Source organism: Lactuca sativa, chromosome 5 (assembly GCF_002870075.4).
Source record: "Lactuca sativa cultivar Salinas chromosome 5, Lsat_Salinas_v11, whole genome shotgun sequence".
NCBI lineage: Eukaryota > Viridiplantae > Streptophyta > Magnoliopsida > Asterales > Asteraceae > Lactuca > Lactuca sativa.
The window spans coordinates 181,145,466-181,217,554 of record NC_056627.2 but is presented as its reverse complement, the minus strand read 5'-3'; the positions used below and the strand labels follow the sequence as shown (position 1 = coordinate 181,217,554).

The following is a 72,089-nucleotide window of genomic DNA, read 5'->3' as shown; positions in this document are numbered from 1 at the left end:
ATTTGAAGTATCTGAAACCAAAACTGAAACTGTAAGCACGAAGCTTAGTGAGCCCCCCCCCCCCCCCAAACTACTGCATACCTTACACTTAGCATATAACAAATAACATAACTCTGGGACTACTCCCAACTACATCGGGACGAATCCCGACATCGGCTTACCCGACATCGGACTCCTGCCCTACATCGGGCTTACACCGGCATCCGACCACATCGGGCATCGGGCTCACCCCTGCATCGGGCTTGCCCTGTCATCAGGCTTACCCCGACACATACACAACATAACATATATCATAAACATATAAGACAATCACATAATTTGCATCGGGCTTGCCCCGACATCGGACCGAAGCCCGGAACACATAACATCTAAACTAGCATATATCGGGCTTGCCCCAGAACACATAATACATCGCATAATAACTAACATACTTCGGGCTTGCCCCGGAATTGGACTGACGCTTAGAACACATAACATATATCATATAACAAGCATGAATCATAAAGACATCACACATACTTAACTACTTATCAGGACCGCCCCGGCATCGGACCGAAGTCCGGAAACATATAAACTGCATCGGGTTAACCCCGACATACTGCAACTACATAAACATGCCGACATTGGTGCCTTAGACCCGTTCCTAATGGAGGAAAACTCACATTGTGAAGCTGACTGTCTGCTGAAATCTGAACGAGAAATCCCTTTCTGGTGTTCCGGTGACTCCCCGGCTCTAAATTCAATAAGGACACTTAGTAAAAAACGGATAACTAATCTTAGGGTAAAATGACCATTTTACCTCTGGCCAAAGTCAACATCCAAGTCAAAGTCAACCTCTAGTTGAATTGAATCGCCGAGTTGGTCCACCAACTCGTCGAGTCCCTATCCTTTCGAAATGGCTCTATCCCTGACTCTACTCATCTAGTCTAGCAAGAACTCGATGAGTTCTCCTTCAACCACAACATCAGGACTATTTTCAACCGACTCGCCGAGTTCATCCTTGAACTCGTCGAGTTCATCATTATCATATGAATGTGTCTAGTCTATGACTCACCAAGTTATATGAACAACTCGTCGAGTCCATCTTCATGGGTTGGGAGATTGCCTTGGACTCACCGAGTTGCTCATACACTCGCCGAGTCCAATGATTTCCAGGTCCCTAGCTACGTCCATTTTGTTGAGCCCCCCCCCCCCCCCCCCTCTAGAATCAACCAGATTCCTCAGAACAACAAAGGTTGGGGAACCAATCCCCGACTCGCTGAGTCCCCTAAAGTCCTTGTCCATAAACTCGATTTCTGTGGAGCTCATCTTATCCAAAGGGTAGATCTGGCCTCATAGGGTTGATATAACACGTAAAGTTAAGAACTTTATGTCCATGCATGGGTCCTTAAGCTCAAAAGACCCAAAAATGATGACTACAAGATGCATGGGGCTACCAAGGCCATAAGGTTTGCATCTTTATGCCATATAACCCTCCCTAGAACCTAGATCTGAGATATGAATCACTTGGGATGTCCCAACACTAAGGGCCAAGGTTTTTGAGCCAAAAATTTCATAATATGGAGACAAATAGATTTAAGAGAAATAAGATCAAGTTGGAAGCTTGATTACCCAAAAAGATGGAAAATTGGGTGTAGTTCGTGGATCTACTCCTTCTCCCTTGAGTCTTCTATCTTCCACTTCTTCCACTAGCTTCAAGATACACCAAATAACACTCAAAATAACCAAGAAAGCTCAAGTTCACTTATGGAGGATTAGGGTTTCAGGATTAATGCTCTGGAAGTGATGGAGGCTGGAATAGAAGCCCATAGTGTTACTTAAATAGGATGCAAACTCTAAATATTTGGGTCTCACCCATCCTGGCGTACTCACCGAGTCTGGGATTTGACTCGTCGAGTAGCCTCATTAAAACTCGCGCTTTTCTTGGCTGCTACTCGACGAGTTAGGGCTACCAACTCATCGAGTAACTCCTATAAAATGGACCTTAATGAATTAAACACATACCAAGAACGAGGCGTTACCATAACCGTGATGCATACACTGAGCAACTACAGTAATGATGTCAATTTCATATAAGGAAAAAACATAGGCTATCAGGCATCATATAGTCAGACAATTCTATCATGCAATTTCTGAAGATCCCTATCCTAGTACTAGCATGCTGTTCTAACATATCATATAAATTAAATGATATGTAAGGTATTTTGGGGTCTATCCACGAGCTCCGGCCGATCTTACACTTGCATCCTCCTTAAAAGTCAAAGTTAAGTCAAGGTCCACATTCCCGATCCCAAGCCAACAATCAAACAAGAAAATGACAAGAGATTGAGCCCATGCCCCTAACCCAACTCTTTTATTATGATTTATTTTTCAAGAACATTTTGCAAAAACTCTCAGATCCTAGTTTGACACAGGATTCACACAAGTGTCTATCCATTTCACTCAAATTAGGGCATTGATACCTACTTGTAACACCCATAAAACTCAAGTCAATTTAAAACTTTTTAAAACATTTTAAACCATTAAGTTAATACAATTTCTTTTTAAAATAGTTTAAGCATCAGAGTATCCCCATAATCAAGTCATAAAATCAGGAAATATGAGGAGTTGTACGATCACGCCTTCGCCTTCCCACGATCATCAAAAGTACCTGAAACAATAATCGATAAACGTAAGCTCGAAGGCTTAGTGAGTTGCCCTCAAAATATCAACGTCATACATATATAACCATATCATATAAACATATAACCAAATGTAACGCCCAGGTTTCGGGGCTAAGCATTTTTAGACAATGTAATAGCCTAGGTCATCTATTGTAACTCTTTCTGAAATAATAAAAATGAAATATTTGAGTATTATGTGAATTATGTGTATTTATGTGCTTATTACTCATTTATAAATGTATAATAAATAAATGATAAAAATAAGCGTCAAAATTAAAATGTGAGATAAACCCGATATCTTTATATAAAGTTGTAGTGATCCAAACAAAGATTCCGGAGATATAAAGAACGCCGAAATCCGAGTTGTAACGAAGAAGTTATGACCCGTCGAAGTTTCGTGATGGAACCGACACGATACCGGGAAGCATAAATAGTGAATTTACGATAGAGCGAGTTTTAGCCTTAACAGTCTAAACAAAAGTCGTAGAATACGTTAAACCAAGAGCGTCCATAAAAAGAACACCCAAATCTCACTTCGTATGAGGAAGTTATGATTTTTCGAAGTTTCGGCTTAGCAGTGTACAGCCCGAAACTCGAATTTTAGATCGAGCGATTTTTGGCCTACGTGACCTAAATGAGGATTAAAGATCTCATTAATAGGAACTCAACGGTTAAAAGACAGACGAAAACAGAGTCTGTATGTAGAAGTTATGAATTTTACGCGGACATTTAACAGTATAATCTACACGTACTGTTAAATTTAAGATCGATCGAGAATTAGCCGACGGAGTCAAAATGAAAGTTGTAGATCTTATTTTTACCTACACGTGGATATAAATAACGTCAGAAACGGAACTCATATGTGAAAGTTACGGATTTTAGAAGTCGGAAGTGTACTGTGCGAAAATGGGTGACGTGGCACAATCTTAGTCATTGCTTTCTCTCCAAGGCTTGCCGCCAGATGGTGACATGTGGCACCAAGTTCAGCCACATTTCACCCTATAAATACCACCTCTCCCACACTCATTTTCTTCACACCTTTCCCATTCTTTCTTCTCTTTACTCTCTCTATAACCTCTCTCTATCCCCGAAATCCCCCGAAAAGCCTAGGGAACCTCCCTAGCACGAGGCGGAAGCCCCAGAGTGCTCGACAGCTCCGAGAAGAAGAGCTTTTTGGCTCGGGAACGCTGCTCCAAGCAAAGCCTAGTTTTCTATAAAACCCTTTGTAAGTGAGTTACGCCTACGCTATTTTTAATATAGTTTCTATTTAATTATAGTAACGTTATTAGGAACTTATAATAAATATTTGGGCTATTATTATGGGTTATATAAGTATTTTTTAACGCTTATATAATAGTAATAATAGCTAGACTATTAATTAGTGTCGGCGAATAATAGACTAAACTCTAGTGGTAATAATACTAGGTTTCGTCGAAGGAAATTATTTTTAAGAAGCGAAACGCTGTCTGAGTTCGGAATCACCACCTTTTCAAGTGAGTGCATAGTTACTTTCAGCTTACACATAGATATGAAGTATTTTATATAAATTACGTGTTGTGTGTGCATATTATCTGTATACTTGCTATTTATGCTGGATGAACGATTTTATACATTTTTTTTAAATGATATAAACTGTATATGTATTTTATATCTACAAAATGTGTTGGGTAAAACATGGGTAGATGTAATAGTTGTCGTGTGAAAAAATAAAATAATGACAGGTCTCTTTATAGATGTTATTAATGATCCAATCATCTAGCGGAGTATAGATGACGACCACGGACTATTCTAGACAGTCCAGTGGAACGCTAGCAGACTCGCAACCTGTAGGTGTTTATTTGAACTGTGTGCTCACTAGGTGTACTCCATCCCCCACATGGTTGCCTTAAGGACATTTATTGCTGAGGAATCCCCTTAGCAGTAGTGTCCACCCCGATGAAAGTCCTTAGACTAGGTCACTTGTGTTAGATGTTTTAGGGACGTAAAGTGAGGATAACGGGAACTGGTAATCGGGTTATTGTTGATTGATGAAATTAATAAAATTATTTATTGTGGGTTGAAAACCCTATGTGCTCACCAGACTCCCAAGCCTGACCCACTCAGTTTCATGTATTACAAGTAGTGGCGTTCGAGCATAGTTGTGATGTGTTGGGATGAAGGATTACGGATATAGGCCTGTAGATATGAAATAATGTAGTAAGGCTTATATTGTATTGTTTATACTTATGTACTGTATCGAACATGACATCCCGAGTCTTTAAATGAAATGCATTTCTAAGGAAATGTTTTTGATAAATCTTTATCATATTATTGTTTTTGGACAAATTCCGCAATTCTTTTATTAAAAGGTTACTCTGATTTTGAAATAAAGTATAAACAAAACCGGTCTTTTCTGGCCGTGATTTTGGGGATGTCACACCAAAGAACATGCATAATGAGCCATCAGTCTGACTAGACCGACTCTCGGTCTTCAGTCTATCTGGACCACTCTCTGAGCCTTTGGCACGTCTGGACCACCCTCTCGGGGCCTTCAGCCTATCCGTACTGCTCGTTGGGCCTTCGGCTTGACTAGATTTTCCCGGCCCGAGCTTTCAGTCTACTCGATCCGCCCAGGGTGTCTTGGCCTACTGCACACATTAGGACCTGCCTCAACCCTTTCCCCCAAACCAAAAAACATGTACACATACATATAAACAATTAAGCATGCATATATAACATATCACTAATCATGACAACCATCCTATACCCAGGATACCGATCTAACCGATCACGAACACAGAAACCATCCTATAACCAGGATGCTAATCTAACCAATCTCTAACATAGCAACCATCCTATAACCAGGATACATATCATAAAGCATAACGTATAAAAACCTGGATACAGATTCGAAAAGGGCCGACATTGGTGTCTTCGACCCGGTTAGTATAATGAGGACAACTCACATGGTACTGCTAAAGTACCGCAGATGAAACTCTAACTATTGGTTGACAGATTATCGAACTGCCGACATCAAACAATACTCAATTAATAATTAGGTTCTGAGCCCAAGTTCCAACTCACACTCCAAAGGACCAATAGCCAAGTAATGGGCCAAAGCCCAACATATGGCCTAATTTTCCAAATTGGGCACAAACCTCTACATGGTCTTTCCTTAAGGCCCATCCAGTTATTCTAGTCCAAACTCTTGGTATTCCCATGGCCCAATATCACATAATCATCAAGGCCCAGTTATGGCCCACCTATGGCCTAATTTTCCAAATTAGGCCTAAGTCCTTCACATGGGCATTATCCTAAAGCCCATCTAATTATTTTGGTCCATTTACTTGTTCTTGGATAGCCCATCAATAGTCCAATCACCAAAGCCCAATAGGAAGGCCCAATTCAAGTCTCGAACGAGATTAGGGTTTTCACATGAAATGATGATTAGGGTTAAGTGTTCCTACTTAACCCATTAATGACTTATTCCATTAAGGACTTAATCCCTTAAGTCCAATATTGCCTATGGTTAATTTGCACCTGACTATTAATTATTATTTTAGGTTTAATAAATAATTATCGTGCGGTCCCGATCAATCCCAAAATTAGGGTTTCAAGGCATTAGGGTTTTCCAAACCCTAATTAGGGTTTCTAACCCAAATACTAGCCCGTTAATCAAATGGTTAGGCTTTTAGGTCAATTAGGACTTCATTTGGCCCACTAGGGTTTAATTGGGTTCATTAGGGTTTCATTGGGCCCACTTTTTCCAAGCATCCCCAAACGAGTCAAAATGCAAATGAGGCACACCGCCACCCAACACGGTGGTTGGTGGCGGCAGGAGGTGGCAACCACCACCTCACGGTGGTGGTTATGAGTTTCTTTTCATTATTCCTTTACCAATTAGAATATACAACACAAAAAGACCAATTAAACACACACACACAAACACACTAAATTAATCACACACACACACACACCGACAACCGCCCTGTGGCGACAGATGGTGGTCAGAGGTGGCAGCCGATGCATGGGGACGAGTTTAATACCCGATCATCTCTAATTTTTCTTCAATGTACACCTTTGGCCCCTCCTTCCCAGTTGCTTTTCATTATAAGGCTATAATTTACAAATCAGCCCCCATCATCCAAGATTCATAACAATTCACGTCCTAAAAGTTACCATATAGCCCCTGAGTGACAAATTCTTTTCAACTTAGGTGTATAATTTACCTTTTCAACCTCAGCACCTCAGCCATCCAAAATCCTTTCATATTAAATCCAATTGATACCAAATACCCCTGGCTTCTAAAATCATTTGCAAAATAAACCCCAAAGTTATACTTTAACCCCCGAAACTTCAATTCTTGTCATTTGACTTCCCGAAACCAACACCCCGCTAAATATTATTTGATTTTTGACAGTAATAACATAAAATAATAATAAAATTACATTTCCGGGTTTCAGATTTATTATTTAATTATTCTACTTTAAATGTGATGTTACATTTGGAGCGGGTTCCAGACAGCTCAGATTCGGCATAAGAGTTATGCCGACAAGCGCCAGTCGGATTCGTAGTTTCAGGTGAGAGATATGGTTCTGCTGAAGGTGTCACCTTGGAAAGGTGTCATCCGGTTCATGAAGCAGGGAAAGATGGGCCCCAAATATATCGGTCCCTTCAGGGTTTTGGATTGGGTGGTCCGGGTTGCGTATCGTCTAGATCTTACATCCGAGCCCAGCCAGATTCATAGCACATTTCATGTATCTCAGCTGCGGAATTGTTTGGTGGGTGATTCAGTCGTTGTACCCTTGGAGGATATTCAGGTGGAATACCGCCTGAATTATGTTGAGAAACCGGTGGCAATATTAGATCATAAGACAAAAACCTTAAGGGACAAGGTAGTGGAGCTAGTGAAGGTGGATTGGCTGCATCGTAAGGGGTCGAAGTGGACTTAGGAGCCCGAGGAGGAGATGAGGGAGCATTACCCATGATTGTTCGAGACAACGGACTTCGAGGACGAAGTCTGATTCAAGTGGGAGAGAATGGTAACGCCTGGTTTCTAGTATGATTTTATTTGCATTTTTTCTAGAGAACTCGTCGAGTTGGAAGCCTCAAATCGACGTGTTGAAGTCGTTTTGGTCGCGGAGTTTAATGAGTCGACTCGACGAGTTGAGGTGCCTCGACTCGGCGAGTTGGTAGCAGGGGAGGAAACCTTAATTTTAGGATTTTGCATCCTATTTAAACACCTTAATCGCCAGGTGTTGGTCTCATTTCCAGCCTCCATAGTCCCTAACCCTAATCTCGAAACTCTAGATCCTCTTTGAGTGTTGTGAGCTTATTGTGGGTGTGTTTTAAGCTCATTTAAGGAATATAAGTTTGGTGCAAGGTGGTGATTCAAGCAAGAGCCTTCAGATCTTGATTCTCTGCACCATTTCCTGTATATTTCGGGTATAAAGTTCTATCCTTGCTTAATATTTTATTAGATCTCTTTTTGGGTTAGTTTAGATGCTTTTAGTCATGTCTAGGTGGTTGATGGAGTCGTAGGATGTCCAAAGTGCTATCGTTTTAGATATATGATCCTCATGAGCTCTTTTGGCATAAAAGTGCCAACTTTATGGCCTTAAGGGATCCATGCATTCATTAAGTCCATCTTATGGCTTCTTTTGAGCATTCGAGCTTCTTTTAAGCATGTTTGATGGTAAATATGGAAACTTTACCTGGCCTTTCAGCTTTTAGGGTTAGATCTATAGTTTGGGGTTATGCCTTAAGTGGCTAAGTGCTTAATGATTAAGTCCTTGCCCTTCTAAGCCCATGGTTTGGGTTTTGAACCCGTTTTGGTGGTTCTTAGGGGTAAAGTTGGAAACTTTACCCTTCTTGAGGCCATTTCAGTTAAAATCTAAGTTCTGAAGCCCTTAGTTTCGTTAAGGACAACTTAATGGATTAATATATTGAAATTTTGGAGAACTCGACGAGTTTATCGAAGAACTAGGCGTGTCGGATCGGTTTCCTCCGACTTTGGAGACTGATAGATAAACTCGGTGAGTTTATGGATGAACTCGACGAGTTGAGTCAACTCTGATTGTTGACTTTGACTTTAATCTTTGACCAAGTTTGACTTAAAGGGCGTCTGGGCATTTTGTGCTTAACTTAAGGAAATCTTTTATGTTTTTGGGCTTGAGTAGAGTCGATATTCGGAGCCGGGATCCGTTCAACTACCTTTCTGTATTCGAGGTGAGTTTCCTTACCGAGTTTAGCGGGTTAAAGGCACCAAGGTTGACCCATGTTTATATTATGTTGTTAGTATGCTAGTTGTCTCCATAACTCTTGCGTGTGTTGTATTTATATATTTTTCCGGGTTAAGGCCCGATGTCGGGCGAAGCCTGATGGATATCTATATGATATGTATCTCTATGATTATTACATGTGTATGTGTTTATTTTGATATATGTTATTATATGTTGGGCGGAGCCCATTTTAGCGAGCTCAGCTCGATGCCGGGCAGGGCCCGATGCCGAACGAGGACCACTATATGTTTATTGTATGTTTGGTATGTGGTATTTTGGGGGAACTCACTAAGCTTTATGCTTACGATTTTTAGTTTATGTTTCAAGTACTTCTGGTTGTAAACGGAAGAGCTCGGGTTGACTATATTGCACATATACACCATTGAGATTCTGCTATGATGTTTTAATCTGATTTATGATAACTTGATACATTGGTTTTATTCATGTGTTTGGATGTTATGGGAAAAGTACTATTTTATTTATTATTAAATGGAAATATTTGGGACCATATTTTAGAATGTTTCACAAATCCTAAACCAACATAATGTTGGATAAGGTGTCTAAGTCCATAACTATTTCTGGTATATTTTATAATGTTTCACACTATATAAGCTTCATGTTCTTCACCAGAATCTGACACTAAGTAAGAAAGGTGAGGGCTAGCCGATTTCAAGAAGTGTTCCATTTCTCTCTAAGTTATTCCAAGTGCATTTGGTGTTGTGTGAGACATTTGAGGCATCACACTTGAGGTGCTAGGCTCACAAGGTTTTCAAGGAATCCAAACTACTACAAGGTATGTTTTCTTGCTTACTTTTATGTTTTAAAAGTTCCCCATGTATGTTAGATAGGATATAAACCTTGGAAATCAAATTTGCATGTATCATAGTAAAACATAGATTCAAGGTTTCTAGGGTTGCATGTACACCTTAGGAGTGTTAGAATGCTTAAAACCCTTCAGTGGTATCAGAGCCTAGGTTTGTTTGCTTGATATTTGATGCAAAATTGTGAAGAAAGTTGAAAATCTTGCTGTCTGGACAGTGGACTCACCGAGTCCATGGGGGGACTTGACGAGTCCAAGCACAAAATCATCCTACTCGTCGAGTAGGTTCCTGCACTCGACGAGTAGGAGCCTTTGACTGCATATTTTCGACTTTTGCTGCTAAAAATGGACTAGAAACATTACCGTGTTAAAACTTGTTTTAGATGGTGTAATGGTTGTTCTAATCCATTTGCAATGACTAATATCAAAATTTCAAGTTTTATATGGTTTATTTATGATTCTTGAAATTTTTTTATGCATGCTCATGAACTTATGAGATTAGAAGATCATAGGAATTATTTGTAACTTGCGTGTTATTTTAATTCTTGATCATTATGTGTTTTAATGGAATCCATAATTTGTCCTCGAGTTATGGATTACCAAAAGTCTTTCTTTTAAAGTCCATTAAAGAAACACATAGGTTACATAAAAAGAAAAGTCACTCATTTTATTACATCATTAACACATAAGTTATGAAAGATGAAAGGTTTTGTAAAGTTACAAAACTTTCCCTCAAGTTTTGGAACATGTAAAGTTACTTTAAAACTTTAGTTCCAACCTCTAAAATTTTAAAAGTTAAAATTCAACCCTTATACTTTATAATATTATAAGTTAATAATTATATATATATATATATATATATATATATATATATATATATATATATATATAAAAGATCAAGTCATTTTACCGTTAGTAGGCCTCATTCACGAAGCCGGTCTATAAGGGGGGGTATAAGGTTGTTGACTAAAAAATGGCAGCTTAATGGGTGTCCTCTCTCACCCACCACTTCCTTGACTGGTGGAGGGTCGTTAGCCAAACGGGTAGGACAATGACTTTAAATTATCATTAAAAGTATAATGATACTAAAGTAACTAAATGTTTTTATAAATTCCCAATCTTAGTTACTTTAGGAAAATGTGAATAAGGCGCTAACCCATGAAATTACAATTTGCACTTTGTTTAAGTTGTTAGTGGAGTGTGTGTGGTTAACCGACACACTAACTTGGACTTAACAAAGTAGGCAAAGGGTAACTTAATGTCTATCATAGTATCGATGGAGTGTGTGTGGTTAACCGACACATCGATTGAGGGGTAAATATTAAGGGTACCAAGTAATTTGCATGGTTATTTCACATCTTGTTTTGTGATCATCGGCATCCCAGTCACAAAACTTGAAGGGTACACTCGAGATTGAAACATGCCATTGAAAAGTTCAATGAATCTCAAAGAATCTAGGAGTTTCAAAACCAATTAAAACGTAATACTTTATTTCGTTTTTCATGGTGGAAATTGGTGAATTTTCATTCACCTACCTTCAAATATTTTATAGCCTGGATTACGACATCCCGCTTCTAAGTTATAAAATATTGTGTTGGGTCCTAGCCTTAATATTACATTTTTGTGTTTTATTAAGGACTATCTTTATATCTAATCTAAACTTGTCTTTTCTTTTTCAGATGTCTTCAAACAATGTTGCTTCTGGATTAAACTCTACCGACTCCTTCTCTCTCATGAACCTTTGTGGGAGAGTCATCTTCGATGGTTCCAACTTTATGGATTGGATCCAGAACATCAGGATGGTCACTCACTATGAGGACAAGGAATATGTCCTCGATAACGAGCTAAAGGAAATTGATGAGTCCACTGCTACTCCCCAGGAGATCGCTGACTTTAGGACTCATGAGAGAGATGGCACCAAAGTGGCTTGCATCCTGATGGCCACAATGACAGCTGAACTCCAGAAGTCCTTTGAGGACTATTACCTTTTTGAGATGCACCATGACTTGATGGACCGCTACCATCAAAGTGCTCGCCAAGAGAGGTATGACATCATCTGCTCCATGATAACAAACCGAATGAAGGACGGTGAACCCATCACTGGCCACTTGCAGAAAATGCAAAGGTATGTGGACCGGTTGCTGAAGCTAAATGTGAACTTCCCCGAGGAGTTGGCAATTGACATCATTTTGCACTCCTTACCTTCTTGTTTTGACTAATTTCGAATGACATACCACATGAACAAGGAGGAAGTTACACTCAACAAACTTCAAGGACTCTTGAAGACCGCCGAAAGTGGTCTTAAGGGTAAGTTGGTTGTTACCACTCTTACTCCTACCGTTGACCCTGTCTTGGCAATCGGGCAAGGCAAAGGGAATGAGAGGAAGAGCCCTCCGAAAGGGCACTAAGGGAAAGTCCCTTGATGGCTCCTCTTCAAGTGGAACCGAGAAAGGTTCCGTCACTCCTTCTGTTAACCCTAAAGATGCTGAATGCTTCTATTGCCACGAAAAGTCGCACTGAAAGTGAAACTGCCCTAAGTATCTGCAAGATGTGAAGGATGGGAAAGTGAAATCTAACCATGCAGGTATTTACACTATATTGTCTGCTAACTCACCCCATTCTAACTCTTGGGTCATTGATATCGGTTGTGGTATTCATATTTGTTCTGGCTTGCAGGGACTAAGAAGAAGTGAGGATGTGGAACATGGGAAGATAAGCTTAATCATGGGGAATAGTAAAGCATCACCTATCACCAATATTGGAGTTTATACTTTGTTGATAAGTAGTGGGTTAACATTAGACCTGAGTAAATGTTTTTACTCGTCTGATATGTCGAGGAATATTATTTCTTTTCATGCTTCGTATAAACAAGGGTTTACCTTTTCTTTTGATAATGAATATGGTAGTATTAATGCTTTCTTTAATAATGCTCTTTATTTTAAAGCAATACATTGTGATGGTGTGTATGAAGCTATGTATGTTGTAGATAACCTAGGAAATAATGTGTTGTGTATTGATTCTTCCATTAACTTGGATAAAGCATCATGATGGCATTGTTGTCTTGGACATGTAAGCAAGAAACGCATAGGCCAACTCCAAAAGGATGGATTCTTGGAGTCATTTGACCTAAAGTCAGATGATAGTTGTGAATCTTGTCTACTTGGAAAATTGATAAAATTACCCTTCATTATTTCTTGTGTTAGGGGTGAAGGTTTGTTGGATCTAGTACACATGGATGTGTGTGGACCCTTCAGAACCGCCACAAGGGATTCTAACAGCTTCTATGTGACTTTTACTGATGATTTTAGTAGATATGGGCATGTATTCTTAATCAAACATAAGTCAGAAACCTTTGAAAATTTCAAAGAGTTCAAGCAGGAAGTGGAGAATATTGGGCAGGAACACTAAGATGTTTCGATCCGATTGAGGTGGTGAGTATCTTAGTACAGATTTCCTTGACTATCTTAAGGAACAGGGGATTGTCTCAAAATTTATACCTCCCATGACACCACAACTTAATGGTGTGGCTGAGAGGCGTAATCGAACGTTGTTGGACATGGTTCGTTCCATGATGAGTTGAGCTTCGCTTCCAATATCATGTTGGGGGTATGCCTTATATACTTCCGCCCATATTCTTAATCTAGTCCCTACCAAAAAGGTTGCCAAAACACCTCATGAGATGTGGACCGGAAAAGTTCCAAATATGGACCATATCAAGATTTGGGGTTGTGAGGCTTTCGTAAGGCGCGAGACTCTCGATAAGCTCGAACCTCGAAGTGAGAGGTGTATTTTCATCAGGTACCCACATAAATCCTTTGGTTACCTATTCTACAAACCCAGTGATAATGTGGTCTTTGTAGCAAGGAGGGAGTATTTCGAGAGAGAGAGAGTTCATAAGCCAAGGAAACAGTAGGAGGCAAATTGACCTTGAAGAAATTCAAGATTCAAGTGATGAAGGAACCTAAAACACTAGCAATCAACCTGAGGAGGAAACTCCTGTTGATCCGACCGACGAGTCTGTACCTCTGAGGCATTCCACGAGGGTTAGGAATGCACCTTAGCATTACTATAGTTTCCATATTACTGCGGAAGGTGATACACTTATCAGTGATAACACACTGATTGGTCTGGATGAAGCTAACAGCTACACGGAAGCCATGGCAGGCCCTGAGGATGCTAAATGGAAAGAGGCTATGGACAGCAAGATACAGTCCACGTATGACAATCAAGTTTGAAACTTGGTTGACAATGTACCAGGTTGTAAAACAGTTGGGTGCAAATGGATCTCCAAGAAGAAGACCAACACTGATGGTAATGTACACACTTATAAAGCGTGACTGGTTGCAAAGGGCTTTTTTCAAAATTCGGGAGTTGACTATGATGAGACCTTTTCACCAGTAGCAAAGAGTAAGTCTATTAGGGTTATGTTAGCCATTGTTGCATTTCATAATTATGAGATATAGCAAATGGATGTCAAAACTGTTTTCCTCAATGGAAAGTTGGTTGATGATGTTTACATGAGTCAACCATAGGGTTTTGTCAGCACGGAATACCATAATAAAGTGTGTAAGCTTGAGAAATCCATTTATGGATTGAAACAAGCACCTCCCAGATGGAATCTTTGTTTCAATGAGAAAGTCAAAGAGTTTGGCTTTTCGAGGAACGAAGATGAATCTTGTGTATATGTTAAGGCTAGTGGGAGTATAGTTAGCTTTTTGGTACTGTATGTGGATGACATACTACTCATGGGAAATGACATCCCAACTTTGCAGGAAGTAAAGTCCTAGCTTGGGAAGTGTTTCGCTATGAAGGACGTTGGAGAAGCTGCCTATATCCTAGGGATAAGGATTTTTAGAGACAGGAGTAAAAGACTAATTGGACTTAGTCAGAGTACCTACTTGGATAAGGTGTTGAATAGGTTCATCATGCAAAATTCCATGAAAGGAGAGTTACTGATCCAGAGTAATGCCAGATTGAGTAAGACTCAAAGTCCGAGTACAGAGGACGAGATAACTGAGTATGCTTCCGATGTAGGCTCGATCATGTATGCTATGAATTGTACTGCGTACTGATGTGGAATTCGCCTTGAGCATGGTCAGCAGATATCAGGGGAACCCTGGCAAGGCTCATTAGACTGCAGTGAAGAACATTCTCAAGTACCTGCGGAGGACTAAGGACTGGGTCCTTACCCTCGGTGGGAGTGATGAATTGAGATTAGTAGGGTATAGTGATGCTAGCTTCCAGACTTTTAGGGATAATTTCCGCTCTCAGTCAGGCTAGGTCTTTACCTTAAACGGAGGAGCAATAACTTGGAAAAGTTCCAAGCAGCAAGTAGTGGCTGATTCAACTTGCGAATCAGAGTATATAGCGGCAAGCGAGGCAATAAAGGAGCCTATATGGCTAAAGAGAATTCGTTTGATACCTTGGAGTTTTACCAGGTAGAAAGGATCCTATGGAAATTTTATGTGATAGTGAAAGTGCAGTTGCCTTACCCAAGGAACCAAGGGATCACGGGAGATCCAGACACATTGACAAAAAATATCATTTCATCAGACATCGTATAGAAGAAGGACTCCTCGTGGTAAAGAGGGTATCGTCGGATGAGAACCCAGCAGATCCCCTCACGAAGGGATAGGGTAGGGTTAAGCATCTCCAACATGCGAGGCGCATAGGGCTGAAGGATGATATTAGTTTTAGTAGTTAGATAGCTTTGAAATTTGTAAAGTGTATTTGACAATTGATGATGAATAAAAAATTATCGTTTATTTATGATTAAAGTGTTGCTATCTTTTGTCAATCGTTTACTATAATTTCATTTTGCATGTTTTAACTTCCACAATAATTATGTTATGGTATATCACGTTATTCAATTTCTCCACAGTCAGTCATATGTTGGAAGTAGATATGAATCAAGACTGTCATGAGTTGGCTTGTAGATGTCCAAGTTGTTGGACATACCAAAGAGGTGCTACAACACTCAGAGTACTCATAAGTTCTGAGTATTTGATTCAACCCACGCTCACTTATATCACTTCATGGAATTCATATCGACTGATCGTGAGATGATAAGATCATATAAGTTTTCAAACCTAGAGATATGACTTGTTGCCTATGAGTTAGTTATGCATTGATTGTACGAAAACGCATTGGTAACTCGATGTTATAAAATGTGCCTTTGTGTATAATTCAACAAGCAGTAGAACCAGCATATGAGTCAGAGTTTATCTGTTCCTTCTTGGATTAGAAGCGATATCTGATTCCCTCAATGATTGTGTTTTGACCTATGTATCGGGCCCGGTCAGAACTAAATTGATGTGTCCGATTAAGTTCTATGTCAAACAAATCGGAAATCGGGAAACAACCGCAGGACAAAAAGTAAGACATAGTTCCATGTATTTGCCCAGCTGATATCTAGAACAGAGAATTATATGATCACTTATCTTAAATGACATATCATCATCATCTCGGTTCCAAGAGACCTTGAAAGAGCTACGATTGCTAATCGGTTCCTGAAGACATACTTGCAGTTATAGTTATTAGACTCATCCATGTGGGAGACTATTGGATAAGGTGTCTAAGTCCATAGCTATTTCTGGTATGTACTTGGCCCGGTTTGGCATGGTCCATTTGGGTTGCATGGCATCATGCATTTGGATAGACTAGAATGAGAGAAATAACACTTAAGGTTTATTAATATATTATATGTTCTAATATATTAATGATATTATTTAATTAGTATTGATCAAGAATTAATTTAAATTAATTAAGTGATCAAAAGGAGACGAATCAAATATATGGGTTGATTGTGTAAATCATTCATACTTATATAGTGGGCTAATGCTTCATGGATTATCAAGTTGGGCTAAAACCCATCAGATGCTCCATGAATGCTCCATGGTGTTTATAGAACCCATGGATCATGGAAATGCAAAGCCATGACAATTAGGGTTTACATGGTGTAACCCTAATTGTAACACACTATATAAGCTTCGTGTTCTTCACCAAAATCGGACACTAAGTAAGAAAGGTGAGGGCTTAACGATTTCAAGAAGTGTTCCATTTCTCTCTAAGTTATTCCAACTGCATTTGGTGTTGTGTGAGACATTTAAGGCATCACACTTGAGGTGCTAGGCTCACAAGGTTTTCAAGGAATCCAAACTATTACAATGTATGTTTTCTTGCTTACTTTTATGTTTAAAAAGTTCCCCATGTATGCTACATAGGATATAAACCTTGGAAAGAAAATTTGCATGTATCATAGTAAAACATAGATCCAAGGTTTCTATGTACGCCTTAGGAGTTTTAGAATGCTCAAAACCCTTCACATAACATCCTGCAGCCCTTCATCTTCAAAGTCCTTGTTACTACCTTCATGTATCCCTTTAACAAATTGAGATGCCTTTAGTTTATCCTGTTAATAAAACAGTAATTGTGTTAACAATACTAGAACTAGCGATTTGATAAAGATTGTAAAACTTACCTTTTTTTACTATTACACCTTGCTTGTCCATCCATCCGCCCATCAATGTCCTGGGTGTGTTGACTATTTTGACTCTTTTGACTTGTGGATACTGTTGTTTTGTTCATTGGTACATCCCTAGTTAGTGGCCTACCCTTTCTTTTCTTCTCCCTTGGAGGTTGGGGCTTACTTGGATTCCTGTAGGTATTTTGTTATGCCCTTCCCCCAACTGTTATGGCATATATTTGTTCCTCCAACAAACTTTATCTTCTTGTACTCTCCCTCCTTCTCTGTAACATGTTTCCTTCTTCTGGTTTTAGATCTTTCTGGTATCCTCCTTGTAGGTGGTGGCATTGGTTTGGTATATGGTGTCTTGGCCCACATTTTACTACCATTTAAAGGCCTCATATTGCCTTTGTAAGTCTCTGCAAACTTCTCTTTGGAAAACTATGAACTGATAAGTGTTTCAGGTTGTTGTGTTTGGTTCATAGTTGCACATGCATGGACACATGGAATCCCATATATTTCCCATAATCTACAAGTGAATAATTGTTCTCCTAAGTCCACCTGAAAATACTCAAATCCTAGTCTCACTTCAAATACATGTGTGTCACCAGCTACAACACTCCACAACCTATAATTCATGCAATACATCTTAGTGAATATTGAATAATGTTACCTCATATCTTTACACCAGTCATCCGGATCTGTCAACATTGTAGGACATACATCTCCCCCCTATGTTAAGTGTATTATAGACATCTTATAACACCTCTCCATAACATACATTATGAGCTCCTCTAACATAGTAAGAAGTGGTTTAGTCTTTTCCTCCAAAATTACTGAATTGAAGCTCTTTGATATGCCATTTTCTACTGCATCACATGCTCTACCTTCCTTATAAAATGCTCTGCTCCAACTCTCTGGGTTCCTTGCCATGAGGTGTTCATAAGCAATCACATTCATTTCTTTGAGTTCCTCCACTGTCTCAGGAAAATATGATTTTGTGGTTGACATTGAAGCTGCCCAAAAATGTCTATTGTAATATATCCCATTATACACCTTTTTAAAGTTGACATACACATGTCTGGCACACTGCCTATGCTCAACTAATGGAAACTTCTCCTTGACAGCCTCTACTAAGCCATACATTCAAACAAAAAACTATAAAGATACAAAAAAGAGTAACCATAGATAAAAGATTAAACAAACAAAAAAGAGTAAACATACCTTACGCTGATCATAAATTATTTTTATCCCTTCACCAAACTCTAAGCCAAGGTCTCCCACAAGCAACTTAATAAACCATTCCCAGTTGTCCTCGATTTTAACATTAATCACAACACAGGTATTGGGTATACCTGGTTGTTCCCATCCTTACCTATTGCAGTCAGTAGCTCTCATATGCATTGCCCTTTTAGAAAACAACCATCTAGTCCAATGAATCTCCTGTACCCCCCAATCCACCCATCCTTTATAGCCTTAAAACATACATAAAATCTTTTAAAAAGACCGCTACCATCTTTTTTGATATAAACTCCAACCTTTGTTGTACTACCAGGGTTTGATCTGATGATCTCTCATCCATATTCCCATATACAAGCATAATACTCTGATAACTTTCAGGTTAAAATCTCTAGTGCTATCTTCTTATCCATATATCATTGTCCCTTAGACACAATGCATAAAAATTTGTTCTTAATTTCTTCTTTCATCTTTCTGGCTTTCATTTTTGGTCTAGCACACAATTTTTTCAAGAACTGTTTGGCTATCCAGTCAGGATTAACCAATGTGGCATGCTTCTACTTCCTAACACAAGTATGCTTATTAGTAAGTCCCTTAATTTGAAACAATTTCTCTTTGTTCATCCAGGATGCCCACAACTTGAAGGTACATCTCTTGCCTTTATTGTCTAAACCACATTTTACTTGAAGCCTTGTACTAGAAGATTTGGTCACCTTAATTAGATAACCATTGTGAACTGCATAGGTAGTTAGACAGAACCTTAACACAATTTGATTAGCATACTTTTCACCTAAATGTGGTTTCATTTTCTTCCAATGAACAGAAGGGTCATGAACACTAAATTTGGTTGGATCTTGATTAACCTCATCCTCGTCATCTTTAATTTCATTATCAGAATGACCTTCTTCTCTATTGATTTCATCATCAACATTTCCTCTCCTATTGTAAACATGAACATTACAGAAATCATAAAGGAAGGCATCAAAAGGTACCTTCAACTGTGGAAAAGTCGTGTGTTCATCTGTATCACAGTCACCCAATTCTTCATCGACATCAAATGCCCCTTATGATTCGCTATCCGATTCTAAATTTAATTCACTTTCTTCGAAATCAGAGTCGTAATATGGTCCCTTTTCCATTTCATCAGACGGTTGTGCTCTCCTTATATTAGGTCGTGGTTTCCTCATCGTAAGCTTTCACCTTTCTTCGAAGTTATAGAGGGTAGAAACTATTTGTCCTATTTTTGCATGACAAGGATTTTAGTAGGATGATAAAAGGGGGATGACATGTTAAATAAGGGGAAAGGGGGTGACATGGACGATGCCGCGGATAGGTATTAAGGGCAGGTAACCGGTTGACCGACTGTAATAGGTAATATGGTTACATTTAGTAAAAAATCAATAACACAGTGTCAAAATCGACAAAAAAAACACAGTGTCAAATTCGAATTTATGTGTAAACTTAGTGTCTTTTATGCTATTTACCATTCTTTAAAAATTTAAATATTAGTTATATATCCACATAAATTTTAATATTACATATGTAGAAATACGTCTTATAAAAAATATAATTTCTACAATGCTATTTTGTCTTTCCAAACAAGATCTAAAAATAGATTCGGGTCTAAAAGAGGCTAGAGGCGTTATAGTGGATTATTAGGTACACAATATACTATTTCTTGGAGTGCAAGTTCTTCATTTTTGAATGGTAAAAATCGTTACTTATGGCAAACCTTTTCCCTTTTGAAGACAAAACATAGAGAGTTCTTTTCTCTTTCTTAGTGTTATCTTTTGATTGTTGGGGTGTTTTCGTGATTTCTATAACCAATTTATAAGTCGATTACACAAGTTTTTCAAATTTGATGATTTGATCGAAAATCTTTTGTGATAATGGTCACCTAAGCAAGAGAGTTTTGAGGCATGGATGAAATCAAACATGTCTAATTAAATTTGTTATTACTGATCCCATAAATCTAGGAGTTATGTTGTAGAATATAATTGATAATCGATATCTACCGGGTTGAATTTAAATGAATGGGATAAAGGTCACCTAACCATTTATTTGTTTTGCAACTTGGATCCTAGACATTGATAGTTAATGTTTTTGGAAACTAAAAGAGTTCTAATTATTAAAAATTAAATAGTGAAAATACCAAGCAAAATTTTTAAAAAATTGGTAGATATATAATCTACTATCATAACCATGAACTGTCATTTTCTTTAATGGTTTGATGAAACAATAACATTCAATAGATACAACTTCAATGAATGAGTTCATGTACTGAGAGACAATCTCATGAAAGATGTGAAATTGTATACACTTAAAAGTCATAGTCCTAAACAACTTGCTTCGAACAATAAATTTGAACATGATACCTAGTAAATGCATCACTATGATGCTCAAGATGCTTATAACATAACACTAGGAATAGTTATTCTTGACTTCCATAAAGTCTTGGATAATTTAGATGTATATCTGATGATATAACAGTAGGGGTGTTAATCGGGCAAAAATTTTGGGTTTCGGGTAATTCGGGTTTTTCATGTTAAGAAAAATACCTGTTACCCGACCCAAATTAAATTCGGGTAATGGATCGAGTTTAGGTAATTCGGGTATACCCAATTTTTTTAATGGCACCTAAAAATAAATTTAATGAAATAAATATGTCGTGCTCAAACTTTGAACATTGAGATTTTTTAGTCAATAATACTTGAGATATCAAGTAATTGTTTAACAATTTAATCTAATCTAATAAGATTTAAAAGAAACAAATACTTAGAGATCTTAGTTTAAAAGTTGAATCTCATGATAGAATCAAAAAAGAGTTTATATATAAACTAGATTTATTACTCATTCTTTTAGATGGAAGGACTCCTAAATGGATCCAATACCCTCCCACTAGTGCTAAAAACGGATTTCGAAGCCACCGTTGAGACAGGATGGCGAACACATCTCTTGTCGTCAATGATAGAATCGGGAATCTTAGACTATTCACTTTCTACCAATCCAGAATATTAAACATTTTTGAATCGTCTTCAACACTTTTTTGCAAATACTTTTCTAACTCCCCATTTGATTCAACTATGTTCGTCTTCATCTTTTCTCTTAGTTTATTTCTCAATGGGGGGTTAGGTGCCATAAAATTCAGGTTTTGGCGTTTCCCTTATATCGATGATGAAGTGTAGACTCGACAGTACTTGAAGTAGAACTTGGAGAATGAATTATAATATAACCATTATATAATTCATATATAGAATCCATGATATATTTTTTTTTGCCTCCACCCCCTTTTCTCCATAACGATCATCAAGTAGTATAATCAAATACTTTACTTTGTTCCTCGGATCAAGAATCAAAGCAAAGTAGAGCAATAAATTCATTTTTTCTATGTCGCCAAAATACTTATCAAACTCTGTTTTCATGGCCAATGTAATATCACAAAGATTAGAATCGGAAATAGTATCATCCAAGAGCGTATGAATGGAATATATATCTTCAATGCACGTATTTGATGTCACATAGTGTCTTGAAAATCCTCAAAGTAACATCATGAAAAGGTTTTAAAAAATGACATACATTCTTAACCCTTTCCCAATCGGTTAATGAATGTATCGACAAACCCGCCTTTTCAATTTTGTACCGAAATCAAATTTCTCAAGATCATATATCTCAAAAGTTTTTTCGTAAGCTTGGGCAATTTCCAACATATGGTAAGTAGAGTTCCATCTTGTTGGCACATCTATCTTCAAGTGTTTTGTTATACTAGGATTAGCCAACTTAGAAAACACGGTAAACCTATGAATTATAGAAGGCGATTGCCTAATCCATTTAACCCCCCATTGAACTATCTTAGTCGTCTTATCAACTTTTTTATGTCATCTTGTACCACTAAATTTAAAATGTGGGCAATACATCGAATGTGCATCCATTTCCCATTTAGAAGACACCTGTTGGAGTTTTGAAAACTTTTTTTTTCAAGAAGTCAATTGCCACATCATTCGTACATGCATTGTCAACAAAAATTGTGAAAACATTTTCTATTTCCCACTCCATTAAACATTTCTCAACCATTTTTCCAATATTAACCCCATGGTGACTCTCTTGAGAAGAAAAACACAACATTTTTTTTTTCAATTTCCATTCGTTATCAATAAAGTGGGCGGTGAAACACATATAACATGATTGTTGTTTAGAAGTCCACGTATCGGTGGTCAAACATATTCTACCAACGTTTTTTTAATAAAGTCACAATTTTATATTTTTCGCCTACAAACAATTGGTAGACATCTGTTGTGCTTGTACTTTTACATGGAACTTTAAACAAGTTGAGTAACACTATTGTAATGCATAAAGCCCGCACCTTCTACAAATCTAAAATGAAGTTCGTCAACTACCAACATGTGGGCTAAAGCCTTACAACTCTCATTTTGATCAAATTTCCAAGTTGACAATTTGATTTCATCACCATACTAGAAAGCTAGTTGTTTTTCGCAACCACTAAGTTTAGCCAAGTAAGCTTTACATTTAGTTAAATGATAACCTAGATTTTTGGTCCCATAACCATCTGATTCGCACTTGTAATTCCCACCATCACCATGCTTACATTTGCATCTTTGAACACCCTTTTTGTCCTTATACCTTTCAAAATTCTTTCCAAACTTTTGATCTTGGGTTGATTCTTTAGTTTTTTTTTTTCCTTTTTTTGTGGAACTTGATCATTGGTTGGGTTTTCAACTTCAATCGTTTCATCTTCCACTTCAATATAATAATCTGTTTTTGACATCTAAAATAAAATAAAATAAAATAAAAAACAGAAAATTGTTAAAAACATAAAAATCACGAAAAAAAACAGAAAAACTATTAAAAGCATAAAAATCAGGAAAAAAAACAGAAAAACAAACAAACAGAAAAGATGTTAATTTCAAGGTAAATATCCATTTAAAGGGTTCATGACAAACTAGCTAGTGTTTCAAGATTGTGTCTATGTGATAATAACATGACAAACTATCAATTATAGAACAAGCATTTATAAATCAACAGACATGAACATCACTAATTAATTAAAAGTCTGAAATAAGTGTTCGTTTCAACTTTCAAGCAAAGAATTAAACAAATAATACTCAAGAAAATGAGGACAAAACATGAATTAAACTTTCGTTTCAACTTACCAGTTCCTATTTGACAATTTGTCTTTTTTAACGTCGATGAAATATTATACAAATAAAATAACCAATGGAGAACTTACAAAGTACAAAAGATCACAATAAGAATAACAACACCAAACTAAAACATAGGTAGATATAGAGAGAAAAGTGCACCTATAATCACCAATGAGCTAGAACACTAATTAACAATAAAGTCAAAAAACATTTTGGAAGACGAGACTTGTTTAGGAACTTTGGACAAATCATGACTTAAAATAGAGGTGTATCGTACCAAAACTTTAGCAAATATGAGACTTGTTGAGCAACTTTTGGCAGCAAACAGTAAATAACATTAGCAACAAACTTTAACTCAAATAGTCAAATGAGAATTTTATTAGAAACTCATGCCAAGATGAGCAAAACAAATAGCATATTTACACCACATGAATAAGAACCTGGACAGTTAAGTATACTTGACCATTAGATAAATCTAGAATAACAAATAGCATATTTACACCAATGATGATGATTCATGAAGTAGACTTTTTTAGTATAAAAAGCAGGTGATTTTTGATGCTGCTAGTGGCTTTGTAGTGATAAAAGTCGTATTTTAAAGTTGTAGGATTATGGTTATTGTTGTTTCGTTGTTGGGGTAATAGTGGCTTTGTAGTGCTAAAAGTCGTATTTTAAAGTTGTAGGATTATGGTTACTGTTGTTTCGTTGTTGGGGTAATAATATGTTGGTTTTCTAATTCATGCCCAAGTTATATATGAAAAAGATTCCAATGAGTAATTGTCATCTGGCATTTTAGTATCATCCAAATTGACAAAACAATAGCAATTATCCAATGTTAATATATGGAAATTTGCAAAACATATCTTGTAGACATAGCAAAATGTATAGATAAAACATGAATTGTAGACATAGTAATTATCCAATGTTAATATATGAAAATCTGAATTCATTCTGAAATCATAACAGGGGACGATTAACTAAAGACGCTTATTGTATCTAAAGTGCACTGAACACCCGATGACCCGGCGAGGAGGTGTCAATGACTAGCTGAACCTGATTGACCGGTGACGAACAATGACGAGCGGACCTACAAACGGGGGTTTTCTTTTAACGTAGAGAAAATAAAACGAGGGGAATTAGGATTTGGGACTAATTGGGGCGGGTAATTCGGGTAACGAGTATTTTCGACAGACCTATATAAGAGTTTAAACAATATTCCAATAAATACAATGATATTTGTTTATGGACCGAATATCTTTAACCCCAAGAAATCCAAGAATGCCCACATAGATGAACCATTTTTCATTTGTGGAGAAACTGGACACTGGAAGAGTAACTGCTCCTCTTATATGAAAAGCAAGCCTGGAAAAGACTAGTACTTCATGTATCTACTAGATAAAACTCATCATTTTCATATAACACTCAACTACTTGGTACTTATGTAACATCATGTTTCCCGTCATTTCTTATTTAAGGCCGTGGGCAGGAAGTCGTTGTGTAAAGGCTTTGGGCCTTAAGGAGGTAATGTTTAGACCTTTTGGAAGGAGGCATTGATGGTTATGAGATATAAACCTTTAAATTGTGTTTTGGACCGAATGGTAGAACGGAAAAGTCATAGGTCAGGTTTTTGCATGAAATATGGATTTCTATTCGATGGGGTTGTAGAGCTCCTCAATGCCTTTCCTAGATATAACGAACATCGAAAACAGAGTTGAAACGAATAACTTACGGCTGTTTGAAGTTATGATGATTTTTGGGTTAGCCGTGTACCGTGGGCGTACCTCGTACGGGGAGTACGTTGGGTATACACGCTCAGTACCCAAACCCTATTTTCGTGGTTTGAGCCCTATTTAAGCTCCTTAACTTCCTAAAACTCATTTCATTCTTAGCCTCCACCTCTCCAACACCTTCCCTTGAAACCCTAACTCTAGTTTAGACATTGTGAGCAAAAAGAATGTGTTTTTATGTGCTTTTGAGTGTTCTTGGTGCACCTTGAAGAAGAATGAACTCATTGAAGAAGCGTTGGTCGCATTGGAGTTTGTAGATTCAAACCTTGTTCACATTGATCTTTTTTTTTAGGTATAAAGTTTAAATCTTGATGATGAAAATGTTAGATCTAGCTAGTTTTGGGTGTTATAAGTTTTTGGTCACTTTAAGTGCATACAGTTTAGATCTTCAATGTTTATGACCTTGCTATGGATAAAGTTGAAAACTTTATCCATCTAAACATCATATTGATTCATATTTGAAGGTTAGAGACTTGGATTTAGTTTATTAAGTTGAAAAAGATGCATTTTGGTCCCTTTGAAACTTAAATACTAGATCTTGTTTGTTGGGACAATTCTAATGGATAAAGTTGGAAACTTTTGTAAACATTTCACACCAAATTCGGGATTGTTTTGTAACATCTGGATTATTCATATCTGGATGATGTAGAGGCTCTGTATGAATCTGTATTTGAATGATAATTTGATGTTTGCTCAGACATCTGAATATCTTTCTCTTAATGGTGAAAATGACAATTTTAACCTTCTAAACTATTTGTTATTGTTTAGTTGGACTGAACAACTGTGATGAATGATATTGAATATGTAAATAATTATAAATAAAATACAAAACTTCATATAAAATCCAAATTAAACATAATCTTCAGCATAGAACTTTAAAGTAATTGATTAGCAATTTGGTTACGCAAATTAACCATATATTCATTGTCTTGGTTACCCCATTGAATGTCGTGTACGCTTTGGTCATCACTTCCTCCACCTACGTCAACAATAAACATAGTGTCCTCTTCAAAGTCCATAAATAATTGATCACGAATATTACATTTCCTTATAAAATTATGGATTGCAAAAGAAGCAAGCACGATGTCTCTTTGTATTGGAAAAGGATAAGGAGCCATTTGCTTTAGGATTGAAAATCTCGCCTTCAAAACTCCATAAGCACGCTCAATATGCTTACAACTCAATTAGATTTCACACAGATCATTCACCCAAAAACAAATTGATTAGCCAACATAGCAAGACATTAAGAACATAACAATAACAAAACACATTATTATTTCATTTCCAAAAACAAATTTAAGAGAGAAAAACTCTGTAAAATTCGCTCCAATGATTGGAAGAACTTACCAGCGAAGAGGGGGAGGTAGCACAGGTGGAGGCAAACCGATGTTGTAGGACGATCCGACTACAAGCCGAGATCGATGGATGAAGGTGAGGAGGCACAATTTTGTTGTTCGCTGAAGTAGAAGGAAGAAAAAAAGAGGCAGACGATTAGTGTAAGGGCATCAAAGGAAAAAGTTTCATCCAGAGTCCCTATGATATCTGACCGAATAAGACATTTTTTTTAATATCTGGTTGATTAAGAGGCTTAAATAGTTTGATACAAACGCTCTGATCTAAATGATTTTAGGGATCATTAAGAGGTCAAACAAACAACCCATTAATTGTTTGGTTCCAATAAGTCATGATTTTTGGTTTTTTGATTTGAGAGTTTTTTTGTTTATTTTTTTTTTTAATTTTTTGCACAACTTTGAACAGACGTAACTTTTTCATACGAGCTCAAAATTAGCTGATTTTTCCCAGGTTGTAGCCCTCTGTTTTTTCTACAATTTTGGTAAAAAAACAATTGAATCGGTTAAGAAATGGCTAGGTTACATAGCTCTAATTAGGAGATATCAGGGCTGCTAGTTTTTTCTCAACATTCTTTATAATTTATATCAACTTTGAACGACCATAACTCCTTCATACAAACTCAGAATGAGCTGGGTTTTTTCCCAGCTTGTAGCCCTCTATTTTGGCTACAATCTTGGCTAAAAAACAATTGAATCGGTTAAAAAATGGCTAAGTTACATAGCTCTAAACAGGGGCTGTTAGGGCTGTCAATTTTTTTCTCAACATTCTTTATAAGTTTTATCCAACTTTAAAACTCCTCATACGAACTTAGAATGAACTGTTTTTTTCCTAGGTTGTAACTCCCTATTTTGGCTAAAAAAAACAATTGAATCAATTAAGAAACGACTAAGTTCCATAGCTCTAAACAAGGACTATTACAGGGCTGCCAGTTTTATCTCAACATTGTTTAACCATAGCTCCTTTTGGTTTGGTTTTTCAACTCCCATGTTTACCCATTTTTGGTTTTCGATTCTGCATTGATGAGTCATGAAAAGAGAATATGAGTCATATGCCATATATGGAAATGATCGCCAAAACTTCATCGATAAAGTGTTAATGATTACCATATAATGAACCCTTTGACACGAGCCAATCAAAGTTTCTATGGTCACATGTACATATATAAAGCGGACTACTTAAAGAAATTAATCAACTTATTTCTTTCATCAACATAGTAATTTGCAAAATCTTTTGTCGCAATAACAAAACAACCTTCCTTTTAAGTGCGCTAAGAGCATCTCCAACCCACTCTCATTCTTCAATTTTTCTCCCATTTTTTCCCCAACCCTAGCCCATTTATTCACCCATTGTGGGGGAAATGAATAGTATAACACCAAATATGGTGTTATACTGTTCATTTCCCCCAAAATGGGGATGAACTTTGAGTTGTCGGTTTTAGTCCCTCGTTTTATATATTTATACATTTCTGGTTTTTTTATCTACTAATTATTATTTAAATGTAATATTTTATACTTATAATATTGTGTTGTATATTAAATTATATTAATTAATTATAAATATAAAGTTTGTTTTTTGTTTATCAAATTCATATTAAAATTTAAATACATCTTGAAATTTTAAAACACAATGTATTTTACAAAAACTTATAATTACGTATTATAAATATAATCTTATTTATTTAATATTAAAGTAATGAAAAAAAAATAAAGATCAAATTAATAGAAGGGGTGTGTTTGATAATTTGTATAAGTTATAAGAATGGAATATATTTTTTAGGGGTAAAAATTGGGTAAAAAATGAAGTTGGGTTGGAGATGAACCAAAATTTACCCCATTTTTTACTCCATTTATGGGGGAAAAAATGGAATTGGGTTGGTGATGGTCTAAGACTTCATTTTCACACTATATGGATTTCCTTTTTTGCAGCTATTAAAAAGTTTTCTTAAGCTAGGTTGTACCGTTCGTCCACATGTTTACTTTGATAGTCACGGAGGAAATCTTGCATTTTCCATACTTATTCATCTCCTTCATCGTCTTTAATGAAGAACGCATCAAAGGATTTCCAACAATCAAACCACTATTTCCCTTCCTTAGCTTGTAGTTTGTTGCACATTGTCTTCTTTTTGTGTGTTTTCAACAAAAATACATCATCATCATCATCCTAAAACACGTTAAAATTCCAATCATTAACATGAATGATATACAATCTCCATTAGGGATGAACATAGGCGGGTACTCGCCTCATTTTGTCGGAAACAGAACAAGCGGTTCCTATGAAGTTAGAATCAGAACCAGAACCAGACTAGTGGTTCTAGCTCCAAGCTCCAGGACCGAGTAACACCCTTACGTCATATTTTTAGATTCGTTAATACAAAATGATTCTTCATTGAAAGAAAAAGTAAATACTATAACTAGTTCATTACGATACAAGTTACAAACGACAAAAATAATTGTTTTAAAAGATAATCCAAGTTGCTAAATATAAGTCATAAACCAAAATTCATGTTCTTACCATCAACCTATTAATGTTATTTAACATGATATCTTTGCAAAAGATATTATCATCACTTATGTTCAAATTGTTTTATTTTCGGACATACACATTCACATTAGACTGTTTGTTTTGGAAAAAAAAAAGTTGCAAATATGACTAATTAGAATGTTACCTCCAATATCCAATTAGATCCTCCTAAAAATTGTCTTAGTCATCAACGTTGTTAAGACCAATTTGTTTAAGTATCAAGTATTTTTAAATTTTAATATTTTGGAACCGAGTCCAAAGGGTAACGGTTCCTAAAAGATGGAAACAAAACCAAAACCCGTCTTTGGCGGTTCCCACTTTTAGGAACTAGCTAGTGACCTCGGTTCCGGTTCCAAAACCGACTGTTCGAGGGGGTTCCAGTTCCAAAAACAAGTACCCGCTATCCATGCTCACCCCTAATCTTCATGAATGAATAGGCATCATAAAACTTGAACAAAGTCAACTTGAATGCTATATTCTATTCCAAGAATAAATAGACATTAGACATAAACATAAAACATAGTTAAACAAAATTGATAAAACTTAAATGTTATGAAAAACTTGAAAACTTACGGATTTATCGACAGAAGCGGGAATCCGGGCACTTTTTGTTCCCCTTACGGGCTTAATCAACCCTTCACCCAAGCACCGAAAATATCGATACCCAAGAACTCCATACACACAATAACTGAAACCGAAACCGATTTTCAGGTTTTGGGCGACCAAAAACCAAACCGAATTGCATAATCAATTCGCATGCGGTTCCAGTTCCGCTTCAATTCCAACAGTTATTTTGCTCATCCCTAGTGTGAAGTCTATGATGTCTATAACATTAAGACTTTGTGTGACCAAGTTTCTTGCAATGAGTGCAAGTCAAATTCTTCCTAGATGAAATATAAGTACTTTCATTAGTATCATTCATAGCAAAAAAAACTTATCATACCTGGACTCCTAGTTTTTAATTTCTCTTTGTTTTTCCTCTTAAACCATTTTTTTCGCATTAAGTTGAAAACACACTCATAAATAGCTTACGAGCTGATTAACTCTATAAATTCACATTAAAAGCTTAACTAAAAACCAGTTTTTAAGCAATAATCCCTCTTTAAACACACGATCGACATGTACAAAGTAACATAAATCCAAAGGCCCAACACAACTCAAAAACACAAAACCTACATTTCCCACAACTCATGCTCAAAGACGAGCCCAAAAACAAACTGTTACATGATCAGTTAATAAGTGACAGTTACAGTTTGAAAGAGTTTCTTGGAAGCATATGCTTGGCCTCAGTTTAAGACTTGACAAAATCTATTAAATTAAATTAAATTTATATACTACAGAAAGTGGAACCTGAACAATTCTCTCCCTTGTGTGTTGCATCCACCTATTCCTCAGATTCAGATTCAGGTTTAGATTCCTCTCTGAAACAGGATTCCCACAAAACCAACTGTTAAGTCAAACTCATACATCAAATGGACAAAAATTGAAAACTTGTTTAAACTTTGGTCCATAATTATAGTAAATATCTGTAAAGCAAATGAAATTAAGTAAAAAAAAAAAGTTTAACTATTACTAAAGTTTTCAGGATATGATTTTTCATGTGGTTGGGGTGAAAAAACATTTGATGCTAATATTACATAACATTTGTGTATTATTTGAAGTTAGGATTGAAGATGGCTTTAGAAATGGTTTGAACTTACTTGGGGATGAGTTTTTCCAAGTCCATTACAGCTGCCTCCACTGCATGAAGTGCCATTTTCTTCACCTGAAATTAATTAATTAGCAGCAGCATCAACCATTTGTACAACTTTAATAATTTATAACAAATTAATTGTAAAATTAATGGAGCTAATAATATTATGAACATCTAAGATTATCTCATTGTTAATAAACTAGGGTTATATGCAAGATTAGAAACAGAAGCTCTCATTTTTACAAAGTACAATGTTATAGAAATACATGAAAGTAGGATCCCTAAATAAACAAATCAGCGGAAGTACATTGCTATTTATTGCACTTAACTCAAAATAATAATCTGGTCATTTATTAAAAATATGTAGGAGTTTGAACACACATGTTGTTCATGTTCAAAGATTGATTCGAAAGAGAAAAGATGATTGAAAAGAGTTTTTCTTATTATTCACTTCTTTGAACTACTACTGAACTTACATATATGTACAAAGAATAATATTACACAACAGAACTTCTAACTGACTTGTAACGAACTAGAAAATAGAAAATGACGAAACTACCCCTGGTAGTTAGAAATGATTAACTGACATTAGCTAGCTAACACATGTGCATTGATTCAACAAATTACCCTTTTTGCTATTTTTCAAAATTTGCCATTTTGATCCAATATATGTAAGCATATAATCCAAATTTATTGTGAAATGAGATAAAATTGCTAACTATAACACTCGCATCAAGTATGCAGCCAGGTTTGAAGAGGGACTTTAGAACTCATGCTTAATGAAAGATTTAATATTGCAGAATATAACAAAGAGATTGTTTACCTCCAACTTATCTTCTTTAGCCCTATGATTTTGAGGAAGAACACGGAAATCCTCTGTCAATTGGATGCATTCACCAACATTTTCAGGAGAAACAAAGTCCAGTGCAACTTTTATACATGACTGAAAAAAACGTAATTACACACTTAATAAACTGATAAATTGAGAGACAAAGACAAGTACAACAAAACAATAGCAATCAAGACAACATTTTTAGAATGATACACAATTGTTAAACATGCTGAAGCAAGACAAGTGAAGGTTTATTGAACATAATTCATTAAAGAGGCATCAGCTACCCAGCATTTGGTAGTATTGACAGTAGGTGGGAAAAAATGTCACTTTACAATTTATATTGGATGTAATCTCTTTGCTGGAGGAGAGTGAAGTTCCACATAGGTTGTCATATGGTTTGTTAATTTCCAAATTCCATTTGATATATTTGAAGGGGCAAGATAATGAGAGAGAATCTAAGAACTAGTAGTTAAGTTACTAACCTTCAAATTTCTAACTTGATGGGCACAACCAGCAGGTATAAATACAGCATCTCCAAGCTTCTGGACAAAAGTCCATGCTTCAATTCCTGATGACAACCAAAAACATTAAGCACAATTCAGAAATTTTATAACAGTGAAATCTGATACAGGGCCTTGCAGATGTAACACTAACCAAACTCTTCCTTAAGCTTCCTTTTATGTTCCATGGTTAAGTAAAATGTTTGGTCATGAATTGGGTGGATAACCTGGACCAAATAAAACACAATGGAACAGTTTAAGAGATTATTATTTAGGAACGTAATGCTACACATACAGGAATTTCAACTAAAAGTACTAAGGACTACCTGCTCCACTGGTCGACAAAAGATATGTCTAAACTCTTTAAAGTGTTTTCTGAGATATTCCTCAAGTTTAGGCGAATCTTCCCTCCTAAATATGTCCCACAGAGCACCTCCATCTCCCAAATCAAATCCATCCACACAACTACCTGAAATATCATCAAGGTTATCAAGTTCTTCAAGAGCTTCTGTTTCCTCATTATTGCTATTTTCTTTACTATCAGAGGATATCACTTCTTTCCTGCCCCTCTTTTTAGATCCTTTATTTCCACTTTGTCCCTCATCCTTTTTCATGGAAGCTTTTCTCTTCCCAGTGTCAGACACAGCTTCTTCACAACTTTCCACCTTCAATGCACATTCATCTGATTGATCACTAGTACTTGTCCCAAGACAAGAATCTGTTTCATGCCCACTTTTTCGCTTGCCTCCACTGTTAACATGGTCGCTTGTTTCTTCCACATTGTCATCACTCGTGTTTTTTCCAACTTTAGATTCAGCAAGTTTTTTAACTAGGCGCCTTCTTTTTTCTTTCAATTTATTTAATTTCTCAGTAGTAGCTTTCGTGTTATCAACATCAGGCTGTGTCCTCACTGCCAGTCCAAATAGTTCCTTATCATCCTGAGCCTTGTGCAGCTTCTTCAACTCCTTTATCAATTTACGATGTTCAAGGTCAGGGGTCACATCTGCAGTATGAGTCAACACATTCACCTGCATGTCACCAGAATACATATTCAGGAATGAAAATATATAAAATCCAAAGCAGGTTAGGTGTGCAAAATAGAGAATATAATCAATATATCTCTTTGAAATTATTCTTCATAAGAAAATCTGACTTTACAAGTTAAATCTTCAGAAAAGCCCAGCACCCACAAAGAGCCCAATCCACATTGGAATTGAATCTCCCACACTGTGGCTGCTGAGACTAGAACCCGCACCAGTTTCTGCAAACAATCTGAAACCCTAGGGGCAGAACCGGAAAATTCAAGCAGAAGAATCTGGCATGACCAAATAGAAGAAGCATACCGCATCAGACATGTCACAATGAAGTTTAGTGACAGAGTCTCCACGTCCCAGTTCTTGATGAACACCATAAGCTATATATGTTTTAGGACCCATGTCTGGCTTACAAGATTTTGGAGGCAACTTCACTGCAAGATTAAGGTATCCATCACGTGGATGTGTGTATTCCTTGAAGGGTAAGCAAGTGATAAACTCAACACCATGACGTGGCAACCGTTCATCAAATAAACTTGATGGAGGCCAATCTTTCAACTTTAGGATCTTAGGCCACCCAACTTCATCATATTGACCTTCTGTATACCAATTAAAAAAGTTACGAACATTTATATCAACCTGCATATCATGAGAAAACTTGATTAGGTATATTGTATACAAGGGAAAAAAAAAGTAAGGTTGTGATAGAGAGAAATACTTAACATACCTCACACCAATCCAAACAATTAAGAGCAGCTACATCCAAGAGCTGATCATGATTGAGATTTGAAATCTGGCGAAAAGCACGCCACATAACCATGGGTTCCCAGCTCAACCCGAGTGTAGTTTCAAGAGCATTGCTGACAATTACAGGCTCCCCTTTTGACCAATGCCACTGAAAATGCTTTAAATCTCCAGGTTTAATGTCAATAGCACGTGGACAATACAAGTAATTGTCATTTGAATTTTCACGAGAAGCAGCTTTTCGTAACTGCTGATCACCACCATTTGAAGAACATGTGCACCATTTCTCAGGCATATCCCTCATATCTTCCTCCAGTTTGTGCATCTTTAAGAGCTCTTGTGCTTTCTCCAACAATTTTGAAACAGTATCCAGTGGCTTTATGTGCATCAACTCTAAAATCCCACAACCACAACCACCCATACTTTCTGGAGGACAAGGGATTCTGCCATCATCCAAAGACTTCCATTCATGACTTTGCTTTTCCTTTGGTGCAGCATTCACAAAATTACTGACCACATTCCTTGTATCCCTCTTGTTCTTAGACTCACCAACAGACTCCTTCCCCCCATGTAAGTAATCTAGACCTGGATCTTTAAATTCAAGGATAACCTCTTCTGTGTTTCCCTTAGGGTTGCCATCTCGCAATTCCCAGCAACATTGAAGGCAGAGGTCATATTGACAAGAAGGGCAGCTTCTATGCAAGTCAAAAATTGATGTTTTACAGCAGTCACTGCATACATCATGGGACAACCAAAATAGGAAATCATTATAAATCAACATTCTCAAATGCTTGAACAATCATTAAAATGACATACCAGTACATTCGCTCATCTTGACTGCACTTTGCCTTCTTCAAATGTAGCTCTGATAAAAAACAACCTGCCCAAAAAGGAAAAATTTAGGAAAACCTACATAAAGTATGCCTGATTGATGCTTATCCTTTGAGAACACACTTTGAGTGAAAAAACTCATAGTATCACCATTCCAACCAAGAAAAAACAATCGGGTAAGAAGAATAGACAAGAGACCATTTTCACATGATTTTACTCAATTTCAAAAGGAAACCAAGAAACAATTACAAAGAATTCAGTTAACTCAACCCTAATTTTCATAAGAATGAACCAGTAATCATCATAAGTCAGGATTCATATATGTGGCAGTACTTATTTAGATTAGCTACAGAGTGACTCCCATGATGAATAATAATAAAAAAAATACCTCGAATTTCAGACTCAATCGCTTTCTCCTTTATGTGCTCCTCATTGAGACGCTTCAAGAATGGAAGAAGCACATGTAGGATATAAACAGAATACCGGATTTTCTGATCATCATTAGGTTTGAAATTGATCTTATCTTTAACCTGAAAAAAACCACCAACAGATTAAGTATTGCATTTTCTTTTGCCTAAGAGTAAGAACAAAAACAAGTTCCATAACAAAAGATAAAGCTGCAGGAACCAACTTTAGGGCGCACATCACGCAAGCAAGATTTACAGTTGCACTTGTCTAAGCAAACAGGGCAACACTCAGCAAACATTTCCTCTGTCATATTAGGATACCTACAAGACAGGGTAAACAGAGAGAATAAGATGAGAAGGCTGTAAAAGAAAATCAAGTATCAATTACATTATTAACCAAGCTTCCAGAAGACATCATAGTTTTAAGGCAATATAGATGGTTCCAAGCACATATGCAACAATTAGGAGGCAATGACAGGGTATATGTATGGATAACCAATCTGTATAAGACAAAAAATTCTACAATTAGACATCAAGTTAGTATGCTATGGATTGAAAGCATAATACAAATTCAACATACATGGTCACAGAGGTCAATGATGACTACTCCTTGCACCAACAAGGATCTAGCAACTCATATGCATTGAGACAGGTCTAAACAGCTAAAGTTATGTAACAAGTCAACTAAATTGAACATTGCAAAAACAGGCATTCAATACATTTGCTTAACTAAAAAGGAAGAAAATTATTGACCAATCATACCATCTTGTCATGCAAGGCACACAGTAACGCTTTGTAGTGCATTTCTGGCACCTAACAACTCGTCCCTTGTCGTTCCTTTGACACTGATGACACATTACTGATGGTACGAGAACTAGATTTCCCTGCCAATGAATGGAAAAAAAGAGAGAGATGATGTTTGATCAGATATGTGCAAGAGAAATCAAGCAGATTTATTCAAATTGAGAAAGAGGGAAACCAGGGACACAGAATGTGTTACATTTTCATCTGGAACCTTGTGCTTTGCATACCACTTTGGCCCTGAACCATCCTTCTTGCCTGAGCTTGAAGCTTTTTGGGTTCTCTTATCTTGTTCCCCTTCACTCGTATTTTCTTTCTTAGAAGCTTTCTGGCTTCCCTTATTTAGTTTCAAAATCTCACCATAACTGATATCAACCTTCCTAGTACGTCTTTGGGACCTCCCACTCTCTTTTTTTACATCTTTACTGTTTATTATTACTTCATTGGTAACGTTTCCCTCTCTATCAGAAGTAGCAATTGCAGTTTCAGCATCAACCATACCTTCTTCTGTTTCTTCTGATGACTTGTTCCCATCATCACTTGACCTCACAACACCACTAGTCATCTCCCTTGCTTCTTTTGCAGAAACACAGAGTTTCTTACGTGGTTTAATCTTCTTCTCTGGAGATTTAGTAGCAATACCAGTGTTCTCATTCTTCGCTTTCCGACCTCTTTTCCTGCCTTTATTCTGAACACCCTCCTTCCCCTCTGCTTCAGATTTAGTACCCCCATTTTGTTCTATACGTCCATCACCATTATCTTTATCTTGTTCCTCTTCACCGCTCTTTTTTTTCTTTGGAAAAGATAGCTGGTGTATCTTCTTCCTTACATCCTCTTCATCATCAAAATCATATTCGAAAATTGCATAGTTAATTTTGTTTTTCGTGCTACTTCTTTTGGGCCTCCCGCTATCTATTTTGTCCTCTTTGTTGTTTACTATTTCGGTGGTAACATTTTCCTCTCGATCAGGAGCAGCAAGAACAATTTGAGCATCAGCCATAACTTCTTCTGTTTCTTCTGGGGACTTGTTATCATCATCACTTGACTTCACAACACCACTCGTCATCTTCCTTACGTCTTCCGTAGTAACAGCCTGCTTGGGACGACCACGTGGTTTAATGTTCTTCTCTTGAGATTTAGTAGCAGTATTACTGTTCTCGTTGTCCCTTTTCGGACCTCTTTTCCTACCTCTTGGCCAACCTCTCTTCTTCCGAAGACCCACTTTCCGCTCAGATTCATAAATACCGTTTTGTTCTTCACCCCCATCACCATTAATGGAATCAGATCGTTCCGTTTTTGTTTCTTGGTTTTCTATCCCTTCAGCCAAGAGTCCCTTCGTGCTATGTTCAACATCAGAACATGAAGAAATAGTATTATGTTCTACTTTTTCGTGATTGAGAGGCAGTGTGTGAGAAGAAGGCAAAGACGAAGGTACACCGCTAACATCAACACCGGCACAACATCGTTCTTGATCATCAACAGCATCCTCAATATCCATCAACAAGTCATTGACGTTTCCACCATCTTCGGCCACAACAAGATTCCCGTTCTTTGTAATCGTTGTCGCCGGACATAAAGACATAATATTGGTTTCTACTACTTTTTCGTGGTTGAGAGACAGTGTATGAGAAGAAGGCAAAGACGAAGGTTCACAGTCAACAACACCACCAACGCGACATCGTTCCTGGTCATCAACAGCAGCCTCGACATCCATCTCCCTGTCGTCGATTTCACTATCCTCTTTGGCATCAACAGGATTGCTGTTCTTTGTAATCGTTGTCGCCATAAAAAAAAATTAATTACTGAGACTCGACGAAAAAACAGCTATTTTATACAGGATGAAGAGAAACAGTGGGTGGAAGTGGAATTAGGGTTTTGAAAACAGTGGGGGATTGCTGTAGATTCAAAAGAGGGTTTCCCGCCTGTTGAACTCCACTTCGCGGGTTTCATAAACACAGGACGCAACTAGGGTCGAGGTAAATAAGGACCATGAACAGCCAGCGGACTAAAATTGAAACCCTACTTTAGGTTTTAACGTTATCAATTTCTGGATTGACTTCAAAATTATTATTAGATTAGCTAAATAAATATAGGGTTAGATTAAAAAAAACATTTTATTTTATCATATAAACATTATCTTTAGTTATTCAATTATTTATATTGGTTGAAACTACATTATCATTTTTTAGTTTTTTTTGTGATTTTCTTCGATAAATATAATAACTAAAATCATAAGTATATTATCTATATCTTGTAAAACATAAAAGGACTTTGTAGATTTATCGCAGGAACACATATTTCTAGATCACATGCTACTTCATTGTTGAATTTACAGGTCTTTTGTGTAAAAAATTACCATAAAAAATACAGTTTATCGAAGAGTCTCTCACAATTGAAAGACGCTTCAGAAAATCAAGGTTTATCGGATGTTGTTATTCATAAATAGAGCTCCATTGTACACATTATGTGGCCTAAAACAAGCTCCTTACGACAAGTCAATAAAAAATCTATTAATGGTATTTAACATGTATTTTTATAACCATTGTAAACAACTTGAACTTAACTTTGCCCCTTCTAAAAAATAAAAACTCTCTTAATTGTCATTCTTTAAACTTAAGTTACTTTTTTACATCTAAACCTGAAAATTCAATAATAAATTTAACATGTGGCCTAGAAACACGTTCCATACGACAAATCAACAAAGTTGTATCGACTTTGTTGATTTGTCGTATGGAACGTGTTTCTAGGCCACATTTTATCATCAATGTTGAATATTCACGTATTGAGTGTAAAAAAAATAAGTGGCTTATGTGTAAAGAATGTCATAGAGAGAGTTTCTACTTTTTTAGAAGTGACCAAATTATGTTCAAATTGTTCTACAATACATAACTTAAATGCAACAAAATGGATATATATCGAGTTACGACCAAATTAAGTTCAAGTTGTTCTAATAATATAAGTATTTATAGTTGCAAAAAAAAACGTTATATGAGTTATAATCCTTATAAATACACATGCAAAAAATGATATATAGTTATGATTTTAGTTATGATATTTATCGAATAAATAAACAATAATGATATAATGTGATATCCTCAATTTTCAGGCTTAATAAAACTTGTTTTCTATATGCTTATTTAAAACAAAGTATTTTTTAAAAGAATATTTTATTGCGGAATTGTCAAAAAACATTTTTATTTCAAAAAAAGCCAATACCAAATAAAACGTTTGGTTTTCATTAATATTAAAACTTCTGGATGCCATAATCGATACAAAAACATAAGCATAAACTAGTTTTTACAAACTTTTACAATTGTTTATTATACTAACGGCCATAATATCCTAAAATACTCAGCGGATTACGTACGCTCAGAGTCTCAAAACCCTAACTTTTAGGGTTTAGCCACTATATAAAGAACATAACACCCTGGTTATCAGCCTCCCTCTCATGTTCATACAGCCCCCACGAAACCCTAATCCTCTTTGAGTGTTCTTGGAGCTTGGAAGGCTTGGTGAGAGCATTTTGGTGTTTTGGATCCACTATTCAAAGAAGCAAAGGTCAAGGCAAGGTATTGGTGCAAGGGAGAAGGTTCAGATCTGGGATTGTTGCTTCACTTCAAACCTTTTTAAGGTATACAGTCATTATCTTGATGATTAATCTTTTAGATCTCTTTAGGGTGGGTTTATGGACTCTTTTAGTCCAAAGGATGGATCTCTATGAGGAAATCCTATTTGTGAGCTTAGGGTTGCCACCCTCAGAGCTAAAAGGGTCCTTTAAGCAGTAAAGTTGCCATCTTTGAGGTCTTAATGAGCTCATGCATGAGTTAACACTATTTCCATGGAAGTAGAAAGTCATTTTTGAGTTTGGTCTAGTTCGGGGCATGCAAAGTCACAAAGTCAGTGACTTTATGGATTAAGACATGGAAAAAGACTTGGATCTGAGATTGTAGCTTCTAGATCAGAGTATCAAGCACTTAATGAGAAAAGGGCTTAACAGGGGGTTACGTTGAGCCTACGTGCAGGTACGCCCAACGTACTCTCCATTTACTTAGTATGCTTAGCATACGTTAGTGTACGCCCCGCGTACTTTAGCAGTTTGGGCTTTGAGTTATTGGGCCTCGGATTTGGCCATGCTTTGGACTTTGGGCCTTAGTGGGCCATTAGAAGGCAGATAGTATGGCCAAGGAAATGTTTGGGCTTAGGGTAAGGCCCATTAGAGGAATTGGGCCCGATTTAGCAAATAGGGGCACTAGTGGGCTTGGGAAGCTTACTTAGTATTGGCCCTTAGTTTTGGGCTTTAGATATGGACCAAGATGGACTAGGGGTAGAATGGTCATTTTACCCTAAGAAGAATTATCGTATTGGACTAAGTGATGTTTGGCATTGGTAGTTCGGGAAGCCAAAAGGTCAGCAGTTCGGGAATCTGCCAGTCAGCAGCCAGAGGAGTATCATCAGGGTTCAGCAGTGCGAGGTGAGTCTCCTCATTATGTGAATGGGTCTATGGCCACAATGTCGGCCCGTGTAGTTTATGAGTAGGAAGACACGGGGGTTAGCCCTAGGCACTGTATGCTAGTATGTGATTCCGGACCAAGGTCCGATGTTGGGTGGGTACCTGAGGAATGCTTGCATGATAGTTTATACTTGTTATCTGTGTGATACTTGTATGTGCCTGGTAGGGAGGTGAGTGTGGGCGAGGTCTCGTATCTCACCAATTGTAGAGTATGGACAGGGTTCTGTATCTCATTAGTAGCAGATCAAAGGCGAGGTCCGAGATAGGAGAAAAGTGAGTGTGGGCGGGGTCCCGTATCTCACTATCAGCAGGAGCATGGACGAGGTTCCATGACTCGCTAGTAGCAGGATAGGGGCGGGGCCCAAGATAGGCGAGACCTTAGTACAGGAATACAGTAGAGTGTTTAGTTTATGTGTTATGTGCTATGTTATATGTTTGTATATGTTTAGCGGGCGAGGCCCAGAGACAGGCGGGGCCTAAGAGAAACAAATATGTATACCGAGCGGGGCCTGATGCCAGGCAGGGCCCGATGCCGGAGCTAGTCTGATGTCGGGCAAGTCCCGATGCAGCGGGCGGGGGCCCAATATGTGGTTATGTATGTGGTATGTGGTATGTCGGGGAACTCACTAAGCTTCGTGCTTACGGTTTTTAGTTTTGGTTTCAGGTACTTCCGGTAGCGGAGGGAGGAGCTCGCGGTAATCATGATGGGTTTTAGCCATAAGAACTTTCCTATGTGCGCATGCAAAACCCTAATGCTTGGAACTAGGCTTTCTAATTAAACATGCCTTGAATCCAAGACTTCTAATGACTAATTAGGTATAAGAACAATACAAAATCAGATCTAGAAGTTTACCTTTGAATCTTTTGTTTGATCTTGTTGTCTTGGAGCTCTAGAGTCACAATTGTCACTCCTCTAATGGCTTACAAACACCAACTAGCAAAGAGGATGATTTGAGAGAGAGGTTGGGAAGAAATCGGCCAGGGGTTCTTTTCCTTTGAAGAGATACCGATTTCCCTTGCTCAAGGGGTCTATTTATACTTGTAGACTCCTAGGGTTTCACCTTTAAACCTTAGCTGGATAATCTTTCCTTAAAGCAATCCAAATCCTTACCTTAGATAAGCTTTGGACGATTTTGAGCTATCCTAAGCCCTAGAATCCATCCAACCCTTATCCTTTAAGGATTTACAGTCTAAAGTGTAACTATCAAACAATTGACAGTTTATACCCTCTTATTTAATTAATCTCTTTAAGTCATCAAATTAATACTAATTAATTTATGACCTATATTAATCAAATAACAATATTATTATTCCTTATATTATTCTCATAATATATATATATATATATATATATATATATATATATATATATAATATTTATTCTCTCATAATAAATCATCCTATCAAGTTGCTATGGCGAAGGCAACCCAAAAGGACCATGCACAATCGGGTCAAATACTTGTCTAATATAGTTGCAGCCTTAGACACTGTTCCAACAGTCTCCCACTTGGATAATTCTAGTAACTATATGCACAAGTACAATTTGATTTGCAATTGTAGCTCTCATAGACGCTGTCAAACTCTGATCTAATCAATCTTGTCCTTTAGATAAGGGATCGTACAGTCCTCTGTTAGATATCATGCTGACAATTCTATGGAATGATTAGTCAAGCATTTTGGTTTCTCGATCTCCGATTTATTCGACATAGAACTTAGTCGAACACATCAATTCAATTCTGACCGGGCCCGGCACATAAGTCAAATCAAATCATCGAGCGGCCGATATATCGCTTTTACCTTCTTAGGATAAAAGTTACAAATAAACTTCGACTTATATGCATTTACTTATTCATTAATCAACTATACACAACAATGTGTTTTATAACACCGAGTTACTGATGCGTTTTTGCATTATCAATGTACAATCAATTAACAAATAACAAACCATATATCTAGGTTTTAAGACTATATGATATTATCGTCTTGCGATCACCCTTTTATATCATATTCCATAAGGTGATTCCAGCAAGCACGGGTTTGTTCCAATGCTCAAAACTAGCTCATAAGCACTCATGAACGCCGCAACAATCTTTTGCCATGTCTAATACCATTTAGACAATCTACGCACCAATTCATGACAATCTTCTTTCATATCTACTTCCAACATATGAACGATTGTGGACAATTTGAATAATTCGATTATTCTTAATAAATTCAATTATTCTGGAAGTCAAAACATGCAAAACGAAACAATAGTTAAACAATTAACATAAGACAGTATTATTACTCATAAATAAAACTCCTTTATTTAATCATTAAATGTTAATTACATTTATCTATTACACGTTTCTACTACTATCTAATATATGTTAATATCATCCTTCAACCTAATACTCCTAGCATGCTGCAAGTGCTTAACCCTACTCAGTCCCTTCGTAAGCGGATCTGCTGGGTTATCTTCTGATGATATCCTCTTCACTATGAGTTGTCCTTCTTCTACACGATGTCTAATAAAGTGATATTTTCTGTCGATATGTTTAGATTTACCATGATCTCTTGGTTCCTTGGTCAAGGCAACCGCTCCTTCATTGTCACATAAAATATCTATGGGCTCCTTTATGGCGGGTACAACTCCAAGATCACCGATGAAGTTCTTCAGCCATATTGCCTCCTTCGAGACTTCGCTCGCTGCAATGTACTCTGATTCGCACGTTGAATCAGCTACGGTTTCCTGCCTGGAACTTTTCCAAGTCACTGCTCCTCCATTCAGGGAAAAGACCTAGCCCGACTGCGAACGGTAGTTGTCCCTGTCGGTCTGAAAACTGGCGTCACTATACCCTCGCACCTTCAATTCATCACTCCCTCCGAGGACTAAGAACCATTCCTTCGTCCTCCGAAGGTACTTAAGGATATTTTTCACCACAATCCAATAGGCTCTGCCAGGATTCCCTTGATATCTGCTAACCATGCTCAAAGCAAAGGCTATATCAGGGCGAGTACAAGTCATAGCGTACATGATTGAGCCAACTGCGGAAGCATATGGTACTCGGCTCATTTCTGCTATTTCAGCCTCGATACTTGGACTTTGAGTCTTACTCAACTTGGCATTACTTTGTATCGGTAATTCTCCCTTCTTCGAGTTTTCCATACTAAAAAGTTTTAGTACTTTCTCTAAGTAAGTGTTCTGACTAAGTCCTATTAGTCTCTTACTTCTTTCTCTCACTGTCCTTATTCCCAAAATGTAAGAAGCCTCTTTGAGGTCCTTCATAGCGAAGCACTTCCTGAGCCAGGACTTAACTTCCTGCAGAGTCGGGATGTCGTTTCCTATGAGTAATATGTCATCGACATATAGAACGAGGAAGCTTACTATACTCCCATTGGCTTTGACATATACACACGATTCATCTTCGCTTCGTACAAAACCAAACTCTTTGACTTTCTCATCGAAGCAAAGATTCCATCTGCGAGATGCTTGCTTAAGTCCATAAATGGACTTCTCAAGCTTACACACTCTATTCGGATGCTTCAGATCCACAAACCCCTCTGGCTGAGCCATGTAAACATCCTCAGCCAACTTCCCATTAAGGAAAGCGGTCTTGACATCCATTTGCCAAATCTCATAATCATGAAATGCGGCAATCGCTAGCATCACTCTAATAGATTTTATCTTCGCAACTGGTGAGAAGGTCTCGTCATATTCAACTCCGGGAGTTTGAGTAAAGCCCTTCATGACCAATCGCGCTTTATATGTGTGTACGTTTCCATCCACGTCGGTCTTCTTCTTGAAGATCCATTTGCACCCAACGGTCTTACGTCCGGGCACATTATCAACCAAATTCCAAACTTGGTTATCATACATGGATTGGATCTCACTATCCATTGCCTCTTTCCATTTCGCAGACTCCGGGCCTGCCATGGCTTCCTTATAGCTATTAGGTTCATTAAGGTTTATTAGCGTGCCATCACTAATATACGTGTCCCCTTCGGTAGTAATATGAAAACCATAAAACTGGGGTTGAACTCTAACTCTTTCGGAACGTCTAAGAGGTAAGGACTCGTCAATTGGTTCAACCGAAGTTTCCTCCTCGGGTTGAGTGCCAGCGGTAGAGGTTTTTTCATCTATCGATTCTTGAATCTCTTCAAGCTCAATCTGCCTCCCACTGTCTCCTTGGCCTATGAGTTCTCGCTCTCGGAAAACTCCTCTCATCGCAACAAAGACAACATTGTCCTTCGGTCTATAGAAAAGATATCCAAAGGATTTCTGCGGGCAGCCGATGAAAATACATCGCTCACTTTGAGGTTCGAGCTTGTCGTGAGTATCTCGTCTTACGAAAGCCTCGCAACCCCAAACCTTGATATGTGCTAACGAGGGAGCTTTCCCTGTCCACATCTCATGAGGTGTTTTGGAAACCTTCTTAGTAGGGACTCGGTTAAGGATATGGGCGGCAGTCTCTAAGGCATACTCCCAAAATGAGATAGGTAGTGAAGCACGACTCATCATAGAACGAACCATGTCTAACAAGGTTCGATTACGCCTTTCTGCCACACCATTCAACTGCGGTGTCCTAGGAGGCGTCAATTGTGAAACTATTCCATGCTTCTTGAGATAATCGTGGAATTCAAGACTTAGGTACTCTCCTCCTCGATTGGATCGAAGCATCTTGACTTTCCTGCCCAATTGATTCTCCACTTCATTCTTGAACTCTTTGAATTTTTCAAAAGTTTCTGACTTTTGCTTGATTAAATAGATATACCCATATCCACTATAGTCATCGGTAAAAGTCACGTAGAAGTAGTTCCCATCCTTCGTGGTTGATCTAAACGGTCCACATACATCGGTATGTATTAGGTCCAATAGACCCTCACCCCTTTCACATGTACTTGTGAAGGGTGACTTGGTCATCTTTCCAAGCAAACAAGATTCGCATGTGTCATCTTCCCTAAGGTCAAATGACTCCAACACTCCATCCTTTTGGAGTTGGGCTATGCGTTTCTTGTTGACATGTCCAAGACGACAATGCCACAAGGATGCTTTATCCATACTATTGGAAGAATCTATGTTCAAAACATCATTTCCTAAGTTATCAACAATCATAACAGTTTCATATATTCCATTACATGGTATAGCTTCAAAATAAAAGACACCATTTAGATAAGCTAAAATAGAACCATTCTCATTATTAAAAGAAAATCTAAAACCTTTTCTAACAAACCATGAAATGAAATGATGTTTCTAGCCATTTATGGCGAATAGCAACAATTGTTCAAATCTAAACTTAAACCATTCCTAAGCACTAAAGAATACACTCCAATCTTGGTCACAGGCGACGATCTTCTATTCCCCATGATTAGATTTATTCTTCCAGCCTCCACATCCCTATTTCTTCTTAGTCCCTGCACATTAGAACAAATGTGGTAACCACAACCGGTATCAAGAACCCAAGAAATAGCATGAGATGAATCGTTAGATTTAATTGTGTATATACCTGCAAAAGATGGCTTGATCTTTCCTTCCTTGATGGCTTGCAGGTACTCTGGGCAGCTTCTCTTCCAATGTCCTATCTTGTGGCAGTGGTGGCATTCTGCCTCCTTTGGGTTAAGGCAGGGCTTAGCCGGATCAACTTTGGTCCCACTAGAAGAGGCACCATCTCGGGCTTTGACCTTACGATAGTTCTTAGATGAAGCCTTCCTCTTCTTTCCCTTTCCTTGTCTAATAGCCAAGACAGGAGCAACGGGTGGATTGGGAGTTGGTGCAACAGACTTGTCCTTGAAGTTGCTCTCAGCGACCCTCAAGAGACCTTGGAGTTTGCTTAGGGTGACATCTTCTTTGTTCATGTGGCAGGTCATCCTAAATTGATTATAGCTTGGAGGTAAAGAGTGAAGCACCATGTCGATCGTCAAGTCTTCCCCAAAGTCAACATTCAACTTGCGAAGGTGGTCGACATACCTTTGCATCCTTTGCAGGTGCACGGTAAGAGACTCTCCATGACCCATCTTAGCGAAAATCATGTTAGTGAAAATCTCATAACGCTCTTGTCTCGCGTTTTGGTGGTATCTCTCCAATAAGTCTTGATGCATCTCGTATGGGTACATGTCCTCATAGGACTTTTGGAATTCGGAGTTCATGGTGGCTATCATGATGCAATGCACCTTCGTTGCATCGCGCTCATGAGTTTCAAAAGCAGTCATTTCAGCCGGAGTAGCGATTTCAGGGTTAATTTTCTCGAGCTTCTCATCGAGGACATACTCCTTATCCTCATAGCGAGCAATGGTGCGAATGTATCTTATCCATTCGCTAAAGTTCGTCCCATCGAAAGTGACCTTTTGACAAAGGCTCATCAATGTGAAAGAACTAGCAGCAGCGTTGTTTGCGTTCGACATCTACAAATAGAAAGGACAAAGATAGATTAGAATATGAATCCCTAATTATCACCCAATAAGAAAAATTAGGGCTAGGATCCAACAACAATATTTACATATTAGAAAAGGGATACCGTAATCCAACATGCAAATAATACGAAGGTAAGTGAATGACAATTCACTAATTCTCCACCATAAAAACATAACTTTAAGTCCTAAATGTATTGAGAATTCCTAGGTTCGGATGAGATTCATTGAAACTATTCAATGGCATGTTTAAATCTCGATATGCCCCTTTTGTTTGTGACTAGGATACCGAGGATCACAAAGCGGGTATGAATTACCATGCAAATTTACATGGTGCCTTCATTGTAACGATCACCTATTCGATGTGCCAGTAAACCACACACGCTCCATCGAACTATGATAAACAATGAATCACCCTTTGCCACCTTTGCTTAGAACCAACTAGTGTGTCGGTAAACCACACACGCTCCACTAGGGATGCAAACGGGGGCGGATATTAGCGGTGATTGCATAACCCATCCCCGTACCCGACTTCCATTGCCCATACCATCCCCGCGCCCACCCCACCAAATACCCGACGGATTCGGGTAAAAATATCCCCGTCGGATATGGGGAACCCGATGGATACCCGTTTAGTATAAAAAGCACAATTACTTTTGTAATTCTAAAAATATAGTTAAGCATAAACAATGATCGTGACAACGAAAATGTTCAAAAGTTCATACTTCATTTTCATAAATGATACAATACAAAAAATCACGACATTTTCATGTTTGTTAAGAAACTAAAAAATAAAACAACAATTATAAATTCCATTCTTGCGTTCTTGTTCAAAAAAAAATTTATCTTCATCGCCATCGAATCTTTATAAACTAATTATCAAAATCTAGCATGCTTGTATCGACAATGCTTGTATTATGCTTGTATCCACAATGCTTGTATTGATAATGCAAATGTGTTCTTTTTCCCACTTAATTGTTTCCTACAATAATAAAGAAGATGATATTCGGTTGTAAAAGAACGAATAGTAAATATCAATGTGCAAGTATTTTTCTTATATTAAACAACCCTCGAGAGTCCAGAGGATATGGATTAAAAAGTTAATGGAATACATATTCAAAATATTATATAACAGCAAATAGAAAACGAAAAAATCCATATTTTTGCACAACACTAAATATATATCAGTTATCAGTGGCTCTTAGAAAACAATGCCTTCAATATTTCTATTACTCCTAACTGGATCGATTCAATAAAAATAAAAATAATGTCCAAGTATTTTCTTATTTTATACATATAGGAGCAAGCCATTAATTATACTGATTCCGTTAAACCACAAAAATGGATCAATTATTGCAAAGAACGTGTTGAGTTAAGTAAAGGAAATCGATATTGCAAAGACCAAGTACATAAAATCGAGTAAAGAAAACATATTTCAAAAAACGATTACTTAAAATCAGTTCAACCAAATTGAAAAAACGATTATAGAAAATCAAGTACAAGAAACCTATTAAAGAAAAGAAAAACGAGTTCGGTAAGGAAAAGAAACATACTTATCCGATAGAGGAGAATCGTTCACAGCCATACTTGAAGGAGAAAAGAAAAAAATGAGTTTGGTAAGGAAAAGAAGGGGAAGTTGAGAAGTAGAGTATGGATGCGGATTTCTTATGTTTTGAATCAAAGAATTTTACTAGAGAAGTAGAACTGCATAATCGAAATGCAGGAAAAGTCTTCGACATTAATAAATGCAGGAGAAGTGTCGAGTTTGAAATCGAAATGCAGTGGATGCAATTGGATTTCTCACAGGTCACATGCTCACAGATTACTAAGAGACACATGACGGTTCAATAGTCTATGTGTTGTGAATTGAAAACAATTAATAGCAATTAATGAAAATTAAAAACTGATTTTGATATATATATATATATATATATATATATATATATATATATATATATATATATATCGGGTCTAAAACGGAGCGGATAGTATTATACCCGTCCCCGCCCCGTCCCCATTTCGGGTAAGATATATAATCCCCATCCCCGATCTGTTACCCGTTAAAGCGGGGAATCCCCGATCCGTTCGGGTCGGGTCCCCGCGGGTCGCGGGGAATCCCCGACCCGTTTGCATCCCTACGCTCCACTAACTTCTTAGCAAGGGTGAAAAGTGTAATTTCATGGGATTGCATCAATTCACTTTTCCTAAAGTAACTAAGATTGGAAAATTTTAAAAAACATGTAGTTACTTTGTATTTCATATTATACTTTTAATGAGAGGATGAGGCTGCCCTATCCTACCCGTTCGGCTAACGACCCTCCACCGATCAAGCAAGCGGTGGGTGTGAGTGTACACCCATTAAGCGCCATTTTATAGGCCGCAACCTTATACCCACCTTATAGATCGGCTTCGTGAATGAGGCCTACTAACGGTAAGACTAGCATTTTAGTTATACATATATATATATATATATATATATATATATATATATATATATATATATATATATATATATATATATATATATTAATCTTGTAATATTAGATTAGTATAGGGTTGTATTTTAACCTTTAAAAAATCTAGGGTTTGAAATTTAAATTGTCTAAATTAAAACTTTTAATTACAAAACATAAATTTCATAACTTGAGGACAAGTTTTAAACATTTAAAACATGGAGGATCAAATAACAAATAATTTTAATTAACAATTAATTCCATAATTATCCATGTTTGATTTATTCAAGATTTCTTGCAAGATAATTACCAATTTAATCAAAATAATTAATTAATTATCATATAAGGAAATTAAATATTTTATTAGTTGATAAATATCTTTAATTAGATCAAGATTATAGTCATATATATCAAAAAATCGGATTAGGCTTGATCTAATATGATAAAGGCAAGTTTCCATAAGGTAAATACCAAAAAATCCCGAATTTGGCCCTTCTTGACGCTCGGACTCGCCGAGTACCCATTATGGACTCGCCGAGTCAGGCCAACTCGCCGAGTCCATGACTCAGAAACACAAAAATCGAATTTTGTAAATAAGATTCAAACAAACAAGCAACAATTTAATAGAAACCAATCTAGGCTCTGATACCACTGATGGGTTTTAGCCATAAGAACTTTCCTATGTGCGCATGCAAAACCCTAATGCTTGGATCTAGGCTTTCTAATTAAACATGCCTTGAATCCAAGACTTCTAATAACTAATTAGGTATAAGAACAATACAAAATCAGATCTAGAAGTTTACCTTTGAATCTCTTGTTTGATCTTGTTGTCTTGGAGCTCTAGAGTCACAATTGTCACTCCTCTAATGGCTTACAAACACCAACTAGCAAAGAGGATGATTTGAGAGAGAAGTTGGGAAGAAATCGGCCAGGGGTTCTTTTCCTTTGAAGAGATACCGATTTCCCTTGCTCAAGGGGTCTATTTATACTTGTAGACTCCTAGGGTTTCACCTTTAAACCCTAGCTGGATAATCTTTCCTTAAAGCAATCCAAATCCTTACCTTAGATAAGCTTTGGATGATTTTGAGCTATCCTAAGCCCTAGAATCCGTCCAACCCTTATCCTTTAAGGATTTACAGTCTAAAGTGTAACTATCAAACAATTGACAGTTTATACCCTCTTATTTAATTAATCTCTTTAAGTCATCAAATTAATACTAATTAATTTATGACTTATATTAATCAAATAACAATATTATTATTCCTTATATTATTCTCATAATATATATATATATATATATATATATATATATATATATATATATAATATTTATTCTCTCATAATAAATCATCCTATCAAGTTGCTATGGTGAAGGCAACTCAAAAGGACCATGCACAATCGGGTCAAATACTTGTCTAATATAGTTGCAGCCTTAGACACTATTCCAACAGATCACATGGCACCCACCATTGTTTGTTTAGCCTGGGATGTTTTACTCTGATAAAATAAAATAATGTTTTAGACATGATGCTCTGATATGATATGTTTTGAATGAATGGTTGACACTTATGGGTTTTTATTAAATTAAAACGAAATTTTTAGTAATCATTTTTGGGATGTTACAACTACACATAAATCTAGTCAAGTTATTTTATCTAACATATATATCATAATGAAGACGCGTAACAATTAAGCATTTGAATATTTTGTATCTATGTATAAGATAAAAGTAGTTATGCACTCCCCTGGTTATAGGTGAAAGACTTATGGTTAAGTTAGTGTTTTGTCTATCTCTTTAGCTTTTCCTATTAAAAGACCTTTATATGAATATTACTAAATTTTCAGTTATCGTTTGTATTATTTATGACTATAATAACAATATTTTGAATTCATCAATAATCCCAAATGAGTATTAAGTTCTATCGGATAAGGAATGACCATGTAAGATCATTATGGAGGTAGGATTCGTTTGTTAAAAAAATGTATCGTTCATAAAATCCACTTTAAACACCCCACAGATCAAGCCTAGACATCACTCCCGTAAGTAGATCGATCAGTATAACGACTGTTATTACTGATAAATCTTATATATAAGTTCATAATAACGACTACGAACATAAATATAAGTTATACTTAAAGCATAGTAAGTATAACTCAACTTACAGGTTTTCTAGCGAAAAATCGAAAGCTGCGGGGGCAGAACTTCGATACCAAAAGCTCTTTTATCAGGTTTTATGCTGCTCCATAACTTCGCTACTAACACTTGAAAACTCATAAAGTTGGGCCTCGGGCGTGGGAAAAGTTTCAGGAGAGTTTAGGTGTAACTTCCCATTTTCACAAACAATTTTTTCTTCATTATTAATTAAGGTAAAACACTATGTTCATAAAATCCAAGTTAAGAAAACTCATTTGTTCGAAATACTTATATGAACACCGGAAAAATATAAGTTAAATGCGGAACTCCAATGTTGTTGATAAATGTGTACAATCACGCATTCACCTTCCCACAATCATAAAAGGGTACCTGAAAAAAATTCAATCAACAACTAAAAGCCAAAGCGTAGTGAGTTCCCCCAATATACTACACACCACAATATACATACAATGCATGTACACGTGAGCCTTCAGTCTATCTAGACCGCCTCACAAGGCCTAAAACATACCCGGACTGCTCACCTGATTATCAAGGTTTGTAGTTTGTAATTTTCTTAAACTGCATTATGTGGTGCAGTTTGCGGTTTTCAACTGCATAACTACGATTTAAACTACACACTGCATGATAAGATCAACGTACTTTTAAGTCTTTGATCAATCATCAACCACTACAAGTTAGAGAAAAGCAGCACACACAAATAAATAAAAATTGATGATGTTGGACAGATTGACAATTCTGGAGTATTTTAATCATATCCGACTCCCCACAAAATTGATGACGCTGGACAGATTGACTATTATGGAGTATTTTAATCATATCCGACTCCCCACAACTCTTATTAAGGTAATTTAAAACGATCTAAAAAGAATACACAACTATCTACAACTTCTATTCGTTATCTTTGTTATAATGAGCATGGAAGTTTGAATCAATGTGCTAATTAGGCATGAGCATATGGACCGTTTGCGTAACATACCGAAAATACTAAGTAAAAAAAATATTTTTAGAACTCCCAAATCATATAATTTTTTTAAAGTCCAAACAGAGTAAAATATATCTCTCAACATTAGAGTAAATCAAAATATATAATGCGGAAATAAACTCCAAGGGATGCAGTGAGATCAAGTCAAACCCTTCCCTTTGGAACCAGAAGGGCCTGAAATGTTTAAACCACAAAAACCGTAAGTATAAATTTAGTGAGCTCCCCAAAATACCATATACCATACAAATCAGTAGGCAAAACCCTGAGGTATATTCCTGTAACATCCCAAAAATACGGTCCAAAATTTTTCATTTTTAATTATTAAATAAACCATAGTTATCAAACCATTCCATCAAAACATGACTCAAAGTATTTCAAAACATTATTATCAGGGTTTCCAAATCAAAACATCAGAGTAAACATCCCAAGCTAAACATCACGAAGTGTGCAATGCAGTCAACCCGAGCTCTTCTTTTTGCAACAGGAAGTACTTGAAACCAAAACTGAAAACCGTAAGTATGAAGCTTAGTGAGTTCCCCATACTACCACATACCATACACATAATCACATATATTGGGCCCTCGCCCGACATTAGACAGTGTCCGGCATCCGGCCCCGCCTGAAATTGAGCCCCGCTCGGTATACAAATTTGTTTATCCCAGGCCCCACCTGTCACTAGGTCACGCCCACTATACACAAACAAACATTATCATATAATCATGCTAGCGCATAAAGAAGTATACACAGTACTGCATGTTCCAATCCTAAGGCCTCTGTGACATCCCCAAAATCACGGCCAGAAAAGACCGATTTTGTTTATGCTTTATAAAAATCAGAGTACTTCGTTTCATAAAAATGTTGCGGAATTTGTTCCCAGAAAAACATGATAAATACGTTATCAAAACATTTTCGAAGAATCATATTTTATTTATTTTAAAACGTTTGGGATGTCATCGTTAATACAGAAACATAAGCATAAACAGAACTTACTAGTGATCTACATCTCTTTAATCTCTCAGTGTAATGTGACTTCATGACAACACCTGTGACATAAATAAACTGAGTGGGTCAGGTTGGGAAACCTGGTGAGTACATAGGGATTTCAATCCCACAATGTTATACCATATATATAGTTTAAAACTCACAAAATATACCATTTCACCATATATATAAACAACTCTTATCCCACCCCGTCGATCCTCACAACGATACTATCCATATTCTCGGACCTAAGGTTAGCCGTTTTACCTAATCCATACTCCCGGATCGGATAAATGACTTTACCTAATCCATACTCTCGGACTAGGGACAAATGACTTATCCATACTCTCGGATTAATGATGAATGATTATGCCTAATCCATACTCTCGGACTAGGGACAATGACTATGTCTAATCCATACTCTCGGACTAGGGACAATGACTATGTCTAATCCATGCTCTCGGATCAATGACATATACTAAAGTTCTATTCTCAGGGTATAAGTCACTCATACTCGTAAGAAAATACTACCCAATATTCCTCATAGTTAATTTAGGTTTACTCTTCATCCTAAATCATCATATATAATCAGGTATATTCTTTAACATGTATTTCAGGCAACATCAATTAACTCGCACATAAACACATAATTAATACTTCAATAAATACTTGTATTAAAATCATGTCCATGAAAGGGACTATGAACTCACCTGGGGAGGTGGTGACTCGGCACTCGGACAACACTTCGTTACTCTTAAAACAACTTCCTCGACAAAACCTAATATCATTACCACTAGAGTTTAGTCTGACGTTAACCGCGACAAATTAATAGTCTAGCTATTAGTATTATTATATAAGCGTTAAATAACACTCAATATAACTCATAATAATAGCCCAAATAATTATTATAAGGTCCTAATAACATTACTATATTGAAACATAAGCTATACTAAAGATAGCGTAGGCATAACTTACTTACAGCGGGTTTTCTCGAAAACCGGGCTTCGCTGGAGCAGCGTTCCCGAGCCAAAAGGCTCTTTTCTCGGGACTCCGGGAGCCTCGGTTCTTCCTTCGGGTGCTAGGGGGTTTACCTAGGCTTTTAGGGGGGTTAGGGAGGCTAGAGAGAGAAACTAGAGAGAGAAAGTGAGTTTGGGAGGTGTGAAGAGAAGGCTAGACCCGACACCTCTATTTATAGTGAAAATATATGATGGACTCGCCGAGTAGGGGGACCTACTCGTCGAGTTGGTCCATGTGGTGGCCTTCTGGTGGTGCCACGTGTCCAATTATGGTGGTGTCACGTCACCCCCTATCGCGTATCAGCCTTCGAACTTAGAAAAATCATAACTCTCGCATACGAGCTCCGTTTTCGATGTTCTTTATATCCACGCGTAGGTAAAATCAAGATCTACAACTTTCGTTTAGACTTCGTTGGCTAATTCTTGACCGATCTCAAATTTAACAGTAGGAGGCGTTAAGACTGTTAAATGACCGCGAAGAATTCGTAACTCCTTCATACGAACACCGTTTTTGTCCATTTTTTTACTGTTGAGTTCCTATTAATGAGATCTTTAATTCTCATTTAGGTCGCGTAAGCCAAAAACCGCTCGAACTAAAATTCGAGTTTCGGGTCGTGCACTACTAAGCCGAATCTTAGAAAAATCATAACTTCCTCATACGAAGTCAGATTTGGGCGTTCTTTTTATTGACGCTCTTAGTTTAACATATTCTACGACTTTCGTTTAGATTGCTAAGGCTAAATCTCGCTCTATCGTAAATTCACTATTTACGCTTCCCGGTGTCGTGCCGGTTTTGCCGTAAAACTTCGACGGGCCATAACTTCTTCGTTATAACTCGGATTTCGACGTTCTTTATATGTACGGAAACCTTGAGACCTATTCTACAACTTGGTTAATACTATTTATTATAAATAATCTTTTGCCAAAAAGTCATTTTCGACACTTAGTCTCTAAATTGACTAGCCCGGATCTGCGGGCGTTACAATTATCTCCCCCTTAGGATGATTACGTCCTGGAATCACCAACGAAACAGGATTGTAATGACTCCATACATTATCTCTTCATCCTAGGTAATAACTATAACTTCTATGTTGCTTCGAATGAGTATCTAACTCTTGGACTCCTTGACTGCAGGCAGTGCTCGGTCTTGCACCTGCTCTTTAGACTTTCAATCATGACCTTCGTGTCACAACCTCATTCTTTATCAGAGACTCCTTCTTCTTCTTAACAAACTTAGAATAAGTTAATTTGATTACTACAATTGATCGATGTGTCATATTCTGATGACCTATCATTGTATGTAACAACGCTTAGACTCAGGTCTCTTAAAGTCAAATTCCGGAATGGAATATGTCTTCCTTCATGGTCTAATGTGATATAATCACATTTTAACATGTAGCATTTCTAGCTACCAACTTCTTTAACAACGAGCGCGACACTTCGCTTTGATTTCAATCATTTGGTTTAAGTCGGACGCTACATCAAACTTGGTTCTCTGAACCATGTAACCTACTAATCGTAGTCGGACTCAATGTGATATGACCACTAGGGTCGGAATATTATCAATCTTCTTAGTTATTACCGAAACTATGGGTAATAACATACTTGAATAGAACGAAATCAATTACTAGTTTCTTGGTAACCTTGTGACTTTCCCTGATCCAAGTGTGAGTCCTGTGCTTCCTGTAGTATAGGCCTCTACTACGATTCACACCTACTCATACTTGTCCCACGTATTGTCCCGCAGTTTTCCAAGTCACCACACAAGAAAATCACATAACAGCTTAACACATCAAATATCAAAACGAAGGTTTATTACTCCTTGAAACTATTACATAGGTGTTCAAGTTCACCCTAGACTATGCCTCTATTAGGCTACATCATATGATTCTATGGTTACTTCATAACTCGACCTTCGGATGTCAAGCCTTCACTCCTGAATCCTCGCATTGTCATCTGCTTCGTCAAGGATCATTTGAAATGCTCTCACCTTTGGTTATGGTGGCACATTTTGCTTTGTAGCCCCCTCTTTCCTTGGGCGGTCTTGCTTGAAGTGTCCCTTTTCACCACACTTAAAGCAGACTTCTCTCTTGGTTGTGCATTCGCTAGCATAATGACCAGTCTTCCCGCATTTAAAGCAGGTCATCTCCTTAGAGCATTTCCCAACGTGCTTCTTTCTGCACTTGTCACACCATTGTGTTCCTTCTTCGAACTTCTTTGAACCAGACTTCGAGAATTTTCTCTTCTCGTCGGACCTTGAAGACCCTTCAAACTTTCTCTTCTCGCCAACCTCAACCTTGTTGGCAGCTCTTCCCTTAATCATATCCTCCACAGACTTGGCAGCCCAAATAGCTGCCTCCAGAGTATGTGCCTGACGCACTGGCACTGCGTACTCCCATGGAAGTCCCTTTGCGTACTTATCAATTTTCGCCAGCTCATCCGGAACAAGACGCAAGGAAAACTCCATCTTTTCTGTGAAGTTGTTCGTGTATTCATCGATTGACATGCTTCCTTTCTTCAAGGTTAGGAACTGGTTCTCTAGCTTGAGTAAGTTTTGAGCTGAGCAGTACTTTCGTTTGAATTGCACCAGAAACTCTGCCCATGTCAGTTGCAGGGGCTCATTGGGGTTCAAAGTCTTCCCTAGGGTATTCCACCAGCGAACAATGCCTCCTCTGAATTGACGTACTGCAAACGTGGTTTGTAGCTTGCCTTTGCAACCACATGTCATGAAGGCCAATTCCATCTCTGAGATCCAATCCATGACCCCGATCGGATCTTCCTTCCCAGTGAAAGTTGATGGCTTGCAAGTTAGAAAATCTTTGTACTTGCATCCATTCCTCTCGACTCCTTCATCTTGATTGTTCCTCCTAATCACCGGGGGATCAGCTTGACCAACGATTCCACTGTAGTTCTCCTCCTCAGTCTGCCCTTTGTTCAACTTGGGCCGTTCGATCTGAATAGTCGCTTCCTCTCGATTTTGCTGGAGCAAACGTCTGGTTTCCTCCATTTGACGATCCAACATCATTTGGATCAATGCTTGCACTCCGACCATCGTGAGGGCAACAGATCCCATAAGAACTCTGCAGTTAAGCGTGCTCAGGCGGGAGTAGTACCAGGATGGGTGACCCCCTGGGAAGTCCTCGTGCCGAGTGGCCCAAAGCGGACAATATTGTGATACGTGCCAGAGGGGGATGTTACAAATGGTATTAGAGCCAGGGCACGGGTCGATGTGTTCGACGGGGACGTCGAACCCTATAATGGGGGGTGAAAGTGGGTTAGATCTGATCCCACATCAGTTGGGAAGGAGAACTAAGCATTCCTTATAAGGGGTGTGGATACCTTCCCTATCACAACGCGTTTTAAAGTCATGAGGGCAGCAGATCCCATAAAAACTATGCAGTTAAGCGTGCTCGGGCGGGAGTAGTACCAGGATGGGTGACCCCCTGGGAAGTCCTCGTGCCGAGTGGCCCAAAGCGGACAATATTGTGATACGTGCGAGAGGGGGATGTTACAAATGGTATCAGAGCCAGGGCACGTGTCGATGTGTTCGACAGGGACGTCGAACCCTATAATGGGGGGTGAAAGTGGGTTAGATCTGATCCCACATCGACTGGAAAGGAGAACTAAGCATTCCTTATAAGGGGTGTGGATACCTTCCCTATCACAACGCGTTTTAAAGTCGTGAGGGCAACAGATCCCATAAGAACTCTGCAGTTAAGCGTGCTCGGGCGGGAGTAGTACCAGAATGGGTGACCCCCTGGGAAGCCTCGCCTATCATGGGCCCCACCCCTACTCTACTAATGACGAGATATGAAACCCCGTGCACACTCAGCTAGTGATGAGATACGGGACCCCGCCCACACTCACCTCCCTACCAGGAACATACAGGTATCACAAAGACAACAAATATAAATAAACATGCATTCATTCATCGGGTACCACCAGGCATCAGACCGTAGTTCGGAAACAAACATATAAACATTCCTCGGGCCCCGCCCAACATCGGACCGTAATCCGGAAAGCATACAGACATTCCTAGGCATCGCCCGACATCGGATCGTAATCCAAAAATACATAAATATAAATATGGGCCGACATTGGTGCCTTCGACCCATTCAACCAGGAGGAAACTCACCTTGCAAAGCTGAATCTCACAGTAAGGAATCTCTAACGGCTGCTCCGACGACTCCCTGAAATATCATTACCAAAATAACACTTAGTCAAAAACCAATAACCCTTCTTAGGGTAAAATGACCATTTTACCCCTGATCTAATTTGGTCCATGCCTAAGGCCCAAAACCATAACATGAAAGGCCCAATACTAAGTAGACTTCCTAAGCCCACTATTAGCCCGCTAATGGCCCAATCTTTTAAAATGGGCCCAACCCTCTAATGGGCCTTACCCTAAAGCCTAAACATGTTCTTATCCCTAATTATCTGCTTTCTGATGGCCCACTAAGGCCCAAAGCTAAGGAGTCCAATGAATGGCCCAAACCGAAGCCCAAAACACAACTAGTCCATTGACTGAGTATGCGGGACATACTCAGTTATACACTAAGTGTATAGGCTGTTTGGCTTGTACGCCCAACGTACTATCCTGTTAAGCCAAAATCCCAAAAAGAGCTTAATCCTTTAAGACTTGAAGTCCCAATCACAGATTTTGTAACGCCCCGTTCTAAAAGTATTTATTTATGGATTCCCGAGATCAAGAGTATGGGCGTTTCGGTCTTTTATGGGCAATGGGTTTCATTTGAGAAGGTTTCGGACCGGGGTGTGTTTCTAGAAGCGTAGGGGTTCTCGCCACCTTTTCGTGGATATAAAGTTCGTCGGGAACGGACATAGAATAAAGGAGTTATGACACTTTGAAGATATTGACATTTATGGCCCTTAATGGAAAAAGTGGACGAGGAAGGCCATGCATGCAATTTGGGACACGCGTGGGTACGGACAACGTAGGCTGGGTTATGCCCAGCGTAATAGAGTAAATGATCGCGGGTGCAAGGACGCGTACGACCAACATACGCTAAGAGTCATTAAACCCTAATTTTAGGGCCAACCAATATATAAGGAACATAAGGGATCAACCCCAACCTCCTTATATGTTCCCTTATCCTCATAAAAACCCTAGATAGCCGTTCTATCTCCATTGTTGGGTGTGTTTGGCCTTGTGGATCTTAGTTTATCAAAGAAAAGCTTAGAAGAAGAAATAAGAGGTTGGCAAAGAAGGAACCTTGGTGGCTGGAGCTTGTAGATCTGAGATAGCATCACCTTTTGCAACTATTTGGAGGTATAAAGTTCACAACCTTCCTTGTAGAAGCATATATCTAGTTGTAGGGAGCTTTGGGATCTTTTTAGCTCCAAATATTTGACCTTTATGGTGTAACCTCGTCCCAAAGCTTGGGATCGCCACCCTTAGAGCTTAAAATGTCCCATAAGCAGTAAAGTCTTGATTTTGATGGTCCTATTAAGCCCATGCATGAGATCTAGTTCCCTTTATGGATGTAGAAGATCGCTTTGGAAGTGTGAGTTGATTTGAGCCATATAAAGCCACTAAGTTAGTGACTTTATGGTTTATGGCGTGAAATAAGACTTCGATCTGAGTTGGTAGCTTCTGAATCGAGGTATTCAACTCTTAATAGAAAAAGGACTAAACAAGGGAATTACGCTGAGCATACGTGCATGTACGCCCAATGTACTCGCCATTTTGCCTGTACGCTTAGCGTACATGGGGGTACGCCCTGCGTACTCTGTCTGTATGGATCATGAGTTTTGGGGCCGTGGTTTGAGGCGTGTTTGGGTATTTGGGCCTTAGTGGGCCATCAGAAATCATATTATATGGGCCAAGGAATATATTTTGGGATTAGGGTGAGGCTCATTAAGGGATTGGGCCCAATATAGCAAATTGGGCCATTAGTGGGTCACTAATGGGCTTGACAAGCTTACCAAGTGTTGGGCCTTAGTCATGGACCAGTTTGGGTAAAGGGTAAAAATGGTCAATTTACTGTTAAAAGGATATTGTTTTGGGCTAAGTCTTGTTGTGGCATTGATAGTTCGGGGGAGGTAGAGGAGCAGCAGTGCAGGGATTGTCAGATAGCAGCCAGAAGGGTACCAGTAGTGTTTCAGCAATTCAAGGTGAGTTATCCTCTGTAACGCCCCGATTTTCAGGTAATAATTTAAATAAAAACGTTTTTGGGATTTGGCCCTACTCGACGAGTTGGTTTCCCTACTCGTCGAGTAGCAGCGGGTCGGATCGCGAATTAAATGGCCTACTCGGCGAGTAGGAGTTGGAGAGTGAAACCCTAAGTTCCAGGGTTTGCACCCCTATTTAAAGAAGATCAAACCTCTCTCAGTTCTTTTTCAACCCCCTTTGCATCTCTATCTTGTGTGTGTGTGCCCCCTTTGTGCGTTGAAGTTTAAGAGAGGATTTTTGGTGGAAATGTTTGGTGAATCAAGTGATTTACGGTTTTTGAAAGGGGATCAAGTTGGTATGGCAATCTATGGGCTAGATCTGAAGTTGTAACTTTAGATCTGGACCCCCTTTGGATTATTTGAGCATAAAGTTCCAGCTTTAGTCGAGTGTAAGGTCCCCTTGGTCCATGAGCACCTATTAAGGGCTTGGTTTTGGCATTTGGAGCTTGTAAGGCAATGCATGCACGTAAAGTTTGAAACTTTACGTGATAAGCAGGCTTAAGGAAGCTAGATCTACAGTTTGGGGACCTTGCCATGACTTATAGGCGTCTGGATGTTAAGTTGACTGAAGGAACTCGGCGAGTCGCAAAGCCGACTCGGCGAGTCATATGAAGATATGCATTGGACCCGGCGAGTTGGATGAACAACTAGGCGATTCAGTTGAAGGAAGACGTAAACTCAACGAGTTGGTTGAACAACTCGGCAAGTTAGATGAAGTTAGTCATGAAACTCGACGAGTTGAAGAACAACTCGGCAAGTTGTATGAGTTTTAGCCAAGGACGTGTTTGCATGTATACCCGTTGAGTTGCAATGAGGAAACTCGACGGGTGGCCTTGAGACCTGATCAGGATTCAAAGGAACTCAACGAGTCACCCCGATGACTCGGCGAGTTGGTGTGTGCTTCAAGGACTTGGCGAGCCGCCGAGTGTACTCGGAGAATTGAGGTCAACATGAACTGTTGACCTTGACCAAGGAATTTGACCTTGATCAGGGATTGACTAGTAGGTTATGGGGTGTCTCATAAGAGTAAGAACTTATGAGTATATTGTGCTATGGTTATAGGTGGTGGAGCCGGTGTCAAGTAATCCGAAAGTTGGAGTTCACATTTCTATCGACATCTGCAAGGTGAGTTATCTTCACTATATCAATAGGGTCTACGGCACCAAGGCCGAACCTTTATGGTTTATATCATGGTTTAGGATGGTTGCCTTGAAATTGCCATGTTAGATTTCATCCTGGTTTAGGATGGGTGTTATGTTATTGCTTTGCTAGAATTTATCCTGCTTAGGATGGTTGTTACACTAGAGATCGGTAGTTACAGTATGCTGCATAAGATTCTGATCTGTTGGATTGGAATCAGGATATATAGTATGTTATGTTTATATGGCCTGTGAGGATTGGTATGTTAGTGACCTGTTAGGTCCATACTCTAGCTATGAGTGAATGTCACACCCCCAAACCAGAATGGCGGAAACATTCGGGGGTGGATGACTTCATGTAGTATCACAACCATTGAATATTGTAAAGAAAGTAACACAACCATCACATATATAATGAAAACGTATGTTGTTGCGTTATACATAATAGCAAAAGAATATTACAATGAGATGATAAATGTTCAATAATAAAACATCTTTAGTGTTCCTTCTCCAAAAGCTGGTGGTTACCTGTATTACTGATTCCCTGAGAAATACAAGTGGTTTCGAAAAAGTGTCAACAATTAAGTTGGTGAGTTCATCAGTGTTTTGCATTGAAAAGTATGTCCTTTTTGATAGTAAATCGATGAACGAGGTTTTCAGAAAATCCAATATTTTCTATAAATGATTTGAAAAGTTTCCCGCGTTGGAGTGCATTAGTGTTTTCCATGCTTGAATAATAGTGATAAAATTTGTGTTAAAAATAAAATGGAAAACTGAAATGCATGTATGAATCTCGTAAATCTAACTTTTTTTTATACTTTTATGTGAGTTTTATAACCATGCTATTGACATTGATGGCATGTAACAACGTTCTTCAGGCGTTGGAACTGTTATGACATTTGTCACCCCAGGCCTGCCTGCCTAGCTGTAGCTAACAGCTTAGGTGTGGGATTGTCAATCCCGTATAGATCTATACACAAGTATCACGCTCCCCCTACAAGGGATTATGGTATATAATACAGGACTTAATAATGCATACTCGAACGTACGTGAAGCTGTCTCACATTACTTGGTATAAACAGATTTACGATAATAAAGACTTTACTTCTTTTGAAAGCATTTCATTTGTCGAGATGTATATGTAAAATGTATGAATCACTTGAATACTACACTCATTATAGTTTGTCAAAAGTATGTTCCCATTTGGTAATAACAACTTGGTGATATAATAGCCCTTTAAACATAAAGTTATTTTTGTATCAAAACCCTATAAGAACGATATTATAATTATGTTTATAAAATGATACTTTGATTTGTAATGTACTTGTATTCCCCCCCCCTTAAAACGTGAAAAGAATTGAAAAGTAGGGGTATGAACTCACTCGTTAAGTTTTGAAGAGAGAGGCTAGAGTTGAGCAGAACTTCGACCGCGGATGGTTGCGTCGTCGGGCTCTTCGGGGGTCTCTGCAGCGTAAATCTTTCGTCGGGGGCTCGAGTGCGGAAACCAAGGTCGTCGGGATAGCTTCTTGTGCTTGGAAGTGTGTGAGAGTAACTGGAGATTTGAGAAAGTGTGCCTAAACTCGCAGCTGATGCCATCTATTTATAGTGCTGGAAGAGTGAGTACGCGGGGCGTAATTTTGGAGTACGCTGGGCGTACTCACGTACGTGGCGCGTACGTCGTTACGCTGGGCGTAATATGGCGTCATGGCTTACGGCTCGGGTCTAGCTAAGCGTAGCTTGGGCGGGCCGATGGGACTCGACTCTGGGTCTAGTACGCGGGGCGTACTCCCAGAGTACGCGGGGCGTAATCCCTGCTTCCGACTTCTAAATTCCGTAACTTTCGCGTACGAGCTCCGTTTTCCGCGTTCTTTATATCCACGCGTAGGTGAGATTATGCTCTACAACTTTCATTTAGACTCCGTCGGCTAGTTTTGACTTTATTTTTAATGATATATTTTTAATAGGCCGGGCCTCCTAAAGTTCGTTTAAAAATTCATAGGTTCTTTATTCGACGTCGGTTTTCGTTTGTCTTTTTATTGTTTTATTACTACTGAGGAGATCTTCAACTTCCGTTTAGGTGGCGATAGCTAAATAACACTCGATCTTAAATCCGAGTTTTTAGCTCTCTACTATTGTTGTGAAACTTTGAAAATCCGTAACTTCTTCATACGAGGTCCAATTTGGGCGATCTTTTTATGCACGCTCACCTTTCAACGAGATCTACGACTTTGTTTTAGATACTTAAGGCTAAAATGTATTTTATTGAGATTCTACTTTTTATGTCAAATAATGTTTTAACGTCGTGTCGTAAATATACGAGTGGTTATAATTTCTTCAATATAACCCGGTTCTGAGCGTTCTTTATGTTTTTGGAAACCTTGGCATGATATCTAATATTTGATGCATCCCAACTTAGACACTTGAACACTTTATTTTCGAGGTTAATTTCGTTGTTTTTAGCTTTCGAGTGTTTACAATGCTTTTTGGGGAAAATAGGGTTGTCACAGTGAAACTCTATGATTGACGCTCAATGAGATAGAAATGTTTGCTATGTGTACATGCCAGTATATGATAGTATGCGTACATGGTTAGTTACTTGTTGGCTTGGTTGAGGCGGTCTTGCTTTGTGCTGAAGGCCAACACACCCTCTGAGCGGTCCGGGGAGACTGTAGGCCCACGCGGTGGACCAGTCATGCCGAAGGCTCGGGATAGATTCAGATAGACTGTAGGCCCAGTAGGGCGGACCAGTCCGGCCGATGGCCCAATATGTATGTTGTTTGATTTTTCGTATGGCTATGGTTTCTGCCAGTGTGGTATTGGTATTTTAGGGGTAGCTCACTAAGCCATCGGGCTTACAATTTTCATTTTATTGTTTCAGGTACTTCAGGAGAGCGAGGGAAGGCGAAGGCGTGACCGTACCGCTCCACATCCTCATGATCTATTATGGGCACACCATGCAGTCGTACAATTTCTCTGAGGTATGTCCTTGTTAACTTCTCCAATTTATCCGTCTCTTTGATCGGTAGGAAATGTGCTGACTTAGTTAACCTGTCGACAATTACCCAAATGGTGTCGAGTCCGCTTGTTGTCTTGGGTAATTTTGTTATGAAATCCATGGTTATCCGCTCCCACTTCCATTCGGGTATTTCTGGTTGTTGTAATAAACCCGAGGGCTTCTGATATTCTACCTTGACTTTGGCACACGTCAGGCATTTGCTCACGTAGGTAGCAATTTCGGCTTTCATGTTTTGCCACCAGTACATCTTCTTGAGATCGAGATACATCTTATCGGAGTCGGGATGTATGGAGTATCGAGTTTTATGGGCTTCGTCCATAACGATTTCTCTGAATCCACCAAACTTCGGTATCCAAATTCGATCCATGAAATAACGAATTCCGTTGTTCTTGGTCTCAAGGTTCTTATCCATTCCCCTTAGGGCTTCTCCTGTCACATTTTCGGATTTCAAGGCTTCTATTTGGGCTTTCTTGATTTGCGTGAACAGGTGTGAATGGATTGTCATAGTTAGGGATTTCACTCGGCGACCTGAGTACTCCTTCCGACTGAGTGCATCAGCCACTACATTAGCCTTTCCAGGGTGATATCGGATTTCGCACTCGTAATCACTTAGTAGTTCTACCCATCGCCTTTGTCTCATGTTGAGTTCCTTCTGGTTTAGGATATGTTGGAGGCTTTTATGATCAGTGAAGATGGTACATTTTGTGCCGTAGAGATAGTGTCTCCAAATCTTCAGAGCGAAAACGACTGCTCCTAGCTCAAGATCATGCGTTGTGTAGTTCACTTCGTGCGTCTTTAGTTGTCTTGAGGCGTAGGTGATGACCTTCCCTCTTTGCATTAAGACACACCCAAGTCCTTGGTTTGAAGCATCACAATAAACCACGAAGTCCTCCATTCCTTCTGGCAAGGTTAGGATGGGCGCACTACATAAGGCTCGTTTTAGTGTCTGGAATGCGCTGTCATGTTTTTCTCCCCAGTCGAAGGTCGCATTTTTCTGGGTTAGGGTGGTAAGTGGCTTGGCAATCCTTGAAAAGTTCGGTATGAACCTTCGGTAATACCCGGCGAGTCCCAAAAATTGTCGGATTTCTGTAGGGGTTCTTGGAGTAGTCCAACTATCTATTGCCTTTATCTTGGAGGGGTCCACGTGTATTCCTTCTTTGCTTACAACATGTCCTAGGAAATCCACTTCCCGAATCCAAAATTCACATTTGGAAAATTTTGCGTAAAGTTTCTCTGCCCTTAATGTTTCCAGTACTTGGCGGAGATGTTTATTGTGTTCTTCCTGGCTTCTTGAATAGATGAGTATATCATCTATGAATACGATCACGAATTTATCCAGGAAGGGACGACATACTCGGTTCATTAAGTCCATGAACACTGCTAGAGCATTCGTCAATCCGAAGGGCATTACTACAAATTCGTAGTGACCATAACGTGTTCGGAAAGCCGTTTTGGGGATGTCTCCTTCCAGTACTCGCAGTTGGTGATAACCAGATCTTAGATCGATCTTTGAGAAGTAGCTTGCTCCCTGAAGTTGGTCGAATAGATCGTCTATGCGCGGTAAGGGATATCGGTTCTTGATCGTGAGTTTGTTTAGCTCCCGATAATCAATGCACATGCGAAAGGATCCGTCCTTCTTCTTCACAAATAGGACTAGCGCTCCCCATGGTGAGAAGCTTGGTCTGATGAATCCCTTGCTCAGCAGCTCGTTTAATTGACTGGATAGTTCCTGCATCTCGGCTGGGGCTAAACGGTAAGGTGACTTTGCTACAGGGGTAGCTCCAGGGATTAAGTCGATTCTGAACTCGACTTGACGTTCCGGTGGGATTCCTGGAAGATCTTCTGGGAAAATATCCGGGAAGTTGCAGACTTCCGGAATATCTTTAATGTTTTTCGATTCTCGTTTCTTGTCTACTACGTGGGCTAGAAAGGCATGATATTCCTTACGAAGATATTTTTGTGCTTTAATACAGGAAATGATTTGTAAACTTGAACTAGGTTTGTCGCCATAAATGACAAGAGATTCACCGTTTGGCAGATTTAGGCGAACAACCCTTTCGTGGCAAAGGATATCGGCATGGTGAAGGCTCAACCAGTCCATACGGATGATGACATCGAAACTTCTTATGGAAATGGGCATAAGATCGACTCGAAACAAGCGCTCGTTTAAACTTAGTGTGCATCCTACGTACAAATCGTTTGCGTGTTCTGTTTTACCGTTTGCCATTTCTACAGTGAATATTTTATTGAGTGGTTGGGGTTTTTGATTAAGTAGGTGTTTGAATTTATGACTCACAAAACTTCTCTCCGCACCGCAGTCAAAAAGTATGCATGCATAAGTGTTGTTGAGTAGAAACGTACCCGTAACCACCGTGGGGTCCGCTAGTGCTTCTCTCTGTCCTACTGTCGGCACTCTCCCCACACCGCCAATATTTCTTTCCTTGGGACAATCCCTCCTGAAGTGTCCAGTCTCTCCGCACCCATAACATGCCCGGCTTACTCCAGTGCCAGAAACTTGAGTGATTGGTCGTGCCGGTGCTTTACAGAAACGGGTTGTGTGCCCTTTCCGGTCGCAGTTCTTGCAGTACATCTCGCGACAAATACCATGGTGATGGTAGTTGCACTTGGTGCACTTGGGCAGATTCCCCGCATATGGTTTTGTTGGCGCAGAGGTAGCAGGAGTTGTGGTGGGGGTAGTAGCAGCATGAACCGCAACCATTTGCTTCTTTGAAGGTTCTTGCGAAGTTTGTCCCTTCCTTTTGTTCCAAAATTTCTTCTTGTTGTTGTTGTTGGCATTGATTTCATTGTTGCTGTTCCCTTTGGTTGGTTCAGCCACAATAGCCGCGGCTCCTTGACAGACACCATGATCAACAAGAGATTGCGCTAGTTCCTTGGCGCTGGCGAAAGTCAAGGGTCTGGAAGCTAGCACACTTCCACGAAGTTGGGGTGATAGTCCCCAGATGTATCTCTCGACCTTTTGGCTCTCCAGGGTTAACATGCCTGGGCAAAGCGTTATTAAGTCACTGAACCTGTTGGTGTAACCTGCTATATCCGAACCTATCATAGAGAGGTTCCACAGTTCCTGTTCAAGCTTCTGAATCTCGCCTCTTGGGCAGTATTCTCGAAGGAGCATTCTTTTCAGGTTTTCCCAACCCATGGAGTTTGCCACCACCAGGGTTAGTGTCTGGACGTGGCCGTTCCACCATGTCAGGGCGAGTTCGGAGAAAGTAAAAGCGGCAAACTTTACTTTGCTTTCTTCAGGACATGCACAGATTTCGAATACAACTTCTGTTTTCTCTATCCATTGAGATAGAACCAATACTCCCCCAGTCCCGTAAAAGGGAATAGGTTTTCCGTTGGTGAAGTCTTTGTAAGTGCATACCCCTGAACGGCCTTGACCTTGGCCATTTGTAAAACTGTTTGTTCCTCCCCCCGATCCGTTGTTGCTCATTTGTGCCATTGTTGCAGTTACAGCAGTCTGGAACATAACGGTGTCCATAATTGGAGGAGGTGGTGGAGGTGGTGTTGAAGTTGAGTTTCTGTGTGTTGATCTACGAGGAGGCATGTTCTGGTAGAGAAAAATAAGAACGGATACTATAAGTTTCTAATGTTTTGACAATCGTGTGTTAGTTGCATCTTGTAATTTGTTTTGACTTTAGTTTATGGTTTCAAGGTAGGCATAGAAATTTAAAACTCAAAATTTCTGAGAGGTATATAATAAGAAATACTTCATATTTATACATATAGGTCACACCTGAGGTGTGTTACAGTGCATATCTTGTTCGGGAAAATTTGATCCTCCTAGAGATCTCCGATTTCGGATACAACAGGGAAAACAAGGGAAATAAAGGAAAAACTTTTATCCGAAATCCTAATCTATAACAAAATTGTTGGGCATCGAACAAGCTCTACTTGCGGCGTTTGGAGCTAGACTCGGCATCCGACCGTTTGACTCCCATCAGTCGCCTCTCAAGATCTGCTTGTTGTTCCTTCATTTCTCTTATTTCTACCAGAGCCGTTATCATTTGATTCTGAAGCGTCCCCGTGTAGATTTGGGTATTCTCATGTAGTCCTTCCAAACGACGGATGTCAGCGGCGTTACCTTGGGTAGCAGCATTGACCTCGCGAACTCTGGTTGCTTGCCTGTCCGTCTCGTAATTTTGGGTAGCTATAGCGTTCACAAGAACAGGAAGTGCTCGATCAGCTGAGCTTCCCCCACTGACATTGTAAAAATCTCGACACATGCCGAAAGGAGGGCGTACACCTTGTTGGCGGCTCCAGTAGTAGAGGTGACTTCCCCACATGGGAATGGGTCCCGGTTGATATGGTCTGATTTCAGGAGGATGAGGGATGGGAGGGTCGTACACTTCTGGCTCGGAGTCTGTCCCGCTAGAAATCTCCTCGATCTCTTCGTCGACTTCGAATTCCTCTCCGACTTCGACTTCGAATTCTCCCTCGATAACCCCTTCGGGTTCTTCCTCGACCTCTTCTTCGATTTCCTCTGGGTCTTCCTCCGGGTCTTCTTCTATCCAACCGCCGTTGCCTTGGTTTGGGTAGTAGGGATCTCCTGGTAAATAGAATCCGGCCATTTGTTTGTACTAGGATAGACGTATGAGAACTTTATAAGAAAACTCTATTTAACGACTTACTATTTTTAACTATAATTTGTACAACTATTTTTAATAATGCTCCTATAATATTACAATTTGGCGAAACTAAATTGATTTGTATTTGGTAAGTTCTTGGCTTGTTGTCTACTACGACCATTCCTCGACGTACGTTGGTCAAATCCAGGATAAATATAGTTGATCAGGCTATATTTATTCTCGATCTGATTACATACCCCGAGGCTCAATCGTAGTGTCGTAACTTGCCTTAATACTTTTTAGTAAAACTTGTTATGATACGAGATTAATGCATGCTTGTAAAAATGTATATCTTTAAAAGAAAGTATTTTGTTCATGAAAATGTTTTATCAGAGGGTTTTTGGTCCCCTTTGTATTTATAGTTTGTATATCGTATGTGGTTCGATATACTTAGTTCACTATAAGCAATGCTCTGATACCAATCTGTCACACCCCCAAACCAGAATGGCGGAAACATTCGGGGGTGGATGACTTCACGTAGTATCACAACCATTGAATATTGTAAAGAAAGTAACACAACCATCACATATATAATGAAAACGTATGTTGTTGCGTTATACATAATAGCAAAAGAATATTACAATGAGATGATAAATGTTCAATAATAAAACATCTTTAGTGTTTCCTTCTCCAAAAGCTGGTGGTTACCTGTATTACTGATTCCCTGAGAAATACAAGTGGTTTCGAAAAAGTGTCAACAATTAAGTTGGTGAGTTCATCAGTGTTTTGCATTGAAAAGTATGTCCTTTTTGATAGTAAATCGATGAACGAGGTTTTCAGAAAATCCAATATTTTCTATAAATGATTTGAAAAGTTTCCCGCGTTGGAGTGCATTAGTGTTTTCCATGCTTGAATAATAGTGATAAAATTTGTGTTAAAAATAAAATGGAAAACTGAAATGCATGTATGAATCTCGTAAATCTAACTTGTTTTTATACTTTTATGTGAGTTTTATAACCATGCTATTGACATTGATGGCCTGTAACAACGTTCTTCAGGCGTTGGAACTGTTATGACATTTGTCACCCCAGGCCTGCCGGCCTAGCTGTAGCTAACAACTTAGGTGTGGGATTGTCAATCCCGTATAGATCTATACACAAGTATCACGCTCCCCCTACAAGGGATTATGGTATATAATACAGGACTTAATAATGCATACTCGAACGTACGTGAAGCTGTCTCACATTACTTGGTATAAACAGATTTACGATAATAAAGACTTTACTTCTTTTGAAAGCATTTCATTTGTCGAGATGTATATGTAAAATGTATGAATCACTTGAATACTACACTCATTATAGTTTGTCAAAAGTATGTTCCCATTTGGTAATAACAACTTGGTGATATAATAGCCCTTTAAACATAAAGTTATTTTTGTATCAAAACCCTATAAGAACGATATTATAATTATGTCTATAAAATGATACTTTGATTTGTAATGTACTTGTATTCCCCCCCCTTAAAACGTGAAAAGAATTGAAAAGTAGGGGTATGAACTCACTCGTTAAGTTTTGAAGAGAGAGGCTAGAGTTGAGCAGAACTTCGACCGCGGATGGTTGCGTCGTCGGGCTCTTCGGGGGTCTCTGCAGCGTAAATCTTTCGTCGGGGGCTCGAGTGCGGAAACCAAGGTCGTCGGGATAGCTTCTTGTGCTTGGAAGTGTGTGAGAGTAACTGGAGATTTGAGAAAGTGTGCCTAAACTCGCAGCTGATGCCATCTATTTATAGTGCTGGAAGAGTGAGTACGCGGGGCGTAATTTTGGAGTACGCTGGGCGTACTCACGTACGTGGCGCGTACGTCGTTACGCTGGGCGTAATATGGCGTCATGGCTTACGGCTCGGGTCTAGCTAAGCGTAGCTTGGGCGGGCCGATGGGACTCGACTCTGGGTCTAGTACGCGGGGCGTACTCCCAGAGTACGCGGGGCGTAATCCCTGCTTCCGACTTCTAAATTCCGTAACTTTCGCGTACGAGCTCCGTTTTCCGCGTTCTTTATATCCACGCGTAGGTGAGATTATGCTCTACAACTTTCATTTAGACTCCGTCGGCTAGTTTTGACTTTATTTTTAATGATATATTTTTAATAGGCCGGGCCTCCCAAAGTTCGTTTAAAAATTCATAGGTTCTTTATTCGACGTCGGTTTTCGTTTGTCTTTTTATTGTTTTATTACTACTGAGGAGATCTTCAACTTCCGTTTAGGTGGCGATAGCTAAATAACACTCGATCTTAAATCCGAGTTTTTAGCTCTCTACTATTGTTGTGAAACTTTGAAAATCCGTAACTTCTTCATACGAGGTCCAATTTGGGCGATCTTTTTATGCACGCTCACCTTTCAACGAGATCTATGACTTTGTTTTAGATACTTAAGGCTAAAATGTATTTTATTGAGATTCTACTTTTTATGTCAAATAATGTTTTAACGTCGTGTCGTAAATATACGAGTGATTATAATTTCTTCAATATAACCCGGTTCTGAGCGTTCTTTATGTTTTTGGAAACCTTGGCAT

General features: G+C 38.4%; 1 protein-coding gene and 1 pseudogene across 9 annotated transcripts; one reads left to right on the top strand and one right to left on the bottom strand.

Moving 5' to 3' along the window:
- Positions 1 to 26,202: 26,202 nt before the first annotated feature.
- LOC111897601 (lysine-specific demethylase JMJ26) lies at positions 26,203 to 38,112 on the bottom strand. 9 transcript variants are annotated; one of them, XR_008224424.1, is made up of 17 exons: positions 36,311 to 38,112; positions 36,073 to 36,194; positions 35,535 to 35,631; positions 35,292 to 35,433; positions 34,889 to 34,952; positions 34,056 to 34,803; positions 33,638 to 33,967; positions 32,621 to 33,322; positions 32,449 to 32,521; positions 32,277 to 32,362; positions 31,783 to 31,902; positions 30,967 to 31,031; positions 30,617 to 30,687; positions 29,840 to 30,150; positions 28,704 to 28,906; positions 26,741 to 26,850; positions 26,203 to 26,572 (listed from the first exon to the last, which is right to left on the bottom strand). XR_008224424.1 is itself a non-coding variant. In XM_023893558.3 (13 exons), exons 1-13 carry the CDS (start codon positions 37,895 to 37,897, stop codon positions 30,651 to 30,653), a joined length of 4,173 nt encoding a protein of 1,390 aa, XP_023749326.1. In that variant the 5' UTR covers positions 37,898 to 38,111; the 3' UTR covers positions 30,429 to 30,650. The 9 variants fall into 9 exon arrangements, 1 of the variants encoding a protein (XP_023749326.1); XR_008224423.1 differs by having other exon boundaries at positions 26,203 to 26,372; XR_008224422.1 differs by lacking the exons at positions 26,203 to 26,572; positions 26,741 to 26,850 and adding an exon at positions 27,420 to 27,757.
- A 19,522-nt stretch (positions 38,113 to 57,634) lies between these two features.
- Positions 57,635 to 57,749, top strand: LOC128126512 (5S ribosomal RNA; annotated as a pseudogene).
- The last annotated feature ends 14,340 nt before the right edge of the window (positions 57,750 to 72,089 follow it).

Coding starts and splice junctions, on each gene's coding strand:
- LOC111897601 (XM_023893558.3), bottom strand. CDS start 37,897: ATGGCGACAACGATTACAAAGAACAGCAATCCTGTTGATGCCAAAGAG. Junction 34,804..34,888: donor CAAGATGAGCGAATGTACTG/GTATGTCATTTT, acceptor TGATGTATGCAG/TGACTGCTGTAAAACATCAA. Junction 31,903..32,276: donor ATCAAGTTAGAAATTTGAAG/GTTAGTAACTTA, acceptor CGTTTTTTTCAG/TCATGTATAAAAGTTGCACT.